Here is a 58,442-nt window from a genome sequence, read left to right as displayed (position 1 = left end):
TGTTAGTGCAGGATGAGAGGGGCAGGCTTACTCTTTACTTCCCAGGGTCTCCTAGCACTGGGTTGGGATTAGGGTGACACGGGTGAGGGTGCTGCTATAGGTGGTCAGTACCATCTCAGCAGGGCAAGTAAAAGACAGCAGCGCTGGTGAAAGAGGACAATTGCTTATGGTTTTGTCCCTTCCCTCCCGCTCTGCCTCCCCCACCCGTCCTTAATTTGAACTCTGGGGGCCTTGCAAAAGAAGACCATGGAGTTGGTGGGTATGCTTAGTAAAAAGTTTAGGGAACTATTGCATTTGTTACACTGAACCATGTTGAAGTCACAATTATGAGCTACAGCTCCCGTTGACTTTATTACTTTATTTTGGGGGGTTATTTCTCATATAGTGGAGAACGGGTGCTGATTTTTCCCTGGTTTTTAAGCCACTTCAACGTTTGCTTTGAACATGTTTGCTTACTGAATATTTGATAGGAGTGGGACATCCTTGTGTCCACCTGCACAAAGGCAGTGTGCACCATACATTTTTCATCTAATGATAAAGATGGCCTTTGTCTCCGGTGCCCCTGCTTTTCAGGAAGTGTCTGTTGGATTTTTTTTAAGGAATAAATAGGGTGGAATAAACTAGAGCTGCTGCCCTAGCCCTAGACGCAAACAACTTTTTCAAAATCAGAAGAGAGGCTCTTTTGCAGGGACAATAAACCACCCTTTAATCATACCACATTCATTAGTCTGATGAAAAGTGACCTGCTATGAAGTGGACTGAAGAGCTGCTGCCCCTGAAGCCTGCAGAGACAATTTGGCCTGTGAGCTGTCTAAGCAACAGACCAAAGCCCTAGGCACCCGCATAACAAAGGGAGTGTCACTACACCTCAAGGCATTTAATACTGGAATCAAATCCAGTAATGTTTTCTTCCTGAAAAAAAGGGAAAACCACCCCCACCCATCTCCCATTTCTTCCCCCTAACATATGCACTTGCCCTAAATATTACCACCTGCTTTTTTCCCTGTGCTATTTCACATGCTCTACTACTATCTTCACCAAGAATGTGGAAGCAGTTGTTTCTCACTAATAGAGGCTGTGCGCTCTCCAACAATCTCTCTGTGCCTGCCTGGCTACTCCTGCTTTTCAGGAAATGACTGTAGGATCTTTGGGGTTTTTTGGGGGGGTTTTTTGGGTTTTTTTTTTTTAAAAAAAACAGGCATAAAGAGAGAGGGTGGAATAAACTAGCACTGCTACCCTAGCCATCGATTCCAACAACTTTTTCAAAATCAGTGAGATTTCTTTCGCACTTACGATAAACTATCCTTTAACTTACCTCATGGGGGCTGCTGCTTTTGGTCCCCCCTTACATAAATGATCTTTTAACCATTTAAAAGCACTGAGGGAGGTGTGGACTGTAGCATGGTCGCTATGCCATGCACTGTCCTTTGTCCCTTTGGAGCAGGAAAACAATTGCCTGTCTCTGGTGAGGGCCTAATCTTGCACTATTGGGACTCCCTGGGAGTTTGGCCACTCTCTTTAATGGGAACAGGATGGGGCCCTTACAGCGCAGTGGAGAAGTTCTAAACCAAATAGGAAACATACACTCCAATTTGTATGCTCTGGCAATTCTTTTAGAAATAACAGTGGAGGCTGCATTTTTCCATGACAGGGAGGGCAAGGAAGAGGGGAAAGTGCCCGGCCCTGAGATTCTGCAGCTACAGAAACTGGAGTTGCTTTTCTCACAACTTTCCAGGCCTCTGTGTGTGTGTATATTTTCATGTTTGTATCACCCAACCAAAGACAGTCTGTTGGGTTTGTTTTTTCTTCATATGTTTGTGTGGTGGTAATTGAGGGCTTAGTTTTCATGGTAGCGGAGAGAAGAGAGCAGAACCTCTTTTTAATATCGCCATAGTGGATATCCAAATGACTCCTATCTGCCTGGAACAACCAAAGATTATACTGGCTCAGTGATCGGTTCTGTGTGAGTAGACATACACCCTTTTAAAAGGCCACTGAAACAGATTATCTTTGCTCCCTGGTTCTTTCCCCTGTCCCCCCCTGGAGACTTCAGAGAAGAATTATTTATGTTTGGGGTTTGTTTGTTTTTAATTTCCTTTGGGGGTCAGTACCTGAGCTAAGAAGAGTCGGTATAAAAATAATTCAAACACAGAGCCAAAAAGCATGGGCCAAACTGCACACTGCCATGTTCTATAGCGTGCATGCTGTCAGTGGTGGCATTTAGGAGGAGAGGAGCGTTTTCTGAAAAAGCATAGAGAACCAAAATTGCTCTCAGTTACAAAACAGAGGTAGGGAAAGGGCAGATTAATTTAATAGTTCAAGTCTATATTCACTGTGTCAGAGACATGGAAAATACATCTTGTTAAATTTTGAGTGATGCTAGTGGTCAGAGTTTTAGGATCTCCTTCAAGTGCCCAACTCAGCTGGCCCTACACAAACAATAAATAATCTGTTTAAAAGCAGTAAACATCAATTGTCCATCATTTGTCTATCACTATTAAATGTAGTATTCATTGTGGCTATTGAGTTCTATCTTTGGCTAATTTTCAGGTAATGACCAATGAGGGTGGGGGTTTGCACTTAAAAATATTTTGATTCCCCCCCCCCCTTAACTTGATGTTTCAAAGGGATTAATGAATTGGGGGCCGATCCTGCTTCTATTTCCCTAAATGAGTTTTGTTAAAAGTTGCAGTGAGGATAGAATGAGAGCCAATATTTGTGTAATAACCAGAATCTGGAAAAAAAAAACCGAATTATTCCGAGACAAATCTCTGGTTTCTGCTCTGGGGTTGGAATGAAAGCGGGAAATAAAGATTTCCAGAGCGCAAATCCCATCGTTCTATTTTTGTTTGATTTTTACACAAGCTAGACACATGTAGCAGTTTCTCTTCATTGTATCATTTTCTGCACCAACTAATGGAGCCGATCCTCTCCTCCTTTGCTCACGCAAACCTCCCCCACCCACACCGAAAACGGGGACTAGGTCTATGCTGGACACTCAGGATCGTGCCCCCAAACCATATCACAAGTATCCGCGGGAGATCGAGCCTTGGTCTCCAGAATTTAGAGAGTGGGGAAACTATGTTTTCGATGACATGCGAAGCCCTGGATATTTATCCCGGTCACAAACTTCCTGATCTTTTGATTTATTAGAAAAAGCTTCGTTAAAGTAGCGATTCCTGTGCCTAAGAAAGCGATTGATAGCCCAAGTTTTGCAGCCTTCACAAAATCTCACGTTTCCTTTGCGATTTCTGGTTTGTAGGGAGGCAAACCAGGAAAGGTAGGGCCCGATCCCGCAAGTGTTGAGTTGCACGGGAGTAAACAGCGTTGAGCAACTAGGGGACTGGAGCTGGGGAACAGGCTGTGGGACAGCTCGGAAGGTTTCCTGCCCTGTTACAAAACACACTGCGGCCACTGTAACTTTGGTCCCACCCGGCTTTGTCACCCGCTCGCCTTGAATTTCCCTTCTGGGCAATGTAGCCTCTCAGACTTGGAAAATTACGCCTCGCTGCTGAAAGGAAAATAACGCTATTGTCAAACCATTTTAAATCGCCAGTAGAGAAGAAATCAACAAAGTTATTGGTGATACTTTTAAAAATGACGAATGAATAAAGACATCATCCAGCGCATTACTTTTTTGTACGTCAAATTATTGCTGTACACGTTGTTTCATAAAAATATTGTAAGTGAGCATCATGCCATGCTTAGTTATACAAAGGCGGGTTTGTCTGTCTTTTTTTTTTTTAATAAGAAATGTTTTGTTGTTGTTTTGAAGACTACATAAAACAATTTTATTTATTGCGTAGAAACATGGTTAACCTCTGGGGACCCCAAATATAATGTGTTGCAAGTTGTATTTTTAGCTGCTGAGGGATATTTTCAGACAATGCCGAGCTCTTCATTTCCTCCGGTTTACTTAAAACAAGGATACAGAGAGTTAGAGGTCACCGTTTACTCACAGCTTTTACAGACCACCACTCCCTAACCTTTTGTTTCAAACCAAACAAAAGTAGAAACGTAACAAAATAGAGAGTTTGATCTACTTTACACTTCTCTGTTGCTAGAAGCATTGATCAAACTCACTGTTTATATTGGCTCACGAAGGGATACAAATAACACAATTTCTTAAAAAAAAAATTAATTAAACACTCCTCCCCACCCCCACCCCCCGACACATACCCCGACTGACAACGGTTGCTCTTTGGTTGATGCCCCTCGATCTGAGTAATACACAAACTCTGTCTCCCACTTGTGTGTTAGGAATCGGTTCCCATCCTGGGACTTGGATCCTTTTCTACCTAATTGCTGCGCCGAATCTGCAATTCTGACAACATTGCAGGTTAAATTTAATTAATAGCGTACTTAAGATATATTGGATGTTTTGTGTGAAAGACAAACTGATTTTCCCTCTTCCTTGAGTTGTCGATTTCATTAGAGAACTACCATATGCAATTCACACAACCCACGAGGCTTCAAAAGCGCCTTTAACCTCCTTCTCCTTCTCCTTGCGTTGTTAACGGCTTAAGTGATCTGTGCCAGACATGTTTGTGAAGCCTAAATCACAAATTTGGTAAAAAGTGGAATTGTAGCCACTTTGTCCAAAAGGAATAAAGGAATCAAATTAAAATGGCAGCTGGTTTTCCTGATAAGATCTTTTTCCTATTTCAGTACAAACAGAATGAGCTCTTCTGATTTTTAAAAAATATTTTCTTGTGGAATAAAATTAGTCAGAATTGGCTTGTTCACCTATTTTCTGTATGTCATTTAATTCAACGGTGGGGGAAATGTTTATGTTTCAAGAGAGGAAAAGAACAGTGTAGTTCACAGGGGATCTGACTTTTATTTACTTTGTCAATTTTGGGGGATACAACTCCTATTTCAAGAGATTTAGCAACCAACATAATTTTAAAAAACGGTGTATGACTTACTTATAATTATTATTTAGTCTTGGGATCACCATCATTCTGAACTGCTAGTCCTCCGCCAAACCTCCACTCCAAAAATCATTCCTAACAGATGCGCCGCATAAGTATTGTTATATTCGGGAGAGAAACAGATGTAGATTTTAGGGAGAAAAGGAAAGGAGTCACAGGAAGGGGATTAGACCCGTGTGGACTCCTTTTGCTTCATAGTGAAGCCGTGACCAAATGGCCGCTAGTGGGCGCTGTGGCTCTGTGGAAATGTACAAGGGCGTCTGAGACCTACACGTTCGGATCTCTCTCCAGGGCCGCGAGGAATGATCAGAGTGCAAACGCTCGTTCTTGAAGGCTTCCCCAGCCACCTACTCAGTTTTTACTTTTTGTGCCTCTTTCCACTTTCGATCGGATTTGTTCTTTTTGAGCCCTGTGTAAAAGAATCTTTGGGAGAGTCTGACCCCAAGGAGACAGCTAGTGTTGACTCTAATTTGGCATTTCTTGCCTCGTTGCAAAAAGTTGCCCGGTGCTGTTGAGATTCTCAGGATCTGGAGAGGAGTATTGACCGAACAACCCTCATCATAACAAATATGTAGACGTGAAGAAAGTGGCACTGAGTGACAGACAGGGAAGGGCGAGAAAATTCACACCCGAGTTGAGAGTCTCTAATTATCTGTTGCAAATTCAGGCTCCACATCTCTTTGAAGTGGCTTTGCATTTCCAAATCCTGTTTATTTAGGACTGTCCGTGGCTAATTGTTTTGTAACAAAATAAACTTTGAAAACTGTAATTAAGAGACCCCGTGGGAAATGCTGACAGCCAGGATCAACGTGACAGGATGGAGAGAAAAATACTGGCTGAAAATACAAACATGTGGGGGTAAGGGCCCGGGAGGACGGAGAGCTATATCTCATTATTTCTATTATTAAATTATACAGTATATGTGGCTTCATATGATAAACTTGACGTGAAGTTACATAATAGCGATTCTCCCAGTGAAACGTAATTAAAGTCAGGAAGCACGACCTGCAAATGGGGAAATATAATTACTTCGCAAATAATAAGGTTGGACGCAGAGAGGGATAAATTTCACTCTGATCCTTTTTATCCCATGCATAACGTTGCCAGTACCTCGCAGCCATAAACATTGCTTGAGCCTTTATGACAAGACGTGTAAAAGGTTTTTTTTTAATTGTTCTAGTTAATACTGTAATCGGATGGAAAAGTGTTAAACGGTGGTTGGAGTCTCATCCTGCATTGTATTATTCGGATCATGAACATAGCGATGGTGTTTTTTAAAATTATTGTTCATGTTATTAACAGTAAGATTATATTATAGTGTTTTAAGAGATCACCTGTCACACACAAGGCCCACCCGAAGACAGAATGTCGAGGGCTGAGGTGTGTAAGTGACACACGCGACATCCAACCAGAGCCTCCGCTCCTCCAGCAGCCCTATGAGCGCGGGCTGAAGGGGAGGATGGGCTGAGTTTATATTGCTATGGCAGCACGCTAGGAGCGGTTCAGTGAAGACTCCAAGCGGCGGCCGCAGCGGCGACTTGGAGCCTGAAGGAGCAGGGGAGGGAAAGGCTGCAGCTCGTCCGGCTCTTTCTCTCCCTGCCTCTCTCTGTCTCACACACGCACAAGCCACCTACTCAGCAGCAGCAACCTGGGCACTCCAAGCCAAGGGGCTCCTGCCTCTTTCTCTCTCTCTGGGTCTGCCCGCTCGCCACCCAGCGCTGGGCACGCACTGCAGCTCTCGAGTGGAAGAAGCAAGAAGAGGGGAGATTTTGACGCTAGGAGTCCGAGTCGTCGCCCCCCCTCCGCGCATCTCTGCACACAGCGGGGACAGCACCCCCGCGCCGGGAGTGGCCATGGAACCCCGCGGATGCGCCTTCCAGGGGCCCCGGGAGCTGCTACTCGAAGTGGATTTATAGAGCGAAGCTTCCCTTCGCCGTCCCCGCACAGCCCGGGCCGGTGGCCGCACGGATTGCACGCGGCGGGGACCAGGGAGCGCAAGCAGAGACCCGGGGGGATCCTCCTGGCGGAGGCCGGGTCCCTTCTCCCCTTTAATCGCCCCCATCTCCAGTTCTGCTCGGTTTTTATTTTACGCGATCCCCAGGCGCCGTGGCCGTGGATGGCGCACTGGATCCAAAGCGGAGTTGGCAGTTTGAGTGGCGTCTTGCAAGGCAGCCGGGAGCCCCCGAAGAGCAGGGAGGACTGAGGCGTTTGCATTGGTGGTGGCGTTGTTACTTCGGAGGTGGCTGGATTCTTATCTCGCAGGAGAATTTCCGACATGCCTGGGGCACAAATGACTCAGTAACGCTGCTTGCAGTTCTCACCAAGTGCTTCGTCGCTCGTCTTGGTGTTGGTTTGTTTCTGGTCAATCTGTCTTGTTGGGGGGGGTAGCGAGCGTCCACCCGCCCCCGCTGACCAGGTACGGGGAGTCGCACGGAGGAGTTGGCGAGGTTTCGGGAAGGGACTTGGAGCCGCTGTCGACCATGGCTGTGCGGAGGGGCGACTCCTCCCTTTGGAAGTACTGCTGGGGAGTTTTGATGGTTTTATGCAGAACTGCAATGGCCAGATCGATAGTTTTAGACCCGATATATTGGAATTCCTCCAACCCCAAGTAAGTTTGCCTCATTCTGCTTCATCCCTCCCCGCCACCCCTCCCCCTCCCTCGGGATCTGATTTAGTTTTAATGGCACAGCCAGCCAGCGAGGCCGACGTGGGTCCGTGGAGAGCGCTGCGCTCCCAGCTCTCAGGGGGCTGAGCTCCCGGCGGCGCCTGCTCTCACCCCCAAGGCCTGGTGCTGCCGCTGGGGTACTGGCTGTGATTAACCGGGCACCACATGCGGAGCACAGTCCGGGCAGGGCACGGGCAGCGGGATCCTTGCACTCCTCCTTACCCACCTTCCGTGGCTCCCTGGGCGCCGAGGCGATCCCGCGCCTTGCTCCCTCCCTGCGCTCAGGGCGCTCTCCAGGTTAGAAACTCTCCGACGCCCCAGTGCACTTCATGATCTTGCCGCCCATTCAATACCCCGAAGACACCGCGGGGTGGTGGTGGGTTGGATTTGTGCAGCAAGTCTGTCTCACCGGGGAAGGTATCACGGTAGACCTTGTCTGGCTTCTGTTTCTCTGCAGGACAAATATAGACCCTGCCATTGGGCCAGCTCCCGCAGTGCCTGGCCGGGGGGCCGCTCCCAGGGAGAGGCAATGCTTTATGACTTGGAAGTCAGTGGGCGTTTTGCCTGAGCAAGAAGTCCAAGGATCCTGCCAGGGCTCTGGGGCAGGAGGAGATATGGGTGACAGAAGAGTAAGGGCGGATCCCTAGAATGAAGGCTATTGCTGTTCCTGGGAGTTTTGCCGTTGACTTTAATGGGGCCAGCAGACTTCCCCTTTAGACTGCACACTCGATGGGGACAGGGGCCATGGCTTCAGATGAGTTTGCAGTTGCACAGCGCCTAACGCCAAATCTGACTGGGCCCCCTGAGGGCTACAGGAATTGTAAGAATGATTGGATTCCTGCTGGGCGCTATTCTCCCAGCAGTGGGAGAGGGCACGACTGAGTACAGAGCCTCTGGGCAGATGAGCCTTATCATACTGATCCCCAGCAGGGCCAGATCCAGCGGGGCTCGTTGCCAACTCTTGTAGCTCCTCACCTCCAGCAAAGCAGGGAGTGCAGATTCGTCCCACTTCCCCTTGAGCAGCGCTACTTTATGCACTCTGGGAACTACTGCTCAACTTCTCCATGTGACAGGTTTCAGAGTAACAGCCGTGTTAGTCTGTATTCGCAAAAAGAAAAGGAGGACTTGTGGCACCTTAGAGACTAACCAATTTATTTGAGCATGAGCTTTCGTGTGCTACAGCTCACTTCATCGGATGCAGCCATCCGATGAAGTGAGCTGTAGCACACGAAAGCTTATGCTCAAATAAATTGGTTAGTCTCTAAGGTGCTACAAGTACTCCTTTTCTTTCTCCATGTGGAGATGCAGGGCCAGATTCAGCCCATTGCCTTCAGTGAAGTTGCACTGGCTGACAGCACGGCTAAATTTGGCCAGTGGACTTGGTGATAGCAAGGCACATGCTTGTGAGTAATGTACTGAGTATTGTCCATCAGAGAGCATTTTCATGTCCCTAGTCAGAGCAGGCAGAAAGTATATGTGTTCCAAGATTTAATTATTAAGGCACATTCTTAAAATATAGTCCTGTTCTTTGAAAGTCTCTTGCTTAGGTGTATAGAGATTGTTACTTTTGGAAATAGGGATGTTATTTGCATAAGAAATCCTGGTGAAGAGAAAGCTAGGCAATGATGCAAAGAAAGCCTTTCTTGCTTTAAAACGTGTATTGTTCCAACCTGTTTTATTTATGCCACTGATGCATTTATCTGAAGTTGGCTTTGATGAACTTTGAAACCCGTCAAAAGTTTTGTGATATGGAAAGATTTTCTTTAACACAGTTTGAACTCCCCTCTCACAGTATTATCAGGAAGGATAGTTTGATAATGAGTTTAGAAAGTTTTATGCCAAAAATATTATTTAATGTATAATTTTAATTAAATGTGTTTTAAAAACAAACCAGACACATAGAAGATCACTAATGTAAATTTCAGCATACTCACTTTGTGTATTAACTGAATTCAGGATTTCCCATTTACTCCATTTAGTGAATATCTGTAAAAGTGCCCTTAGATGAACAAGACATATTGGAAAGTGCACAGAGAAGAAGAGGGGAGTATTTCCTGAATCAGGGAACTAACTGTGTATTGGTAGCAAAACCCAGAGTCTGACTCAAATGACACAAGTTTGGATTAGATCTGGGAGCTGAAAATATTTATTAAGAAATCACATCCTAACTTCAGCATTTATCTTCCACTGCTTTTAGAAGATAATTTATTATACTGTAGATGTCTCCTGACTTTTTTCAAGAATGGAAAGATTTATGAGTGTGTTAAGGTCCTTTGTCAAGTTTTTACAGGAAAATTTAAAAGGACAACGTAGTTTTTCATTAAAATGTGGAAAATGATTATCATGAACTGAAACATTTCAAATGCTGTTTTTTTCTAGTTTTACATGACAAATGATCACATATACTATATGAGATGAAAAGCCAGTTAACAGAGCCACAGTTTAAACTAGATCTATGGACCTGCATTTATATGATTCTATCTAGTTAAATCCTTTCTCTGACCTAGAAAAGATTAAACACCAAATCTGTGAATAAGACAAACAAGACACTTTTAAAATGCCATCAGAATTCCTGAAATAACAGACTGGTGGCAAGACCAGGTTGCATTGCATTAGCAGGCCTGCAGTGACTGTGGAGAGAGATTTAGTACAATGGCAGCGGAACCAGAGCACCCCCCACCCTAGCCCCCCTCTCCCTGTTCACAGTCCAGTGATCAGTTTGTTCCTGTAGAGGTCACTCTTCCAAAACAGAACAGTCTGTGCACCGGACCTTCCTCCCTGCCATTCTTCCTGTCCTGGCCTACCTTCACTTTTTTGCTTACACTGAGAGCTTGTATTAGATATTTTCATTTCATTGATGCCTAAATAACCAAATTTAATCCCTGCTATAGTACAAGGTTCAATGCCTATAATAGCAAATACAAATAAAGTTTCAATTTTGCTAATTCTAAAAGGTATTTGATTTCAAAAAGGTTTGAACATTATTAATGGCAGTTCTAATGATGCTACCTAATTACTTTTTCAACTTAAATTTACACTTAAAAAAAATAGGTTCTGCCCGTTGATGTAATTGAGTTTTCTTGAGTGATTCATTGAAGTTTAATCACCACAGTGAAGAAGTACACTATTAAAATTAGTCTTTTTCAGTGGCTGGGCCTAGTGATTTATAGGGCACTTGGAGGCCTGTAGTTTGAGGAAGCTTACAAATGCATTAGCGATATTGCTGTTGGTGTGATTGCTCCACTTTTCAGGAGCAGGATTTCTTTCTAATTCTTGTCACAATGGTTTGCCTGAAGGGTACTGAATAATTTCTCCATAGAAAAGGTCGTTCTTTCACAGGATCCAAGCTCAACACTATGTTGAGAAATTAGAAAATTTCCTTCTGCTGCTGCCGGGAGGATCTGAGGACGGTGCAATATTGAAGATGCTTTCTATGTCTGTAATAAATAATTACCAGCTTTGGTGTTACAGCTAATTTATTTATGGAAGTGGCATGTATATTTCTGTTGAAAGTTTCAGTACATAAATCTTCTGTACAGGGCAGCAATTAAATACAATGGGAATATATTAGTCAGTTTAATATAGAGGATGGAATAATAAATGTAGGCTGAGGGGAGCATACACTAAATTTGTTTTGTGTTTAGTTTTAGAGGATATAATTTTTAGCAAGTGATTGGGACAGAGATCTCATGGTAGTCCTTTGATCAAGGCCTCCTCCCCCATTACAGTTCTCTCTTTAGAGATCCACTTTCATTGCCTTGACTAAATCTTCAAATGTAATTAAAAAAAACATAGTAAAAGGGAAGGAATAATCTATTGTCTATGACATTACATTTTTGGGGGAAATGCTTCAACTAGGTGTCATCGAAGTGACATTTGTAGACTCTCAGACGTTAAGCCATGATCTTTAGAATATAAGGACAAATGATTATGAAAACGTAACTCCTGTTATTTGACACTTTTCAATCAGGGAATATTTTCCCCATGTACCTAGAGATATCTTCCCCATATACCATGTTTCCACCTAGAGAAATGAGATACATAGATTGCGTGTATTACTTCAATTTTATCTCACAGTGCACAACACTGCCTTTGGACTACATCGCAGAATGTAGTTTTTTGGATTTTAGTCAAACATTAGAGAGATCCACTTATCAAGAACAGTGTTTCTGGTGTCTGAGGCTACTGCTGTATGCGGTAGGCCTGTTAACAAAGCATTTTTCTTTTATAACACAATGAAACCTCTCCGTAAAAAGCTGTATTTTTGATACTGATTGTCTTAAGGAAAACAAATGATAGCTAAATAATATCTGTGATAACCTGATATATGTGGAATCTGCCACAATTAGCGTTTGAATAAATACCAATGTGTCAGAGATTGATAAAATAAACTACAATTGATGGTCCTGTTTAAACAGTCTAGTCAAGAGCATATAAACCAGTCTGCCTCATTGTATCTGAAATTCTTATTTTTGTAGGTAAACAAATGCACATTCACTACTGATTGAATAGCCCCTTGAACTATGGTCTGCAGTTTGCATTTGGGTTAATCTTGTCGGTTTTAATATAGAGAGAAAAAAGGACAAAGCACCAGGGGTGGAATTGTTAGTGCTTTCACATCCACATTCCTCACATTTTGTCAGGATGATAAACTGTAGGTAATGGACAGTCCTTGTTTCACAGGACAACTGAGCCAACCGAAGCACAAAGAGCTTGCTAAAACGATCTCACAACATGTTTGGTCTCCTCTTTCTAGACAAGAATTTATTTGGGAATCCTGTGCCATGGGACTGCGCTCTTTAACCTTAACAATTACAGCTTCAAGCTGAAGAAACAGGAGCTGAAGGTTAAAATGATTTAAACACATGCTTCTAAATCTTACCCAAAACATAGCTGTTGTCACTTGGCATGCTAGTGTAGAGAACTCTGAACAGTGTCCTCTGTCCCATTAGATATTTCGGACACCTAGGGCCAACTCTTAGCTCAGGTGAATTAGCAACATAAACCTCGAACAACCTGAAGACTGAATTTTTTACTCAGTGATTTTTGGCAGCCCTTTGTATACAGGATCAGTATATAAATTATTATATTATTTATAATAATGATCTTAAAGCCTCTTATCTGTAAACCTTACTAAGGCAAAGCACTTTGGTTAGTACAGTAATTGTCTTTAGATAGGCAGTGACTGAAAGTCAAACTGAAATCATTACATTTTTTTCACCCTTTTTTTCTCCCATATTTTATTGTAATGAGCTCGCATTACTTTAGTATGGCACTTAGGGTATATCTCATGCTCACAAAACATTCCTGTAATGGGAAATTGCTTGAAATACCAAGGTGACTACAGGGAGTATTGGCAAAAATAGGCCATTCGGGTACCTGCATAGCAGCCATAATCAACTTTTTTTAGGGATCTAGTCTTAATGTATCATGCAACCTTACTACTCAAAATTGCTTATTGCAAATGAGAAGCAATCTTTCTGAGAAAAATAGTGATTAAAATGTTATTCATGTGTATCTAATCTCTGCCTTCTCTGGCTCCTGACATAAAGAAACCTGTTTTTCAGGTCATTTATCATACATCTACATATATTTGCTTATGAGATCACCCTTTGTGCGATATTGTGGAGCCTTAAGTAGGAGTGTTCCACTGTCTAAAATATTTTAATTAAAATACGCAGGTCCACAGAACTATAAACTTCTAGCCAAGACTTAAGTCTTTGGGTGATTTAAAAAAATATAAAAATTATTTTGGTATATGAAAAGCAAAGGAAGGGAGGATGGCAAATGGACAGTGTTAGAACAGCTTGGAAAAACTCCTGTGGCTTCATTGTCTCTTTAAAGCCAGAGAATACAAAGACATACGCAATTCAGCCCTTCTCCCATGATGGAAAATGTAAACCGTTGACACGACTCCCATGTTTAACTTGTTTAATTCTCATTTTAAATTCAGTACTATACCAGCCGTGTGAACTCTGAAGATTTCTTTAGTAATCCATTTTGTAGTTCCGAATCAAAAACAAAGTGAAAAGGTCTGACACAATTTGCTTTTATTTTTAGGCAAATCAACCCTGGTCATAGTTAATAAGGGGATTACAACTCAGACTAGGTCTTTACAGATGTAATGTAAATCAAGGGCAGAGTATAAAGAAACTGATCCCTTTTGATTGAAGTATGGTAAAAAGGCATAGAGAAACTAGCAGCAGTAATCTGATTGTATGGCAATAAAACCACCATTTTCTGTCTTTCAGATAAAAATAATGTGGTAAATCCATGCAGTTCATAAGATGTAAAAGCAGATAAAGGGTGATGCCATGGCAACATATAGATTAGCTTGATGTTAGAAATGACACGTCTCTGAAAGGGGTGTTAGAAACTAAGGGACTTGCTCCAGGCTGTAAGGTATTATGTGAGAACTGCACAAAACTTGGAGGCCAGGATTAGAAAGTATGAAAGGCCTACTTGTGGCTTGGGATGGTTAAAGCAGTAAAGAAAAGCTGCTCAGTTCTTGCTCATTGGTAGTGTATAATATGGTAAAGGTAGATTTCATTTACTGCTTTTTATTAAGATTTGGACTGATTAAAACTTCAGATCACTGCAATTGTTAGGATGTGGAAGATTTTCCTTTTTAACTCCTGGTCTAGCAGCCGCAGCCATTCTGTAGGATTAGCAGCACTTTGAGTTTGTTTCCTTAATCTATTTGGGCTTCAGGCAGCGACCTGCTGGCAAGGAATAGAGAGCAGAGGGGATAGGTAAGACTGGGGTTATCTGAAAAGAAAACAGAGACCTTTTGATTTCAGCCATCTTTCAGACTGTGGTCTCAATCTCACACTGCATGGGAGAAGCAAAGGTAAACATTCCACATTGTCCTTTTCCCTTAGCGAGATGATTCTTGTACAATTTTTGTGTTTCCCACCCTGCAAACATATAAGAGAAAAAAATCCAACTTTAATTCAAATTAGCTAATAAAGCTGCTGATAGCCAAGTTGATATGGCTTAGTCCAGGTGGTATTTACTCCTGAAAGGCAATCTGAAATCCACAGTTGAATGAGATAAGCCCCCTGCAATTTAAAATCATTGGGTTAAATTCTCTGTTGGCCTAACTCTATTGACTGCAGTGGAGGTAGGACAGCAAAGAATTTGGCTCTTTGTGTTGTCATTTATTTTAAGTGCTATTTAGCTGTAAAAGTAAGAAAAGATTTTGCTTGTTGCTGCTACACTGATCCTTCATTGCCTCTTGTGCCAAACAGCCTTGTAAATAGCGTAAGACTTTTGTTTTTGCATTGTGTTTACCATTATAAACATCTGAAAAACAGAAAAAGGCCATAGACCGGCCTGTTAGGTTATTTGTTGTGCTGCAAACTACAGGTGCAGTCCAGAAAGGAATATTTGCTTTATTGCCCGTTCATTTGTGTGCAAGGGGAAAAAAGCAGGAGTCTAGACACAGAAAAAAACCTCTGATACCATAACTATTGTCTCTTTTGATTAAGTGGGCCTTGTGTGAGTTTGAGAAAATGGAACTCAGTTCTGTTTGCTGACAGTGGCTTTGTCACTTTCTAGGTTTCTGCACTTTCTGTGATACGGGGAATTCTGAAAATTGCATTTTCAAATTTGCAGTTTGTGTCCTAGCTGATAGGCGTAACAAATTTCCGACAGAAAACCAGAGTCCAAAACCAAAATCGACATGCTGCTGAAGCTAACGTGGTTTAACAAGTATTTATATTTATATGCACATACACCACCACATAGAGGGGGACTGAGCAGATTTGTGTAATATATGGAATCTGAAGCACTCAAAACATTTCTTCGGTTCCAGTTTAACCTTAAGAAATCTCTATAAAAAGATCCATTTCATTTGCTGAAATTCTGCAAAGTACGGGGGGCACCCTCCTCTAATTTACAGGCTGGTCACATCCAAGCACCTTGCATTCTGCATTTGACAATGATTGCTAATGGGCCATTCAACTAAAGTATTTGCTTGTTAACAGGGAACAGAGCATGATAAATGTCCAGCAAGCTTGCGGCCTCCTTCAGCTTTTGAAATGCAGACTGGTGCATATTTATGGCAGGCAAATGACAAAAGAGGAAACTGAATTACCCTGGCCTTATGCTTTCTGTTAGAACAAGGGTTAAAGTGATTAAAGAAATAATGCAAAAACCGATGTCCTTTGTTTGCTATCCATTATCCAACATTTAGCTTTCGAACCTACCTGTCATGTCACATTTCAGAAATGTACTAGATAATGCTGTGTACATTTGGCGAGGCATAGGAAAGAGTAGGTGATCATTTATGTAATGTTTCCCATGCAGCAAAAGTCAGGTATGCCTATTTATGTTGTTCCTGTTGAGAATAATCAGCAGGCCCTATTCTCTTAAAATACTCTTCACTTGTATACATTAATTTAAAGATGTTCTTACAGACATCTGCAAGTAGTCCTGCAAAGAGGACCTTGCAGTTGGTGATTGTGTTCTCTGATTCCAAAAGAAAATAAATAGTAGGAGAAACTCCTAAGAAAGAAAACAAGCCCCATTGCCCTCATCCTATTTCTCTAAACAAACTATGAAAACAAATTGGCAGTATAAGAGCACTGGTTGGTTTGTTATCTCCATTCTCCAGGACATGACTAGGTAGATTTTCAAAATGGAGAGTGTAAGGTATGTGTACAAATTCTGTGAATGGATAGAGGACTACCAGCACCATTTAGAATGCATGGAACTGTATTCCAGTAACACAGCCTTTGCATATTAATTCTGTCTCAAGAAGAGCCTGCTCCATCTCCCACTGAAGTCAATGGCAAAATACCCTTTGATTCCAGTCATTCAGGATCAGGCCCCCAAATACTTCACTGTATTCAATGTCTTTAACTAAATCTATGACTACAAGACTTGATGAGAGAGTCTTGGGCCAAAATTCTCAAAAATGGGCAATTAAAGTTAGGCTTCTATATTTATATTTAGGTTCCTAGATACGTGATGTTATTTTCAAATTTAGGTATTCATTTAGGCAAATCTTGACCTTGTCTATTTTATTACTTCGTTTTCAAGAAGACAGACATGTTTAAGGCCCCAGTCCAGTTCCGAATAAAGTTAAATGGAAAGACTCCCAGTTACTTCAATGGGAGATAGATGGGGTTTTAAGGGAGCAACCTTCTGCTATATAGCACCTTTTTTATATTTTAGGATTTCAAGGTTGTTTTCTTTCAGTTTATCTGAATCACAGTACAGGTTTTTATTTTCTAGCAGTGTTGAAAGTATGTAGTTTTATTTGGCATAAGAGAACATTCTCTTTTTTTTCTATCAGTTGCGTTATTCGTAGGACTCTGCGTTGATGTTGTCATTATATGTATTTTAGATATAAGTGAGAAGCGAAGGACCTCTGTCTTTCTTTTTTTGGCAACCCTGAGGAGCCAACACCCAGTGTTTCATTGCAGTATCAGCATGATAATTATAATGCAGCTGATTTAAACTTTGATGTAATAGTCTAGGCTTTCTTCTGGTTTTAAACACAGTTCCCCAGCCAAGAATGATTTACGGAGACTGATAGGAGATTGTATTGCTAGGTAAATCATTCCTGGTGCATGACATATACATATCATTGTAGAATTTTTTAATCTATAGAAATTTCAAAATGGTGCATGTCTAAAGACTAAATTTACATTTCCCAGATTTTGTTCACCAGGACCAGACCTTTGCACATATTAAAGGATAACCAAAATATACATATTGCAAAATAAAGTGATGGCCTGTGCTATGCAGGAGGCTAGGCTTACAATGACCCCTTTTAGCCTTGTAAGCTATCACTTTACAAATTATTTCTTAATGTTTTATTGTGTCTTTGTTAGAAGATTTCTGTTTACTATATTATTAGATACCCTTTGAAAAGAGCAGGGGGGCAAGATTGGCAATGGGTAGTGGGCTGGATTAAGGGAAAGTATGTGTTAAAGCTAATGAGAAAGTATGACTTAAAAAAAAATAAAAGAAAACAAAAGTCAAGTCACAATCGAATGCCATATTATTTTGGATTTGGGAATTCTGCCAGATTCCAGCCTGTCAGAGCTGAGAAGACTCAAATCAAGTCCAAGCCTATTTCTACAGCAGACTGGAATCCTGGCTTCTTGCCTGTGGGTCATTCAGTAAGACCCATTTGGCTTTTGATGTTCTGCAAGTTTGAAGCAGGTTGTTTAAGGAACCTATGCAGGGAATACTGGTGAATCCATACATAGCTGCAGTTTTGACTCCCGAGTGGTGCGTCATTTTGCATTTCCATTTTCACTGGTGGTTGCCATCTGTTTTCTTATTGCCTGAACAGCAGTTGGTTTCTATACCTGACTGGATAAAAGTGCAAATTTGGAGTTAGGAACATCGTGATTCCTTTTGGTGCTCGACAGTCACATTGCATTCACTGTCCACACTTCAGTTGCTTTCTTTATGTTTAATTAATTTCAGTTTAGTTCAGGAGCAGCCTGCTTTAATCACTGTGCAATGTTTAACCTTTGGGGTTTTTTCAAGGTAATTCCAGACTGTATAGGTTAGTTGAGCAGGGAAAATCATGTTGGCAGCCAAGATTGCTAGGCATGTTTGTAAAGACATGAATTTTTTGTGGAGTCTGTATCTCTATGAATTTACAGAAATCAATCTGATTCCAGTGATTTTTCATGAAAGATAAAGGCTAAATCCTGCACAACTTACTCACATGCATAGTCCATTGAATTCAATGGGTCTGTGTGCAAGGGTAGAGCAAGCAGGATTTGTCCCTAAGTATGTATGTTCTGAGAGACCCTGATTCAGGAAAGCATCCCTCTTCAACAGAAATCTTAACCATGTGTTTAACTGCTGTGCTAACGAGGGAGGGATTTAGGCATGTATTTATGTGCTTTCCTGAATTCAAACTAGAGTGAGAAGGCTTTTGATAATAAAAAATATAAATTTCTTATTAGATTTTAGTGTTGTAAAATCCTTTATGTTAGCAATGGTCCTGAATCAAACCCCAAGGCCTTCTATGCACTGTGGAATAGCCCCAATTCACCTATTGGTGGCAAGTAATTGATGTAGCTCAGTGGTCCCCAAACTGTGGGGTGCATGGAGGAACATTTGGGGGCAGGGAGGGGCACAGCGGGACCCATGCCAGCCCCCAAGGAGGGCGGGGTGGGAGTGCCACCCATCCCTGCTCTGCCCCAGCTTCACTCTGGCCCAGCCTCAGCTGCAGATCGGCTGCTGGCCGCAGATCTGTTCCCGGCTGTGTCCCCTGCCTCGGCTCCCGGCCCCTAGCCTCTGCTTTTGTCCACAGCTCTTGGCCTCGGTATCAACTGCGGGCACCGGCCCTGGCTCTGCTCCTGGCCGCAGCTCCACTCCAGCCCCACTCCTGGCTGCGGCTCCCGACCGTGGTTCGTGGGCGGGGAGGATGCAGACAGGTTCCATTATGGGTAAGGGAGGAGGCATGATGGAAAAAGTTTGGCTACCAGTGCAGATCCCTAATATAGGTAAGGACAAGTCGAGGGGGGTACATAGAATGACTAGACATCCCAATATTATTGTGACCATCTCAATATTAGGGGCTTTGTCTTATACATGCAACTGTACACCTTCCCCCACCCCTCGAAAAAAAATGTGTTCTGATTTTTCATGTTCTATCTTGTCACCCTAGGAGTACATCAATTTTGCTAATCAAGCTCTAGCCCTACATGAATAGCTCAGTTGACGCAAATCTTTGCATGTTATTTCCTGCTGCTAGGAGTAAGGCCAGTGTCTTTACTCTGATTGCTGGCCACCAGTGCTGAATCCAGGCTATTCCAGAGCAAAGTCAAGATCTTAGATCTGAGACAGAATCCAGGCTGGGATTCTTGCTCACACCTCGAGCCTAGCTCTAAAATGGGCTGAGTCTGAAAGTTGGATCTGAATTTTTTAGGAAAGTTTTGGTTTAAATCTGGATTTCAGATCTCCAAGTTCAGGAGTGATTGAATCTGTGGTTTACAAAGAGAATGTAGTTCTGATTTAGACCCCGAGTTTGTATCATGAGTTTTGCTTTGGGCGTATCTCTGCTTTAAATGAAACTTCCTTGTATTACTTCTGTTCTTGAAGCTTTTTTTTCTTCTTCTTTTTTTGCATGTGAAAGGAAGAGCATGTAGGATGAAACAAAAAAGTGAAATGAAATTTGTGGATGGGTTTTCTGAAAATATTCACGTATACATTCTAGATTGTAACATGCCATTGTATTATCAAAGAGTTGTTTGTTTATTCCGTCCTATAATGTGACAAACCACTAGTATGGCATACCCCAGACTGAACTGGCATGAGATAGGAACTTGTTCCAACTCTACAGTTTCCTTATGTAGACAAATAGTATGGAATAATTTATTTTAGAACAACTGTGAACCAGCTGAAAATACTATCTGAATGTATTTAATAAGTGATAGTCAGTGATTATGAATGTCTCACCAAATAACAAGGCAGTCCCCACCCTTTTTTATAGACTGCTGCTGAGAGCATTGCTTGGAACAAGACTGTACAGGTGCAAACAAATTATACTTAAGAGAAAGGAGACTGAAAACTTTATTTCACCTCCTTGCATGTGGCTGACACCAGATTTGGTTCTGTAACAGTAACAGAGTAGAGCACAGACTAGCTCATGAAAGCTTATGCTCAAATAAATTTGTTAGTCTCTAAGGTGCCACAAGTACTCCTTTTTTTTTTGTGGATACAGACTAACACGGTTGCTACTCTGAAATTTGTGATCTACAGTGTCCTTTAGAAAACAGTTCTTTGGCAGATGCCAACTGGTCTCTGTTAGCTCACTAAAAGCAGAGACTTTAGTGATTTCTGTCAGAAATACACATGGTTTGATTTGATTTTCTTCTCCATACGCACTACTCACAGCTCTGCATCTTTTCAAGGAAATGCTTCTCATTTTTGGTTTAGAGTATTTTTGAGCACTTCGAGCGGGAGCAGCAGGTTTGTGTTACACTGAATTCATGGCCCGGATTTTAAAGAAACAAATAAATAAATAAATAACTTGATTATCTTTGCAGGGAGAGCAAAGACTAGTTTAATGTTTCCAACATCATATTTTAAACACAAACTCTTTAATTAAGTCAACATCAGGCTCTTCCTGTATTTTGTGACTAGCGAATGGAGAAAAGAACACCAGCATTAATATCAAAGGGAATAGGTTTTCATTACAGTAGAGGTTCAGTTGTGTGTGCTGTAGGCAGTGAAATTTAATATTACTGTGACTTGTATAGTAATTGTAGGATGACAGAGGGAAATGGATTAAGTTTAAATATAAGTGTACACAACAGCACATGGACTTTGTCAAATGAAAGCCAACGTTATTGGGGCAGGGAGAGCCCCCTCTGGCTCTGTCATCATGAATTAGTATTTTGTAAATAACTAGCCACTAGACTATAGATTTATTACTTTTCGTACTATAGGTATACACAGACATAGACACACACAAGAATGCTGTAACTACCGTAGCTGCAGTGCAGAGTTGCAGAACAGGTTTGTGGCCCTTGGGCTGGCAGGGCATTTGAATGTCTAGAGGCTTCTTGTCTTTACCTTTCATGAAAATATTTTGCCTGCCAGTTTGTGAAGTTCTGGTTTGAAACACACACCTATACTTTTAGCACAAGGATTGCTAACACCTTAATGGCTCCCAAACTGGATGACCCTTTGTCACTCTTTTCTTTCCAATGAATAAACCAGGTTCAAGTTGCAGATGATCTTTGCTTTAGAAAAGTATGAAAGAAGGGCCACCTGCGATAACAAACAATCACCCCAAGCACACACATGCAAGCAGATTAAAGTAGAAAATGTCCATTCAAGCCTCCAATTACTGATTGGTTCCCTGCAGACTGAACGCCATGGAGGATCAACACCTCACTTGTTTACATTTTAGGTAATTGCAAGATGCTCCAAAAGCCGTGTGTGATAACATAATCCTATGTAAACCTAGTGCCCTATTGTTGTACCCCATTATCACACAGGATTTCACATAAGTAAGTTCATGCTGAAACCTGTTCTAATGTTAAAGTGCAAAAGGGGGCAGTAAAGTGCTATCCAAAAAATGTTGATTTTTTTAAGGGTATTTTTTCATGATAGAGGTCGCATTTCTCTCTAGGCTTCTGATCTTCTGTTTTTAAAATAACCAGTATTTATGAATAATTTCTGCATGTAGAGACTTAAAAAATAGTGGAGGACATTTAACATTAAGCATTGTGGCCGTAAATGTGAGATGTGTGTCTTTCTGTACTCTGTCCTTTAACCCCAGCATGAAACATGCTGCCCATTTGGAACGATTGAGTCAGAAATCCTTCCTCAAGTGTATTTAGAACATAACTACATAAAGCACTTCTGAAAGAAGTCTAACATCTAGGGCTCATTTTGTGTATTACCAGAAGTACATCTGTGTAAAAAACAAAACAAAAAGAGCTCTGAGGCTTGGGATTCCTGGTTGAAGTACTAACGTGTGTAGTGGTGTCATGGGTCAAGAGTTGGGCTCTCATCCAGAGCTGCATGCATCATTTATCAAGAGGTAACTAGAAAGAGCAACTAATTACAATGCACCTACTGAGTGTTTTCTCTTCAGAAATTCCACAGAATAACCCATTTATACAGACCGGCTTCCACTCTCCACTGCAGCCACTTGCGTTTTTTTTTTTTTTGAACCTCTTCTACTGAAGTGTGTGTGTTTGTGTGTGTGTAAGCGTTACCAAACTGATAATCTAATACCATTTTAAAATAAAATATTGGTAATATAATCAAACACAGTTTTAAAAATAGAATATTGGTAATATTCATAATAACAGTCTTCAGTTTGGAGACCAAGCCTACAGCACATTAGCTTCTCTTTTGTGGTAACCAGAATTGATTTAGTAAATGGATCTGAATTCTCTAGTGCTTTATATTCTTATGCCACTGCAGTAACTGCTTTCTACACAATAACACAAAAAAGCTAATTGCTATTAATAGTACTTTATGTGGACGTCACGTAAGAAAGCTGAATATAAAAGCTGTAGTTTTGAACAGAAGTCTAATATCAGTCCAGTTAAAAGGGCTAGATCCTACACATTTTCATAATCTCAGGCCTTACTACCTGGTTTGCATTCTGGTGTGAAAACAGCCAGACTTTACTCCCCATACTGATGTAAAAAAAAGCCAGATAGGCATTTTCTTTTCAGGCAGGAGGAAATGCAGTTTTCCCCATCTGTGCGGTCATATTTTTCACCAATCGCTCAGCCCAGATTTATGTCTGGTAGTGAGGGGTGTAAAGCACGAGCCTGTCTAAATTTTAATGAGGTTGGTGGGTGTGTTAGTGTTTTTCCTAGTCAACAGTCGAACAGTGAGGGAAAAGGAGGTTCCCCAGCAAAGTAAAATCTTGCCTTTTATGCAGTGTGGTTGAAATTCACCCCCATGGTTGAGCACGCATGGAAGACGTGATGTATTCCAAAAATCTTGTGGTAGCCCTGCATGAGGCAGTTGAAGGCAGAGCAGCCATTCATCAGGACTTCTGCACTCCATGTCCTGGAGAGGCTAATTTTGAATAGGCCAGTACAGAGGGAAATGCTGGGGAAGAAGCTGCTGACTACTCAGTTACATGGCTCCAGCTGCTGGGCTTCGTGGGTTGGAGCACAGTGGATCAATGGCCACTATTTCAGCTCAGGGCTTGAGGTGGCAGCTCTAGAAGGTCTGGGCTGCACTACATTGCACCATGCATTGTTTCCATTGAATGAGAGCTAATTTTTAAGCTGAAGTCATAGCCTTTGAAAATCAGATCTTTTCATGAGAAGATAAGGTATCCAATTTAATGGTATCTCCAGGAAAGCAGATTCAGTGCAGGATTGTGGCTGGCCCCTTGCACGTATACAAAAGATGGTGTGTGTGACTTTCCCCACCCAGGAGCTGGTCACAACTGGAGGCTTTGTGCTCCTTCAAGTGCAAGACTGTACCCGATTTGTGACCCCCTAGAGGTGCTTCTGTAAAGGGTTCAGAAGAAATGTGACCATGCTTTCACCCCCCATCCTCCTCCCTGGCAATGGCCTCTCGAGCTGGCTGGCCACGTAAGCAAGAGCATGCTGGACCTTTCTAAAGGGTAGCTTTAGTGGCTTTGCTCCCCAAGAGCTACAGGGGATGCTATGCCTCCCAATGTCGCTCAGGGCTGAGTAGCTGGGGCTGCATGACTTCACAATGTCCTCTCTTCAGGAATGTTCTATAACGGCACTATCTGATAATCAATGCACAGTTCTGTGGCTCTGTGCAAAGCAAATATTATTTTGTTCAAAAATCTATATACCTTGGGGCATGTGCGTAAAAGTACTTCATTTTTTTTTTCTGTTTTTTGTTTTTCTTTTTTCTGTAGCATTTGGTAAAGTATGATTACCAAAAACTGCCAATTGGAACAGCTGAAACTGATCTCTCCCATCCACCTACAATTTAGACTAAATCTACCGTCACAGAGTCATTGTGGAAAGGTTGCCAAGCCTTTAGCAGTAGATATATGACACCCCCTCTCTACAGATGACCCTGATCTTGCATCACTGCAGTCAATGGAAGTTCTGCAACTGACTTCAGTGGAGTAGAATCTGGTCCTCAATAAAGTAGTATGTCATGTCTGGGGCTGTGAAGACTTCTGTCACACTAACTAGTGGCAATGCTGCTATTTTGTGTCCATAATGGCAACCGAGGACTTGTCTACATGAACATTTAGTTCACTGCTAGCTGGGTGGGTATATCTGCCCAGCACTAGCCTGCTGCATGCCAAGTGTCTGTGTGGACTTGTACTAACAGTTCCTCAGTGCACTTGGATCTACTCTTGTTTCAAAGTGGAATAGATTTACATCCCAGCTTGCTGCAAACTAAATGTTTATGTAGACAAGCTGTAAGTGAATTGAACCCCTGACACACCCCTTTTCCAACACACTGCCTGTACTTCCTCCTATCTAGGCAGAAGCAGGGTGGAGTACGTTGGATATAGGAAGGGGTGAGCAGGCCCTGCACAATCCAATAATAAAGTATGGAGAATAGTGACTATTTCAATGGATACTATTTTGAAGCTTTTGTATTCAAATGGCTTGCCAAAGGGAATAAGTAGAATGTTTCCAAGCCAAAAAAGTACCTTTATTGAGGTGGTTTTTTCCATTATTTTTTCCTTCACGAAAGGGAATGTAAAAGAGCCCCAGTTTTAGAAAATTGCATTGTGATATTTTATAGTTTGTTAATTTGACTTTCAATGATCTTAAGTTATAACTGTGATTTTTTTTTGTTAGTAAATCTCTTTTTGGGCCTGATCCTATCATCCTTTATTAATGCAAATAATCTTTCCTCATATGAGTAGTCCCATTAAAATAAGAGAGAGTTCTTGCATGATCAAAGACTGCTGGCTGAGTAAGAGTTTGGTGGATTAGATACTAGATGAGAGGTTGACTTTTTTTAAACAAGTGCATCATTTAAAATTTGGTGTCACACCTTGTTACATGCTTCTGATAGCCTAATCATATAACACTGGCAAGGAAAATAGATTCCAAACCATGTTTAAGTCAATTGAAATGAAACAGAATGAAATGGAATGAAATTCATTTAAATTTTCAAAGTTTACTCTTCTAATTTGTGTGTTAAATTGATTCAATCATCACATTATATTTTTGGTGTCAATCCCACAGTCAGAGGTAATTTTTCTCTTAGGGGACATGTGCAAGACTAATGGCTTTAAAAAAAAATCTATAAGATTTTTGAAAGATGAGATTCACCTTCATCTTTTTTGATGCAGCTCATTTTGATATTTCTACTACCTCAGCTACTGGGGAGCTAAGTACATGCCCTGCTCCCATTGAGCTCAGTGGCAATTTACTCTTCAGTGGGATCAGGTCCATAAAGTTACTGCTTCTGAAAATGCATAGATATAATTTCTAATAAGGTATGCAGTACCTCCAAATTATTGTCGTAACTTGAAATAGAATAAGAAAGTGATTGATATAAAAGTTGTATTTCTGTATCGAACAGAGAACTCATTCACTTACAACTGGTTTCCAGTCATTTGGGGTTTGATATGCAAAATGGGGTTTGCAGATATGGGGTTTGATATGCAAAATACTAATTTTGTCATTGTTTTAAAAGCAAGATCATGAATATATGTATTATTTAATGGCCATTGTTTTCTTTTGTTTTTTTTTTTAAATAGGGAGATATACTTGGCACAATATTCTTTAGTCTGCTGCAATTTGTACTTTTACAAGCAACATGGCCACATCTAACATATTAGGCTATTAGTATTCATGACATTTCCTTAATGAAACTTTTCAATGAGTAACTTTATAGTCAGATTGGTAGTTAAACTTCATAGAGGTAAGTAGCTGGGATTCCTTAACAGAAGGTTTCATTTTTCATTTTTAAGAAGCAACTTGATTGTTTTAATTTTTAGGGTTATTTTTGTCATGTTAATTTAAGACTAAATGTTGATACCAATTATTTCAGATAAGATATTAGAGCATGCAAATTTGGCACTCTTTCCCTAGTTACATACTCGAGGTTAATAGGTACTAACATGCTTCTTATAACTGCATTCATTTAAACATTATTGGGAAATGTCTAGGTTCAAACTTCATTTCCAAAGCTGAGAGTATCTACAGGTTCCCAGATTGGGAAAAGCACAGCAGCGCATATTTTTGGCATCAGGATTAATTAATGTAGTCTAAGAATTTGTCTCCCTTGACTATTTTACAGTTTTCAGAAGTAGCTATGTAGTAAGGATAGCACATATTCTCAATGAAAAGTTCCACTTACAGATGTACTCCTAATTTTGGTAGAATCTAATATCAGGAAGTAGGGCAGGTTTGACAGGTTACTCCTATGGAAAAGTCCTATATAATTTAATAGGGGTGAATGTAATAGGTTTTTATAAAATTTAATTACATTCTTAAGAAATTGGTCTTAAAACTCTTATCAAATTTAATAGAGAATGAGATCCTTTCTATAGGATTCTTAAATTTAAATTCTATAGTACTTTGACCAGGATAGTATATTAATGCCAGGAAATGGTTGGGGCTTACGGTAGAAGCACAAAGTGTAGTGTAGAAAATTACAGTAATAGTAATGGGAGTGGAGGGTCAGACTTTGTTTGTTCCAGTTCTCTTCCCTGCCCAGCCCCCCAACTTTTTTTGTTTTGAAGCATATGAATATTTGATCTACAATTTTTAAAGAAAATGTTTTTTGTAATGTTTTCTGGGAAAATTGAATGTGATACTTGGCATGTTACTGTTTGTTAGGCCAAGATGAGTGAATAGTTTAAATAATGGATGGGACTTGTGTTCATGGGATTTTGAACAGTGTCAACAAATATTGGACCCTCAGTGAAAGTGCACTGTTGGTATGAACATGCCTACAGAGAAAGTACATTAATTTCAATGCACAGCGTTCATTATACCTAAAATATTTTCTGCACACTTTCCCAGAGTAATCATTGCAATGACAAATTTCTGTGGGCTGGATATTTGATCACACAGCAGGCTCCTTTTGCCTCTCTGCATAAAGGAGCCATAAACCAGTAGATCCTTCCCCCGAGGATTGCGTTGGAATGTGAAACTTCATTGTTGGTGTGGGGCTGCCAGCATAAGGGACGTTCATGGGCAAAAAGGAGTGTCCCTATGGCCAGGCAAACTCTGGCTGTTGGAATGATCCCTTGGGACCTGAGACAGCTACCAAGTGCAAATTAGAACATCGCTGTGGCTGCCATCCAATTCCTGGCATTGGGGAGGGATGAAGGTAGATTAAAGTCACCTTTGTCCCTCAGTCTCCTCCGGTCTTGCACTCCTGGCCTAAAACTCCCATTCTTGGAAAATATGCTGCATGTCCATTGATTTCAATGGAAGCAGGATCTGTTCCTTACTTTGCATGTGTGTGTGTGTGTGTGTATTTACCCATTAGTATTTGTTTGTTCTCTTATACCTCCTTGATAGATTAACAGAAATAGCCTGTTTGAATTCTCCAGCAATGGAAATCTGCACTGCAAGCAGGCAGTTGGAGGGTAGCATTTTAGACTATGGGGTCTGCATGTAGCCTTTAAGCCTCATAGTGGGTATCTTTGCTGCAGAATTTGCCCCGACTGTTTCAGAAATAATTAATGTATCCTTGCTGTGAGACTCAATCCAGAGTGTGATCTTTAGTGTAACACATGACACTGGTACCGCTGCTTTGGCATCGTTCGTGGGATTCAGAAGACTTTTTGATCCTCCGTATTAGTTACACTTCTATTTGACATAAGCTTTTAATTAGTTGAAGGCACCTTCTCATGAACACCTTTCAAATCACTTCCAGCGTACTTGGATGGATTTTGGATGTGTGAATGTCTTAACACTGCAGTCAGCCTGCTGCTACCTTAGTTGGCTTCAAACACTGACTTTTTTGTTAGGACTGTAGGATGGGAGCAATTTATTGACTTTATTATGCAGCCCTTCAACCATTTCAACAGAGAGGTGTTTGGCTCACTATGCTTAAAACTTGTAAACAGTAGATGCAATGATATAAATATTACAAGCTATTTTCAGGCCTGATGAAGTTTTGTTAACTTATACCAAGGCTGAACATAGTCCTCCATTTGCAGATGTAAAGGTTTAGTCCAAGATTTTTTCAAAAATGCAGTCCTAGATTTCTGCTCCTAATTCCATATGTAGGCACCTAGGTAAGTGGCCTTACTCAGCACTTTTGAAAATCAGTTTATTTATTTAGGAACCTAAATGAAAAAATATAGGGGGACATCTACATTGTAACTCTTCCCCTTCTCCCCGCACAGCAGCGAGTCTCAGACCCTGGGTCAACTGATTCGGGCTTGTGGGGTTCATGATGTGGGGCTAAAAATAGCAGTGTAGACATTCCTACTCAGGCTGGAGCCTGGCCTCTGAAACTCGATGAGGTGAGAGGGTCTCACTCAGAATCCAGGTGGCAGCCCGAGCGGGAACATTTACACTAATATTTTATCCCAAAAGCATGAGCCCTGGGAGCCCAAGCCAGTTGACCCGGAATCTGAGACTCACAGCCTTAGGGAGTCTTTGCAGTGGTTCTCAAACTATGAATTGGAACCCCGAAGTGGGTTGCGACTCCATTTTAATGGGGTCTCCAGAACCAGCATTAGACTTGCTGGGACCTAGGGCTGAAGCCCGAGCTTCACCCCACCTTTGGTGGCAGGGCTTGGACTTAGGTCGTCTCTCTTCCCCACCCAGGGCGGCAGGACTTGGGCCCTCCCCCCCAGGGGTATGTAGTAATTTTGTTGTCAGAAGGGGGTGCAATGAAGTTTGAGAGCCTAATTTTAGTCTCATATTTTTGCAAATCTCAGCCTTACTCGTATGCTATTGTATAATTTCCCAGTTACAGGTCACTACATTTCTGTATGCCACATAAATGAATCAGGTGAAGCTCTTGATCTTTACAGTCTCCACCCATATTTATAAGTTACTATCACAAGGAAAGTAAATTGCATGAACTCTGCTCATGAAAAGGTCACAGCCAAAGCCACAAACTGTGGAGAAGGTTTCAACTCAATCAGGCTCCTAGCACCACCTTTCATTTTCAGGCCTCCTTTTTTCCCTCCCTTTACCTCATCAGTGTTAAATGCTAGAAGTCTGAAAATTGGAGTGGAAGAAGCTTTGTCAGGTTCAGTTTTCAGAATATGCTGAGTTCAGACACATAGCCAGAATATTCCATCTGCTGTAATGTCTCAACCAGTGCATCAGTTAAAGCTCTTGTAAAATGTGTTTAAGCAGTATAATGGGACTGTTCTGTCCTTTACCCTTTATATTCCGATTCCTGGCTTTTAAGTGGCTTTTAAAGCTCTTTAACCTTTTATTTCCCTGTCCGTTTTTCTATTCTTTTGCATTTATTTATTTCCTTAAAAAAAACCCAAACAAGAACAACAACCAAAAGCATGTTTCCCACTATGTGTCTGTTTCGAATTGAAAACTGTTCTCCCATACTGACTTTGGGCCCTGGCCTGCATTCCTTTTGCACTCCAAACTTCCATTCACTTCAGTCATCCCTATTGACCCGTTGCTCCCAAAATTTAGGATCAGCTTTAAAGGTCCTTTTTGTTATTTTTCAGAAAGGCTTCTAAATTATATCGGCAAGATTTATGGTAAGCAGGTACAAATTCTAACCCAATTAATGCAATATTTATGTCCATGTTACATGCAAATGTAAGCTGGTTTATTGAAAACAAAGGGCCCGATTCTGCAAGCACTTCTGCAAATTGCATTAAGTATTTCCATCATCTGCAATGGAAATACACGAGTAAATGTTTGCAGGCCTGGGACCAAACAGCAGCTGGCCTTTATCCTGGCACAACGTGGGGAGGAGCACAAGTAATCTTTACTCTGCCCCAAGATTGTGGCCAGCCCCTGTGCTAGTATATGGGAGAGAAGTACCGTAACTTCTTCTCCTGCCCCTTCTCTTTACGCTCCCTGTGCAGGGTTGGCCACTCCCTGCTACTCTGCTTGTACCCCCGAAGGTGCTGGCCTCTCCAAAGGCGACAGGGAGAAGAAAGCAAGGGGTGAGGCTTCTCCATTCTGGCCACCTCTGCCGTGGAGAGAGCATATGCAGCTCCCTTTAGGGATGCAGCACTGGATGCATTCTTCTTGCATGCCGATGAGCTCTGGGAGGCAATGCAGCTTCATGCTGGCCCCAGTGTAGGCCTGTGCCCGGTAGACAAGGCTGAGCCCAATATTTGTAACACAGAAATTAAATAGCACGAGTGAATTACAGCAACATGTACTTTTCTTGCCATAACACTGTCTTGTTTTTTTTAATGCATTTGTAATTACGATTGCCTTTCTCCTGCTACATACTGCTTCACAACAAATATAATTCTTCCAAAGGCTTTGTGAGTGAAATAATCCCATTCATTAGTACAAATCATAAATCCTAAACTCATGTTGTGCAGGACCAAGTAATCGCAATTTACAGGCCAGAAACTTGGGGGGCCTCATTGCTGGTTTTGAGTTAGCGGCTTCTGATCTATTAATTATGCTATAGCTGGTGGGCTCCTTTAGCTACCTAAAGGATGGGGGTACTTTAGGCTTACAGCTTTGTTCTCTGTCTCTAATGTTTTAATGAGCCTGCAGGATGACTGCCTATGAATGAGGTGGGTTTTCCAAGTGTGTTGTTTAGTGTTAGCATGTTCATGCTAACCCTAAACAAAGAATGTTCATTAGGAAGCCATTGTTTCAGTTTTTCTGAGCAATTCTTCATTAAGGAAGATCTTTGCAGCAATATGGCTGGCAGGTAGGAGAAAAAGGGAAGAGAGAGGCTTTTAGCTGTAGGCATTAGTGGATATTGTATCAGTAGTTCCAGCTCTAAAGACTTGCTTCGAGGCATTAATTGGACCAAATACATCTTCAGAAAAAAGATTAGCAGAAAAGTGCAATGGCTTTTGTCCTTGCGAGAATAGGGCTCTTCGTTTTGTGGCTGAATCAATACTGCAATTAATTATTTTTAGTTTTCCTTTATGGGTTTGTAAAACATTTCTTTTAAGGCACAATTTAAAATAAGTCCTGTTGTTTGATCGATGAGTGACTAATTATGATAAGTAACTCAACATGTTCTTGATGAAGCTTGCCTGTTAATGAACTTCAACAGCAAATATATCATAGCAGGATGGAAACAAAATGCTTGCACACTTGTGATTCCCTAAGAATTTTGAAATCTGTGTCTGAGAGTTTCCAAAGGGGCTGCTAGAGAAATAGTGGAGGTTTGGATTGCAGTACAAGAAATAAAGCCTTTCTGAAGTTACAAAGACCACAACCATGGTCTCGATGGGACTGGGCAGCGAAAGGGCAAAGAGGAGATCATTAAAGCTGGTCACATTACTGTACGTTGGCAGTAGAATGTAAGCTCTTTGGAGCAGAGAATGCCTTTATGTTCTGTGTTTGAACAGCACCTTGCACAATGGAGTCCTAGTCGGTAACTGAGGCTCCTAGGTGCTGTGCGATACACATAATAGTAACTGATATGTTAGTAAATCCTAAGGGCTAGATTGTGCCGTGCCCTGGAACAGGAGGTGCAAGTAATCTCTCACCCCTTGGTCTCCCATGCAGGTATCGAACAAAATAAATGCAAGGCAGTGTGAGACTAGAGATGCTAGCCACCTAAAACAGGAAGGAGAAAATGTGTCATGACCCTGCCCTTCCTGCACTGGCTTGTGGAGTTGGTTAGCTCTAGAAGGAAGTTTTGGTAATCATTGTGCTTGTCTGGGACACAAAGCCTTTTCAACTCCCCAAAAGTGGGACAGTGCTTATAAGACATACTCTGGCTCTAATTTTCAAGAACTAAATTCGTATCTTGTTGATTTTAAATTGTCAGGCACAAACTATCAATGGTTGCTTCGTTCATCTGTATCATGTATGGTTTGGAAACGTTGTATTCCTGTCTGCTCGTTTCACATGCCATTTGTTTGAATCAGTCTTTATCAAATGTCTCACATTTCCCCTTTTCTCCTGGTTCTTATAGATTCCTTCCTGGACAAGGACTGGTACTATACCCACAAATAGGAGACAAACTGGATATTATATGCCCAAAGGTGGACTCTAAAACTGTTGGCCAGTATGAGTATTATAAGGTCTACATGGTTGATAAAGACCAAGCAGATAGCTGTACTATCAAAAAGGACAACACACCTCTACTCAACTGTGCTAAACCAGATCAAGATGTTAAATTTACCATCAAGTTTCAAGAGTTCAGCCCTAACCTCTGGGGCCTGGAATTTCAGAGGAAAAAAGATTATTACATTATATGTAAGTACAAATTGGCATTTGTTTATTCTTTTTCTTTTTTATGTATGTACATTGTCTGCAAGTAAAGAAGTTGCCTGGGTTTGTACTGTTCTTTCTTTTAAAATATTTTCTTGGCAGCTTGTTTTCAACAAGCTAACATTCCCTGCTGCGTCTGTAGGGCCTCTGTCTCTTTTTCAGGCTTGTATACAGTCCCTATAGATTATGCCTATAAGGGCTTCTCACAATAGCTTTGGGTACTTATTAAGTGCCAGATGGCTATATCCTTGTTCACATAGTACCTTACAACATGAGGAGTCCCACTGAAGTCAGTGGGGCTCCTTGCTAGGTAATATTCTACCAATTGTGAGTTTAGGTATCCAAACCTGGCCTCAGCCAAATCTTATTAAAGATTATGACCTAGACTCTCAGCAAATGTAAAATGACACAGCTCCCTCGACTTCAGAGACACTATGCCAATTTACACTAGCCAAGTATTTGGCCCTGTAACATTAAGGTCAAAGTATCTCATTCAAAGCCTTGGAGGCATTCCATCTTTTCTGGAGAACTGAGCAGAGATCATCTGCTAGTAGGAGTTGGGCATACTCCGGAAAGTCCATTTCCTGCAATTACAGGTAGGTTGGGCATTGGTGGACCTTGGTTCTTCCCATCTTTTTCTTTGTGTGTTTATCTTTGAAAACTGCTCTTGATATTTTTTCATTTGTAATAAACATAAATCATTTAAAAAACATACACAAAAACAAGGAAATTGAGTGTTAAAGGGAAACAAATAATAAAAATAAAGTGGATACATACTCCTCTATTACATACATATTCATATGGACCGTTTCTGGTAATTTCATTATACATAAAAATATGTAATAAATCACAGGGAAATATGTAACCAGTCAGTGTAATTAAAATGTGAAATAATCACAGAGTTGATTAAATGACAAATGTGGGAGTTTTAAAATGCAGTTTGTTGATGGTGTCAGGCTCTGCTAACCAACCAACCCCCTCCCCCCCCCATCAGTCTACTAAAGTAGGTGCAAAAGAGCCTGATGCTGTAGTCTTTAACTCAGGCGAAGTGCCCATTGAACTTTGCCTGTGTAAGAACAGCAGGATCAGATGCTGTGACAGTTGCATGTAATCCTAATGAAAATGTGGAACATAAACATGTCCATTTATATGCAAATAGCTGGCTTTAAATATCAGTTATTTAATGCTAGTTTAGGGAAACACCCACAGTAAACCAGATATAATGGAATAAATGTCACCGTTATAATTATATCTTGAGAATTATGGGCACAAATGAAACCTTCTTATAGGCTGTCAGGTCTGTCATTTGTGTGTCAACAATTCTCTGGGTAAATCCATGAGTAAGACTCATTTTCTTTATTTTTCTATAATTATTTCATTATAGCAATAAGACATAATAGATATTGTTTTCCTGGAGGATTCTTTGGTTGGTATAAGTCGCTTGGCCTACAGCCTTGTTCCTCAGAAATCATACTAGATTTTCAATAATACCTTACTGCCTAACAACATGGCCTGCCACACTTCCTGATTATTGTGGTATCAATAAAAGGCCTACCTGATATTATGCTGGCAGTGCCCTTTAGCACCATGGCCCAGATTCTCAAAGATATATAGTCACCTAACTAGTTAAGCAATTAAATATCTTTGAGGATCTGGGCCCATGGGTCTGATTTTCAGAAGTGCCCGCAGGTGAAGCAGTGGGCCTGTGAGCACTCAGTAGCTCTGAAAATCAGGTATCGTGGAGCTGAAACTCCCTTCTTTTCTGTGGTTCAGAGGTAGGCAATGGGCCTGAGTCAGATCTTAGTTATGCCAGTTTTACACCAGGTTAACTCCACTGAATTTGATTTACACCAGTTAAGCAAAACCAGAATCAGGTTGAATATTCAGCAGATGAGTGAACCGAGGAGAGCAGAGCTAGGAAAATCCTTTGCAATTTGGCTGTAAAATGCTGTTTTCATTAATGCTACTTGGAGCAGTGTTAACTTCTGCTCCACAGCTTCTGCATTCCTTGGAGAGGAGGTGATACCTAGCTAAGAATGGGGGAATCAATGACAATGTTGCCCTGAACAGTACTGCCAATCCCAATTGTTCAGAAATCACAAGTCAGACCCCAAAATTACTTAAATCATCAGATTTTGAAAATAATAAATGCTTTTTTTCTTGGACTTCTATTTTTTGAGGCTTCGGGGGTCATGTTTTCAAGCTTTTTCCCTCAATCATGGGGGCTTCTTTTATGAAACCTGAAATTCTCACATATTCTAACATGCCCATGGGAGCTGAGCAAAATACCACATATGGTGCGAGTTGGCACTGCTGCACCAAGCTAGCCTCACTGCTCAGGGCAAAGGCAGAGATTGGAAAGGGCATGGTCATCCCCAGCTGGGCAGGAGGAAGGACTTGGCCCTTCTGTCCCATGCCTTACCCCACCCTTAGCCTGCCCTATTCAGGCTACTCTGTCCAAGAGGTTCCCCCTGGCCAGAAACTTGAGGAGAGCTGAGGAAATGCTCTAGGCTGTTATAGTCAGGGCTGCTCCAGGTGGGATCTCAAAAATTAGAATATTCCAGGCCTCTAAACATAGAGAGCCAGCTTGGAAGACTCTCACCACAGAGATGTAGAGCATAGTTCTCCAACCCACCCATGGCCAGAGACCTAGATCTATGGCTAGAGCAATGCTGGACCGTAACTAGGGAATAGCAGGCAGAGGCCACTCACCATCCCAGTTAGTGCACAAAAGATAAGGGGTATCCAACTAGTGGTAGCTGGCAAGGCAGAGAATTACCATCTGATGGTAAGAAGTAGCCAGATCAGGGCAAGCAACCCAACCACAGCCCCTTCCTGGGCTAGGACAAGGAGCAGTCATAGAAAGTACCTCAAAGAGAAGCCAGTTACTTAAATACCAGTCCAGAGAGATGCCAGAGCCAGCTAAGAGCCCAGCAATTCCCAAGACCATAAAGCTTATTCCCTGATATAGCCCTGTCAGAAGTAAGTACTGGTAATCAGGATATTTTCTGCCAATTATGTAAATAACATAATACATATTTATTATCTATGCAAATTAAAATACAAATCATTTGCATAAAATCCAGATTCCTGAATCTTCAGTTTAACAAGTGCTCAGTTCCCCTGAAAAAATGGATTAAGTTATCTATTGTATGAGAGACACAAATATGTTGTTGTAACATTTCCCCTTCGGTGTGTGTTTTTTGCATTGCATTTTTGACAGTATGTTCCCATCTGACATAGTCTGGTTTGGAAGCACTGTAAGATCCTGCATTCTCTAGACCAGGGGTCGGCAACCTATGGCACGTGTGCCAAACATGGCACGCGAGCTGATTTTTAATGGCATGCTGCAGCCTGCCTGGCCCCAGCTGCCGGCCCCGCTCAGCCAGCTGCCGAACCCAGGCTGGGACCCCGGCAAGCAGCAGCAGGCCATTAAAAATCCTGCCCGCTCTGGCCTGCTCTTCTCCTCCGCTCCCCGCGCCGCGGGGGCAGGGTGAAGAAGCTTGGTCCTGCCGGCTACTGCTGCAGGGCAGGCAAGCTCCTCCCTCGCCCGCCTCTTCCCCCAGCGTGCTGGGTTCATGCCCCTCCTCCTCTCCCTCCCTGCCGCTGATCAGCTGATGGGCCTTGTGAGGGATGGGGAGAAGCGGAGCCGCAGCGCATTGTTCTCTGCTCCAGGGAGGAGGCGGAGAAGAGGTGGGGACGGGGCTTTGGGGAGGGGGTGTGGAATCAGGGCATATCCCATCCAGCCCCCTGCTGTGAGCTGCTCTGGGCAGGGGCTGGGAGCACCCCCATGACCCTAGCCCGCACCCCCAGCCCTCTGCCCTGACCCCTGCATCCCCCTCACACACTTCCAGGCCTCTGCCCTGACCCCTGCGCCCCCCCACAACCCCAGCCCTGACTCCAGCCCTCCCCACACATAACAGCCCCCCCATACAGCATGCCCTGACTCCTGCACCTCCCTCACATGCCCCCAGCCCTCTGCCCTGACTCCTGCACCTGCCACACCCCATGCCCTGACTCTTGCACCCCCCACATTCCTACCCCCACCCTGAGCACCAAATGGGAGCTCCTGCACACCCTCCCCTCCACATTCCCACCTGCACCCATTGCACCAAATGGGAGCTGCCCAGGTAAGCACTCCGCACCAAAACCTCCTGCCCCAACCCTGAGCCCCCTCCCTCATTCTAGCTCTTGACCAGGCCCAACACCCCAACCCCCAGCCTACTCCTTCACCCCCAGCCCTGTGCTCAGTGCACTCCCACCCTCAGCTCAGTGCAGAGAGAGAGAGGAAAAGAATGGGCTAGAACCAGGGAGAAGGTAGGTACCCACTCTATGTGGGCAGGGCCCCTCAGCCCACTGCCGATCTGGGGTCCCGGCCGCTGGCCCTGCTCAGCCCGCTTCCGGTCTGGGGTTCTGGCTGCCAGCCCCTTGCCAGCCAGGGTCCCGGCCGCAGGCCCCGCTCAGCCCGCTGCCGGTCTAGGTGAACGGAACCCCAGGCTGGCAGCGGGCTGAGCGGGCCGGCAGCATAAGATCAGCATTTTAATTTAATTTTAAATGAAGCTTCCTAAACATTTTGAAAACCTTGTTTATTTTACATATGACGATAGTTTAGTTATATAATATATAGACTTATAGAGAGAGACCTTCTAAAAAAATGTTAAAATGTATTACTGGCACGCGAAACCTTAAATTAAAGTGAATAAATTTAGTCCTCTAGACTAAGCGTGACCAGATGAATCATGGGAATCATGATCTTGGGAGGGAGGTTTATGGAGAACAACCTCTCTTGAGAATTGACAGTGGCTTGATCCATAGAATAGAATCCTGGCCATGATGGTGATGGCACTGCTAATAGTGAAGTGGGTAGAGAAACCATTGTACCACATGCCATAAGGGAAAGGTGAGGTTAAATCCATGCTTTCCCATGGCACTTAGACATTTTGGTGGTGGAAATACAGAGAGATATCTTCATACCCACAATTCCCCCCAAAAGTCTGACTATGGGCTTGTCCACACAGTGCTTTAGTCTGCACCAGAGGGGTACAAATTCTAGTGCACACTGGCATGTCACCTGGCCTGTGTGGACCCCACTAGTGTACACAAAAAGTTCCCTAATATGCATTAATGTAGTGCTGTTTGAAACTGGACTACATTAATGCGCACTAGGAAACTGCTAGTGCATGCCACCAGGGTCAGTTAGTTTGCAACACGCGAGTGCACACTAGCATTTACACCCTCTAGTTTGGACTAAAGTACCATGTAGACAAGCCCTATATAAAGGTAGGGAAGTAGTTTTTCTCCATTAAATAATTATATGTAAAAAAAATGACCTCACAAACAAAAGGATTCTTTAAAATGCTTTAGAAAAGAAAGGGCATTGGAAGCTAGCCATTCTCGCATTAGTTGTACATTAATCTGCAATTAATCCAGTGCATTTCAGTGGACTACTGATAGAGTGAGGTACAAGTCAGTGTAAGTAAGAGCATCAGAATCTGGTCTGAAGAGTTAATGCTGCTCATGGCAGTACTGGAAAGATGATGTGGCATGCTATTGTGAAAATAAACAAACTGCGATAGAATAATGTCCTTTCTTTTCCTTACTTTGCTATCATCAATTTTTGGTTCGTTGTAAATTACAGTAGAACCTCAGAGTTATGAACACCAGAGTTACAAACTGACTAGTCAACACACCTCATTTGAAACCAGAAGTATGCAACGTGACAGCATCAGAGACCGGGGGGGGAGGGAGGGCGGGAAGCAAATACAGTACAGTACTATATTAAACATAAACTACTAAAAAAAAGGGAAAGCAGCATTTTTCTTCTGCATAGTAAAGTTTCAAAGCTGTATTAAGTCAATGCATCCGATGAAGTGAGCTGTAGCTCACGAAAGCTTATGCTCAAATAAATTGGTTAGTCGCTAAGGTGCCGCAAGTACTCCTTTTCTTTTTGCGAATACAGACTAACATGGCTGTTACTCTGAAACCTAAAATATTTGCATTTTAAATATTTAAAATAACCTATTTAACTGGCATACCATAATTCCCTAAGGAAATCTGTAATTAAATGCATGGAGCTAAACTGTGCCCTTCGGTGTAAATATCCATGGGAAGGACAAAGATAGGCAGAAAACCGTAGATTTGAAGCTGTGGAGTTTCCACTAAACCATCTCATCATGTGTTTGCCACTCTTTGTAGGCAGGAAGTTTGACCCTCTACCCCTTGTATATACCAATATGCACAGGAAAGCTCTGTGTTATTAGGATATCCACAAAAGGCTGGGTCTTCATGCAGAAGCCCAGTACCTCTAGCGGGCGCAACCTTCCCTAGGTGGAAGGGGAGATTTTGTAAGGTGGAGCAAGATTACATAAAATAAAATGCAAAATCATCTTAGTTAGGGAAGTTATTATGAATTTAAAGGAATTGATGCCAAAACCACTAGGCTCCGCTGAAGTCAATGACAAAACTCCCATTGATTTCAGGAGGATTATGATTTTATATAGTGACTTTTCTCTGGCTCTGTCCCTTTTCCAGCCAGCCATGTCTTCAGCCCCAGAAACCGCAGAGCCCCAAATGCACTGATTTAGCTTAGAGGGGCTTCCATGGAGTTGGAGGAAGAGACAGTGTCATTTTTGTTCAAATCACCACCACCCACATAGTAGAATTGTAGCGAAGGGAGCACGTTTTCTGTTAATCTCCTCCGTTCTGTGCATAAAGCAAAGGGAATGATATGGTCCAAAGTCTTCAAGAAACTGAATATGAAGCACTAAATAGCCCTATTCAGTGTAATCACTGCATTTTAGACATTTGAAAAATAAATTTTATTCCTCAATAGAGAATGCTTGAGCCCCAAGGGGTGACTACAGAATGCCCCTAGGAAAAGTTCCTCTGAACCTCCAGGTCTGCCTCCAACCTCATTAGCTCAGTTTACTATTAGATGATCATTTGCTTTGACACTAGCAAAATGGAATATGCGGCTTTCCTTAAATGTTTTTGTCAACTTTTTCAAGTGACCCATTTATGTAATTGGCCTCTGGCTTAAATTATTAAAAAATCTTGAATCCCTCACTGATCTAAAAGATTGGACTGGCTAGCAGTACTAGTGCTCAGAGAAGTCTTTTAATAGCAAGGTGGCTTTTGAGTTCTAAACATTCATTCTGAATCTTTATCATTAAGTGGATTTTTAATAAAACTATAAGGCTTTTATGCTATCAGTTTGTCATTCTGTTACTATTAAAAGACAATAACTGTCCAAGAAAAAAACACATAAAAAGGCTGTACAGATTGTGCCCTGAAATATGGCCTGGTTGGGAGGAGGAAATCTTTTTGTGTGATCAAGCAGATTTATATGAACATTTGATTTTATTTGTGTATTCTGACAAAATGATTTTTAATCTTCAGCTAGTCAGAGTGGCTAAAGATTATAATGCCTCTTACACAGTGTTCTCAGTCTGTAATACTTGGAACCTGCCAAAGAGCTCACAAGAGCACTTTCACATACCCAAAAGAGACTAGCACAGGTGCCGTTATTAAATGGTTTTGGTTTAAATGGCACAAAGCTGCACAAAACCTATAGACTTTCATTCCTTCTCCCATTATACAAAGTCATTCATAATGTTATTGCAGATCATACATTTGTAGCAATTTAATGTAATTTGTACTTTTTCCAGGAGGGAAAGCCCATGTATTAAAAGCCACCTTGACTCTGGCTATACATGAAGTACATTCTCTCTTTCTTCCTCGTCCTACTTCTCCTGTTCCTCAGACAATTAAATGAATTACCTCCAACTCTATAAAATGATATCCAAAGGTCAGTCTTTGAGTTTGTTGTGAGTTTTCTAAGGGTTATATCAGCAACACCACTTAACTTTCGTTAAACTAAATATAAATACAATTCATATAAATAATATTTTTGGAGAGAGTGAAAAAAATCGGTGTCTGTCCAACTTCAAATTCCTGATAGAGTCTAAGACCTGAAGAACTAATGTAGTCACGGTCCATTGGGATTTTTGTCCCAGACCACACAGGGTTTGTAAGAGAATAAGATTATTTTAGATTGATGGTCTTTGTTCATATTCAGTGCTATTACCTAGGCAATACTGACAGTTTATCTCATTTAAAGCTAGACAGAGGTACTACAGCAGGAAATATGTAAGTACCACTTCTCTGTTCCCAAGGGCAGTAAATGAAAGAACAAGATTGCTCTGATTGTTAGTAGGATGGGAGCTGGTGAGAAAAAAAAAATTTATGCAAAGTGGGTATGTAAGCAGACAGGAAATGAAGAATGATTGCTTAGAAGGGAAGAAAGAATTATTTAAGAATTGCTCAAAATGAAACTGCTTTTAATATTTCATAGGATACAGTTTAGTATTTTCAGCCACTATTTATTTATAGCAATTTTTTGAAGTTCACTTAGCTTTATAAATGATTTAACAATACTCGAGATGTAGTATACGCACAAAGGAAAACAATTTCCTTGCTAAGGAGCCTTTATTTATTCATCATGCAGATTAGCATTAAGAGAGAATTGAAATGCTTTAAAAAAAAAAACTTAAGATCAGATCCTTCCAAGACTTATGTACATGCTTAGCTTTAGGTGCATGAGCAGTACCATTGATTTAGGTAGGATTACTCATGTGTAAAATTAAGCATATGCGTAAGTCTTTGCAGGATCAGGGCCTTAGGGCGTATTCTCGTACTGCAGGATCTGAGTAACTCTCACTAAAATCAATGGGACTTAACTTGTATCGCAAGGTGAAAGAGTAGGTCCCTTAATTAAGTTCCGGTATATTTACTAACCTAAAACAAGAAACAAACTTATGTACCAGAAACACACTTACATTAATTTATTCTATATTTCTGTTGATGCATATTTATCTGTCAAGTGGGATGAGCAGTCTTTTATATTGTGTTGTTGTTTGTATTACATTATTTTTATTGCATATTATGTATTTCTAATTAATGGAATGGGACCCCAGAGAATTACATAGGCATCTACAGAAATTTTTATGAATCTAAAAAATAAATAAACAATATATTAATATAACATTCAAAAATCATTTCCCTACTTACTTATACCCTGCCCAGCCTGGGGTCAGAAATGCATTTTTCCAGAATATACTTTCCTCGGCTAGTGTAGAATTTTTTGTCTGAGAATTGCACTAAGTATATTATAAAATAGAAATGGCTGAAAAACAGGGTGAAATTTGAGTGAAATTGTTTGCGAAATTCCATCTCTGGTTTTAGTCAACATTGGAAATTTTGATGAAAAAATTATCAATGTTTTGATTTCTGACCAGCTCTGCTATAAACTAGGGTCACATCTAGTTTCTGTTTTCAGTCCAAAAGAAATCAATACAAATACTAATGTGAGTAAGATGAGCGGGATTTGCCTTAGGTAGTCTGTAACAGTGGTTCTTTGGAGTGGTTCAGTGGTTCCTTCTCACAGTGTTCACAGAAATTATACTAGAATCCTTTTTGCAAAAACTGTTTTAAAAACTTGGTTAGAGCTTTAATTGCTAATAGGATTATATGTTTCTGATGCACTAGTTGATGACATCATAAGCAGCTAAAATGCGGGAAAATACTCATCTTTATATGCTTGTGATGTTTTAACTGCTGCAGAGAAACTAAAGAGCTCTGAACTCAGGTCCTGGAAGGTAAGTTGAAAAGGAATTGATTTTCAAATATTTTGTGTTAGCATGCAAATGCATTTCTAGGCCACAATCCAGCAATCAGACCCATTGGTGCAGTGGAGCTCACTGAAACCCCATTGACTTGAGTGGAGATCTACATGGGTACTGGGATCAGCCCTAGTAGCTCTGATTGCAGAATCAGGGCCAGACTCTAACTGATTTGTGACCTTAGAACAAATGAAGTTCAAAGATGAATTGAAAATTATTTTTTAGGAATAACTGTTGCTTTAAAATTTGACTAATATTGTTTTTATTTAAAATATCTATCCTCCTATCCAGTCATAGGTATGTGTCAAAATTTTCAGACTTGGGTGTTCAGAATTAGGCAGTTGATACTTAAATCCATAGTTTGACTCCTAAGGGTTTGTCTACATTAGAACTTATGTCGATAAAAATTTTGTTGGTCAGGGTGTGAAAAAAACTCTCCCCCACCCCCCGGCTGACATAAGTTTCACCGACAAAAGCACTGGTGTGGACAGCACTATATTGGCGGGAGACGCTCCCCCACTGACATAGCTACCACCGCTCATTGGGGGTAGTTTAATTATGCTGGCGGGAGAGCTCTCTCTCACTGGCATAGAGCAGCTACACGGGAGACCTTACAGCAGCACAGCTTTAGTGGTATAGCCGTGCCGCTGTAAGGTCCATAGTGTAGATGTAGCCTAAGTAAAAGTGGTCTGAGCTCCAGAAGGGCTGAGAACCCACAGTTCCTGCTGAAGTTCATGAGAATAACGGGCACTCAGTACCTTTGAAGGTCAGGCCACTTTGATTTAAGTGGTGCACCGAAGTTTGAAAACTTGGGCCCTGATCTGTACGATGATGGTTTATTGTTCTAGACACAGACACATACATACAACAATCACAACAGTATTTAACTTCTGATTAGCTTTGCCAAGTGCAAAGCCATTCAATAGTATCATAACTGATCTAAGTACTAAAGTGCCAAACTGTGTGTTTCTGAAGGATAGTTAGATGATGTAAATAGCTTTTTGTGTTTTGCAATAAAGCACGCTTTTGTTGTGCTTGATGTAAAAGCAGGAGATGAAGGTATTCTTTTATTGAAGCAAACATGTGGAAAATTGCTCTAGATTGTTATAGTATAGAGCATCTCCCCTGAAAGGAATGAGGTTCATCTGTAGGGCAAACTCTAACTATGTAACTTTATTGGGGTTACTGCTAGACTCCACACGGTCAAAGCAAATAATGTCATGTCCATCTAAACTATTATAAGCATGAGAGTGGCACATTTTCTAATCTGTAGTGTTATATTCTAAACTGTCACTAGGCATTAACTCAGTCACTGGTGAAGTCCTACCACCTAGAGATGAACTCTGGCTCAAAATGATGTTTTCCACTTCACTGCCACTTGTATAGCAATTACTGGGTCATTAATATCATTGCATGCAATTAGTGACAGTAGAATGAGCAAGAGTGGGCTTTTTATTTTGTTTTTTGTTTGTTTAATATAAACATTTTACTATAACCTTTTCTCATCCAAGGGCTTCAGTCATAAACCAGAGAGATTTTAAAGGCAGATGCAGATTCGTAAAGGAAGCTGTTGAGTTTGCGTGCTATAGAAAATATTTTCCTGTATAATATTAAAGCTCATGGTCTTGTTTCTAGCCAGCCTGTTTGTCATTAGGGACAATCAATGTAACCTGAATACTAACTAATTCTATTAGTTCTGTTCAGCTGAACTGTTAAGCAAAGCTGATTGTGGCAGTAGGGAGGCATTTCTTTCTATCCATGTGGGTTTTTGCCCAGCAGCAGGCTTGTAAGAGGGGCAAACTGTGCAAAATATCTCTTCCTGTCTGGTGAAGTTAACTATCCAGTAATGTGCTTTAGAAAAAATTATAAAGTGAATAAATTTTAATTAGCAGGTTTTCATCTGCTATACAGTTTAGTTCACCACTCACATACACATAATTTGTTTGTGTAAACTGTAGGAAACTATGTGTGTTTATGTGGTAGACATGCATAGCTGGATCACTATGGCAAAAAGAGAACATTTCCGAGACTGTTCTTCATGAGAACCATTTAACGGAAATAATGTTGGAAAAATTTAACTCTAATGAAAGATCTTAGAAGTATAAATAATAATTTTTAGCAATAAAGTCTTGAGGGTCATTCTCTTTATTTGGCTCTGAACCTTTACAACTCATTTTAAGACACTTGAAACAATAAAAATGTTTGGTGGGGAGGAGGAGGTAGTGAGTAGAAGGACCCAAGCAAATTACTCCATATCACCTCATACATTTGTCCAATATCTGTAAATAGGAAGGGAAGCAATTTAGACCTGATCTTGCATCAATTGTAGTCAAAGGGGGTTTTGCCATTAACTTAAATGTGACCAAGATCATGCATTACTGACATCACTAGGTGAACTTCATAAGAAAGAGCAGATATTTTGGGTTGAGCATGGGTAGGTACTTGTAGTCTTGTCATTCTCTGTTGCATTGCTGTGGACAATAACAGGCAGGGCCTGTGTTTTACAAAGACAAGTGTTGTCCCTGAAATGCCTGCTCATTAGATCAAGATGTAGTTCTGGATCTCTTGGCCTTTCACATGGTTACGGCACTTCACCCATGGTATCCACTAATCTGGAGATGAAAGTGATACTGCCTTTCTCTTCAAGATTGACGCAAATAAATTTAGAGCTCACAAGCGGCATCGGGCTCAGCCTCATTGAATGCCACTTCCCTTAAAAGGAAAGTTTAATAGTAATAATAATGGGCCCAAGTCTGCCACTGTTACTCAAGTTGTGTAATAGTGTATACCATTGGAATAAGTGTAATTATTCACTGACTAAGGCAGCAGGGAATGTGAATAAGGGTTGCAAAATTGGCATGTAATTTATTCCCCAATCTGCAGGTATATACATACGTGCTAACTTGACTCAGTGGGGCTACTCATATGCTTAAAATTATGAGTGGGTGTCAGTATTTCCAGTGTCAGAACCTAACTTTGGTACCTTTTATGAATACAGTTTGAAAGCTGATTCCTTGTGTAAACAAAGGTTAGATTCAGTAGATTTTTTTAAACGTATGTTAATATTAATCTGATGATGATTGTAACTACAAGCAAAAGTAAACGATCAGCAATCTGTAGGTAATTAAAATAAACAGATTTTGTCCCCACTGTAAAATTTCTTGCGGCCCATCGAGCAGAGTGCCTGCTGACTTACCGGTTCTTTGGTTAACAGATCTGAATGAGTTTCTTTAGTTGTTCCAGACTCATGAAGATCTGGCATTGCTGCTGGGCGAAAAAGGCAAATATAATTCTTTTAATTAAAACACTCTTTATATCTCCTCAGCTGCCTTGTCCATCATCCTGGCTGTCCTAGAAACAACTTTCTTGATTTGTGCTTATTTTGTTTTGTGGTTCTTGGTGTTCTTAAACTTGTCTCGTAAATGTAGATAATTTATGGGAAAGAATTACTTATTTGGTGCTTTGCTGAGAAAGTCTTTAAAAAGACAAAAGTGAATGAAAGCAGCTAGAGCGCACATACAGGATGATGTGGCAAAGGAATTTTCTTTCATTAAAAAAAACTATGTACTTAGTGATCCTGTGAGCATATATTAGATCAAGTATACCGTTGCACTAAGAATAACTTCTTATTACTGTTGGATCTACAGTTGGATATTTTCTTATTGCTGCTCTTGGGTTTTTGTGTTCCTTTTTCTATCTTCAAAAATAGCATTGGATAAGAGATTTATGGGGTTTTGATATTATTTAACTCTAATTGTAAAAACCCAAATTTCAAAGGCCTAAATAGTGACTTAAGGTACAGTTCTCAGCAAGAGGTGGTACACAGAACTCACTACCCCAGGAGTATCCCTGGGAGGCTTGAACCTCAAATAGACCTTTCTAAGTCACAATTCCTTTCCTGCTTTGCTCTTCCTCTGGCCTACACCAGTAGCAAATTACAACAACCTCTGCATCTACAATGGTTCCCTTGTGCTGTTCTTCACACTAGGTGGCTGCAGAGCCCAGGCTCCACCCATTCCCCCACCCATCTTCTCAAAGGGAGGAAGAAGGCACTCTGTGGCAAGCGCTTGCTCATCTCTGCATGCCCAGACACAAGGTCTGAGAAAGCGGCGCTGGCATGTTGGGAATGGGTGTGATTTTACTTCCCTCAGTGGGTGAGTGTAGTCCATGTCACAATCCAGCCCTGAATTAAATTGGTTACAAACTTTTTTAGACCAAGGGATATGTCACTAATGTGGCCTATTTTGTAGCTTTAAAAGCATGGAAGTATTTGTAACTGTGACAGATATAAAGGTAATTGTGTCAGATACAAAGGCCTAAGACTTTGTTGTAATAGCATTTTCCTAGAAGTAATGGTGATGGAGTTTTTAATTTTGTACTGTATATCTTTAAAAGTGAATGAGCCTTGATTTTTGTGACTTTGCCTTCATTTCTAATCTCTTTGTGAATGAAAAGCTAGCTATACAGAGGCACAAATCCAGAAGCTTAATTCTCCATCTGATTAGAGCAAAGTCACCAACCTGATTGGTTGAAAACAACCAAAGTTCCATGGAGCAGCTTAGCCTCCTGGGAGGCCGAGTAATAATAATCAAATGAAGACATATTAAAATGTAATATTACTTCCTCTCCATGGGGACTGTATAAAAATCATAGCCAGAAACTATTCCTGTCTGCTGACTCTGTTTCAGTCTCTGATTCTCTGCCTCTGCATTTATGGCTAATGCATTTCACACAATAAACAGGGATTGTGAAGTTTTAAAAGCAAATAAATATGAAAGATCAAACATTGATTTATGACTTCCAGTGGCTTTTTATATATTTTAAACCACAGAAGGCAGAACTAGAACTGGATGCTTTGGTCTGAATAATTTCATCACCTCCCATGTCAAATCAGGGGATATATTGAGAATGTATTTTACAATTACTGAATAGACACAGTTCACGTCCCAAAAGCAAGAATTAGTCAGGTCTCTTTAACTGCCATTTCTTAAAAATCCAGTGACACAAATCATCCACAAATCAACAGCACTTTGAGCCCAACCCTGTATTCCTTGCACTCTGACAATTCCTATGAACTTCAAGTAATTTTGGCTCAGGTCACTAGTATAGTGATCAAACATCAATTTCAGTTTATTGTTGAAAATGTGTTAGTCTTAAACTTTGGACAGGAACAGTTGGGATTCATAGAGATTTAAGGCATTTGTTTGTTTGTTTGTTTGTTTAAAGGTTGTGTACAGGCTCTTGCTGACCAACTGCTTCATTCTGCTTCTGACTGTAGTCAACAGAACTTTTGCCGTTGACTTCAGTGGAGCTCAACTGGACTTCAGAAACTCAGATGCACCTGTGTCATCCAAGGGTGGGGGGCAGAGGGGAGGAAGAGAGGAGTAATGAATCCTATTTTATCCAGTTAGCACTGTTGTGCTTATTTTCAGTTTACTGGAAGATGCTGGCGATATGATATAACAAACTTAGAGCCCAATCCCGGAAACACACCTGTGAGCAACTTTGTTTAAGTATGTAAATGTTTGCAGGATTATATAGTTTTTCTGATGATGAATGTGTCTGGTTGCCTGGGATAGACCACACTGAGAATGCCACACTCAGGACAGACTGCAAGAAACTCCCCCACACTGCAGAAAATCCCGCCGACATAGCACTGTCCACAGTGGCACTTCTGTGAGTGTAACTTATGTTGGTCAAGGGTTGCATTTTTTCATACCTCTGAGCAAATTAAGTTTTACTGACAAAAGTGCTAGTGAAGACATAGCCTACCTTGTGGGTGTCACCCCAAGAACAAACATCTGAGATACAAATACATAGCAAATATTCATCACTTCAGATACAGTGATGATACATGGATTTAACCAGGGTAATCATACTTGACAGTTTGCAACTTTTCCATTGACACCTTACATGATACACTTTGTACAAGATTTGTTGCAATTGTATAGCAGTGGTAGGAACAACGATACAAATGGTCATCTTCAAGCATACAGCATCATGGTCAACATTTAACTCGAGCCTAATAAATTAAACATTCATTGCAAATTTATTAATTATTTTAAAAAATTCTTAGGAATCAGGATGCAACATTAATGTAATTAGAACTCCAGGGACAGGGTTACCCACCTGAAGTGTGTGTGTGTGTGTGTGTGTGTAATGGAGGAGGTTTAGATCACCGGAGGTGTAATTTTCACTCAGAGATCAAATATAAAGACAGCTGCAAGTGTTTTAGGAATATTTTGCACTTGTTCCCTTGTTTGACTTCTGCATACTGAGCTTTTGACAGGAAACAGTGTTTTCTCTGATATCCCATGTTATTTTTCTCTCTCAGTGAAAATCCTTCATCTTCTTGAATCTTAAAACTGTTTAAAACTGCCCCTTCTTCCTCCCCACACACTGGGATATGTGAGGTGATATCTTGAAATCCATAATGAAATTTTTCAAATAATTTCCTCCAGCAGTCTTGGCTAATTGTTAGTTTAATTAAGGGGAGAAGTTACTTTGCCACTGGAATATACTTCACTGAATACTCCTCCTTCCACAGGATATGGTGTTATCTCCCCTAAACTGTAACATCAGCTTTCAGAAAACCCCTTGAAGGACTGTGGAAAAAGTGAATACTCCTGTAAATTCATTCATCCAGCATCAAAGCTATGAAAGCATTCTTTTAGTAAGGAAGCAAGGCAGTTTGAACTCTGAAAAGCACACACCAGCTTCACTGTAATATTGGGTTATCTTGATGGAGGCTGGGCATTGTAATAGTTTTGCATTCCTTACTTTCCTTGTATTAGACTGAGGTTAAACTGTGGGTCTTCTAATTTTATTGTGGTCTCTGACAGTGTAGGTTAAATCAGACAAATTTTTAAAGGGTGCTGATATGAGAAGGGGCTGTACTCTATTCAATTAAAATCTGAGAAAGTGGAGTTTAAAGTGATTGTGAATCCCTGTAACCTAGATATAAAAAACAAAAATGAAAACTCACACACACAAAAAAAAAGCAAAATAAAGTCAGTGTTTATTAGCTGTACTCTCAGCTGATGCTCAGTTTTGATATTTCTATTTACTACTTTTTCCCCGTCCTTGTGTCTCTACATTGGCAAATAGGTCATAAAAAACACTTTCAGTGAAGACACATTTGATTTATGTCCAGAACTAGTTCTTAGTATTGATTTTTTTTTCTCTCTGGAAAACAAAACAAAAAAACCCCAAACTATATGTCTCCATTATTTTCTGAGTCTGGCAATGCAATGGCACATTTCAGATCTCCTTTTATCTTAAATTACTTATTGTGGTGTGGGTTGCTGGGTTTTACTTTTTTCATTTTGAAAACTTTTTTAAAGAAAAGATTAGAAATAAAAACAAACTGAAGTTTTAGTAACTTTCTTTGTGATGATTGTGCAGTGAGGGAGGGGAAAACAAGATTAGTTGTACAGGGGGGGAAAACCCAGGGTGGCCTAAATATAAGGAAAGGAAAGTATAGAAGAAGGAGTAACGAGTTGGAAATTTTATATGATGGGGGGAAAACAGGTTACACACAAAAGAGGCAGAAGTGGAAGAAAAACAAGAAGTGGATCACAGGATAGGAAGGTAGGTTCAGTGTAAAGGGTATACAGCTAAGGAGAAGATGAAAGCAGAAAAAATATTAACATGGGGCTGGGAAGACACTGTGAAGCAAGTAGGAAATACAAATAAGCTATATTAAAAGCAAATCCCAGAGGAAGTTGAAAGGAGAGGGAAGGAGAACTGAAAACAAAGAGCTGGACAGTGTGAGGCCCTTGCTGAATTAGGTCCTCAGATGAAAAGACTGAGTCTAGAGAAAGGAAAGTGCTGTTTAATTTAAGCAGTCCATGGGAATCCCAACAAGTAATACAATTGGTATCTATTATTTATTTTTTTGCACTAGGTGGTCGGGATCTGTGTGTGTGTGTGTGTGTTCTGGGAGATGAAGGGAAATGGACAAAACACTCATACACATCATGAAATGAAGTAGATTTAGAATCATCCCCCACTATTTAATACTGCATTATTGTTAATGTATCTGGTTAATCTGCAGTGTTGTCTGTCAGGAGCTAGTAAGGGATGCAATACGTTGTAGTCCTAAGAATACAATACAGTAAAGTATTAGTGTAGCATGAAAGAAAACTGATGCTCCCCTCTCCCCCCAGAATATTTGGTGATGGAGTACAATCATGTAGACTCTGACTTGATATGTATGAGTTCCCAAAGTGAGTTGTACTTCATACACAAATCAGATTGCAATACCAGCTAGCAGTGGGCTGCAAGTGGGTATGTGGAGTTTAAGCAAGCATACAGATAAGAAAACAATTTAAACATGGGGGAGACACTCGTTTGTTTGTAGAAGCTGAAAGGTTTCTGTTAAAGTAGAACATTTTTTTAAAGCCCTAAGTAAAATAAGATTGTATTTAAAAAAAATAAAATACTGTTTTCCAACCAGTGTGGAATCTCAGATTTCACTTTGTCTTTTGTATGTGCGCATTTCCTTAAACAGGAGATCTTTTACAGAGGAAGCAGGTGTACTGTGGTGATTATTTATGATGTTGCTTTAAAAAAAGAAGAAGAGTGAATTAAGTACTTTGCTCCTTTGAGCCTGGCAGGGCTTCTTTTTCAGCTGACCCCATTACCTTTATTTGGAAGGTGATGCCATTTTATCCAGGGGCATAATAGAAAGTCACTCAATTGTGCATAGAAGAAAAAGTGGCTGAGTAAATTTGAAACCTGATAAGTCATTCCAGCGTTTGTATATAATGTATGACTTACCAATGTATTCATTCTTTTGGCTTTCAACATTTCACAGCTTTTCATAGGTCAACCTGAGCAACAAGAACAGATTCCAGTAGATTAAAGGAATCCCTGTTTTCAGGCACTCATATTCACATCACTTTGACTACTGATTTCCTGAAATCTCTTTTTGTTTGTTTTTGTTTTTCTTTGATCAGCAACATCAAATGGGTCTTTAGAGGGCCTGGATAACCAGGAGGGAGGGGTGTGCCAGACAAAAGCCATGAAGATCCTCATGAAAGTTGGACAAGGTAAAGACCATCTGCTGTTTCATGAAATCACTTTGATCAGTCTCAGTACCCCACTTAGTGTGCAGGCTTCTTTTAATAGCATAGAACAGAGTGCCAACTGAGTCTAGTTTGGTCATTCTTCCCTTAGATTTTGAGAGCAAAGCCTATTTTCTGTACCTAAGCTACTGACAGATTTCTACAAGAGGAGCGCTAGTGTAATAAGATCTCTTTATTGTAGAGCTCTCTAGAAGGGAAGGACAGCCAGTAATAATGCGTTTCAGTCATTTTTATTTTAAAAACAAAACCACAACTTCACAGTTCATAATTATTTGGAATAAATGAAAGGAGAAAAGCTAATGTTTCTGTAGTTTTCTTATTATGAATTCTAACTACAGAAGAGGTTTTTGTTCATTGTCTCTTTTTATATATAGATAACCTATTGTGCAGAAAGAAAGAATTATTCTTCTAATTAGAAGTTGGTTTAGGAGTCACTCAACTTGCTCAGTTAAACTGAAATGTCATCTGCAAAGCTTTTCTTGCCAATTACAGGAATCCCTATAGTTTCTGCAGATGGCCTCACAATCTAAACCTCTGAAAAAAATCAATTTTGCTTTAAAAGGAGAATTATATTCTTCTATCTCATAGCCCTTTTCATAAAGAGTCTTCTATTCAAAGCTAGTCCTATCTCATGGTATATGGCAGCCTTATAAAGCTTAATCTCTTCAGTTGTCTAAACTGAAATCAGTCATTTTTCTTTCTTACAGATCCCAATTCTGCTGGATCACCCCGTAATACTGATCCAACTAAGCGTCCCGAACAAGAAGCTGGTACCAACGGGAAAAGCTCCACAACAAGTCCATTTGTAAAGGATAATTCAGGTACACAGCGGGATTTTTTGGTCTTTTTGGCCATTTTAAGCGATTTTTTTCCATTCCTTACATCATTATTTTAGCCCTGGAATTTGTTTAAAGCAAACATTTGCATAGTGAGGTCAAACAAAACTGGGTTCTGATGCACCAGTGGATGGTAGCTAGAAGCTGTGCATTTTGGCCACTGCACAGCACACAGTGCCCCATCTCATTTTGCAGTTGGAGTAAATTACATCTTCTAAGAAAATCATTCATTTCCTGGAAAGTTTTTGGGTAGTAGTTTCTCTGAATAGCTTTACAGTGGTAAGTGTTGCCTCATGTTTAGTACCCTGGCAGATGAGAGAATATTTCTATCTTTCTCTTCCCATCTGATACATTATTAAGAGGTTGTCAACAGCCATTTGTAAGGTTTATTTTAATGCATGTATAATTAATGCTCTAATCTCTTATCTGATCTTATAAAGTCTACAAATGACTGATGGATCCTTCACTAAATTTAAAGGTTTTTAAAAAATGTATCTTTTTAACATGAGGATCTCATAGTTTTCAGCCCAATATCTTCAAACTGCTTTTCACGCTTTAAGTGAACAAAAAAAAAATAAACAAGGTCACTGTGAAAGATAGCAAATTTAGAATATTACAAAGCCAAACTGGTTATCAGTCGACTCTGGGTTCTCACCAATGGCTTCAAGTCTGTCCTCGCTGGCTACATTATTTGCTACCCTGCTAATGAACCTTTGAGATGGCAGTTGTTGAGCGGGCGTCAGCAATTCTGTGCTAAGGTTATTGTAGCCAGAGTTGATAGTTATGTGAATTTAGCATCCGCAGCATTTTTCCATCTGGAACTGAGCATGAAGAGAGGGAAGTTATTTCCAACTTTCTAAGTAAGAATTCATTGAATTCTTGTGACAAACTGATAATGCGATGATGCTACGCACTCAGCAGGCTGTTCAGAGTGAGAGCTTTTTTCTGCCTTCCAAATGTATTTTTTTTAAATAAATGTAATTTAAATAATAAAAACTAGTTGCATGATAAACATTTTACCTATCTCCCCTGCTGCCTCAAGCTTCCTTGTTTCATTAGTAAGCAAAAAGTAGACGCAGTCAGTGGTTTAATTTAAACTAGTGTCTGAAAGAGAAAGTAGCAAGATTATGATACCAAAGTGTCAGCTGTCCTGAGACTTGTCATTTCCCTGTTTTCCCCTATTTGCTGCCTTGAGCTGGCCAGCATCTGTTAAAAGATGCAGAATGTATCAAAGGCTGCCTTGTCAGTCCCAGGCCTTGCTGCTGATGGATGATGATATATGAAAAGAAAACAATGCGGTTTGGGAGCAGCATAAAAGTAAGACCAACAGACACAAAGTCTTGTTTAATATTGATTGCTGACTTCAGCTGTTTGCATTTAGCTACCTAACAGGGTAATTGGTTTGTCAAAGTTTAGCTGCCAGTTAATTCTTCCAGTCCTGCTGAGTCTTCACATTTTTAAGCACCGTAAAATGGTCACAGGCCAGCGATAACTTTTCTTTGTGTTTTCCTCTCTTTCTAGGATCCAGCACAGATGGCAGCAAGGCTGGACATTCCAGTATACTTGGTTCAGAGGTGGCCTTATTTGCAGGGATTGCATCAGGGTGCATCATTTTCATCGTCATCATAATCACTTTGGTGGTTCTTTTATTGAAGTACCGGAGAAGACACAGGAAGCATTCACCCCAGCACACTACAACCCTGTCACTTAGTACGTTAGCCACCCCAAAACGTAGTGGCAACAACAATGGTTCTGAGCCCAGTGACATTATCATTCCTCTAAGGACTGCAGACAGTGTTTTTTGCCCTCACTATGAAAAGGTTAGCGGAGACTATGGACATCCAGTGTATATAGTTCAAGAGATGCCTCCTCAGAGTCCAGCAAACATTTACTACAAAGTCTGACAAACTGTGGTACCTTTGAGTTATAGAGGAAACTTACTGGTCAGATGCTTTCTGTTGGGGTTTGTGATGACCCCCTGTGCGCTAGTATTGACTCAGGCACAGGGGGGAAAGGCAACACCCTTTTCTCAGAGAGCCTTCTTGAGCTGGACAGCTTATCTAGTCTGTAGAATTCCTGTCTCAGTGAACAAACATTCACTAAAAGCTGGAAGACTTTCCGTAGAAGATACCCATTCTCCGATTGCTGTATTCTTGTTACATTCATCATCCTCGAAGCCATGTGCTGCAGGCATCCAGGCATGTACAAAAGCCAAGGGAAGATGGAGTGATTTGTGGACGTTTAATAGTTCTAGGCATTCTGGGAAGGTCCTTTAGGATATCAGGCTTGAAATGCAATCTTACGACTTTTTGTGTCTCTCTCTCAGTGCAGACTGGATTTGTCACACAGACCTCGGCATCTAAGTAAGACTTTTAAATTCTCTTGCTTTTAGTCCATCACTGTTACATTTATTTCTGTAGTCCAGGGTTCTGCCATCCTTCACATAAGATTTCCTTTCACTCCACCTCCTGCATCACTAATGGAACATTAACATTTGGAGTGCCATGCTCCATCCATCTGCTACAGCAGCCTCTCTCGAATGGGTAATACATTAATAGAAACTGTGTTTGCTAATAAGGAGCCTTCCAGCCAAAAGTTAGGCTGTCAATGAAGTCAAGACCAGGATTGGACGGTGGCAAGGAAGGGCTGACTGCAATTGCAGTTGAATGCTGCTGCCTCTGAACTAGAAGCTGGAAAGAAACATAATATAGGTAGCACAGCACTTTGGTGTGCTAAGTTTTAAGAGGCAAGTAGGAGACACAACACGCGCAGTGGATTAGGGCCGCATTTGAAGGAGTTCACAGTTATCAAATAGCAATGTGCAGAAAAAAATAGTACCTTCAATACAGTAGGACAAAGGGGTATTGTTAGTAAATGAATGAACAAGCCTGGAGGACAAGACAATAGCAGGTCCCTGATGATGTATTAGGGCAGAACTGTTGTGGTACTGGCAATAAGATATACAGCTTGGACGCTGTTGCAAAATCGTAGTCTGCTTTGGATGACTTTTTAAGCAGACTCAGCTGCTATACTTATCACATTTTACTAAACACAGGGAAAGCATTTAAGAAAATAGCGGAGAGCCAAATCTGACCTAGATGATTATAAGCCAAAGGTTCAAAAGAGCAGTAATTCCATCACCAATGGAGTTATTAAATACATTCGCATCTCTCCAAATAGATCAGGATTTTGTTTCTGATTGAGCCTTTTGACTCTTTGGTTTATGGTAGGGCTGTCCCTGCACAGTGCAGTGTAGGTACGGTGACTGACACAGCAGTTCATTGGTGCTCTGTTTCAAAGTTAAAGCACATATGGAAAACCTCTTACCATAAGGATAAAATAAATTATGACACTGAGAGGGAGAAGGACGATATGACTTATTTATAATAGGTGTATAGAACACAAGGAATATAAAATGAAAGATTGTTTTTCTAATATATATTTTGAGATTGCACAGAATCTACACCAGAAGATGTGAAATTAATTTGTGGCAATTAAATGATCTTAATTTCTCAGCATTAAAAAATAAAAATTGGATGACTGCTTGTGGGAAAAAACAACTTCATTCCAAAAATAACAATAATGAGAGCAAATACAAAAATAACAAAGCCCTATTAAGGCATCTCACATAACAGTAGACGAGGAAACACAAGCCCAGAAATCCAGGAAATCAATGTCACCGAATCATATATTTAACAATGACAAGATGTTCTGGCATTTATTTTCTGTGTTGTGTTTTCCCTTGCCTTATGGACTGAAGTGTTCTGTAGATTTCAGCAGGTCACAGAGAAGGGGAGTTTCAGGTTAAAGTTTGTCTGCTTTAGCATGTTTTTCCCCCCCCCATCCCCCACGCTGAACAAAAAAAAAGAATCCTACTTTTTATGTGCTATGCAAAATAGACATCTTTAACATAGTCATGTTACTATGGTAACACTTGGCTTTCCGAACGGGAAAGAAAACGTAGCAACAGCATTTTAAGGTTCTCAAACCTCCAGCGAGCACCTGCAAAAAAAAAAAAAAAAAAATGAACTGTCATAGAAACGATTACTCTCTCTATTTCCTGAACCTGAAAATGATGTTGGTCAAAAAGGAGGAAAAAAGAGAAAAGAAAAACGCATGGTTCTGTGGAAGGTTACCATGGTGACTAACTACAGTACATATGTAATTCTTTCCAACAACCCCTCCTTTCTGTGAATCCACCCATACAAGATTTTCTTGTAAGTCATTAAGATTTTATTTTGCAGGAGGGGGAGAAAGGGGAAAGATAGGCATCGTGAGTCTGATTTTAATTAAATCAAGTGTATGTTTCATCAGTTGGCTACATTCTGGTTATGTACTAAACTGTGGGGGAAAAAAAAAATCAGATGAATGGATGAAGAGCAACCTGCAACCAATTGAAAACAATGTACCGTGCTTCTGTTTTGTGTTTGGTGCAGCATTATGACAATCTACCAACTGTTCCTTTATTTGACGTTGGTTCAGCTTTGAAAAGTTACTGTAAATGCCTTGCTTGTATTATCATCCCTAGTCTCCCGACTTGGAATTTGCACCATCATGTCGAAGTGAAGATGCTGTAAATAGGTTCAGATTTACTGTATATGGATTTGGGGTGTTACAGTAGCCTTATTCACCTTTTTAAATAAAAAAATACACATGAAAACAAGATAGAAATGGCTTTTCTTAACCAGATTGTGTATATAGAGCAATGTTGGTTTTTTATAAAGTCTAAGCAAGATGTTTTGTATAAAATTTGAATTTTGCAATGTATTTAGCTACAGCTTGTTTAAAGGCAGTGTCATTCCCCTTTGCACTGTATTGAGGAAAAAATGGTATAAAAGGTTGCCAAATTGCTGCATATTTGTGCTGTAAGTGTGTACCATGAATATTTATTTAAGGATTTCTTTGTCCAGTTTGTAAGTAACACAGTATTACGCTTGAGTTATAAATAATTTCTTTCTTTCTTTCTTTCCTTTTTTTTAACTAGCCTGTCATAGGTTTGAAATCTGCTTTAGTTCCACGTTGCAATTAGCCCCCAGAAAATGAAAATTATGAAAATCACATTCCACGTCTGTTTCAAACTGAATTTGTTCTTAAAAAAATAAAATATTTTTTTCCTATGGAAATCTTGCCTTCTAAGTATTTTCTTTAGTTTTTGATTATTTATTTTTTTCCTTTTTCCTTAGTTTTCTTTTTCTTTTTTTTTTAAAAACTCTCCACAGCTACTAGTGATCTATAGGGTGAACTTAAGTCTATTTTCGTTTCAAATTAGGGCCCTGATCCTGCAACCTGATTCGTATAGGCTGATCATTATGCCCACGTGGAGCCCACGTGAAGTCAGTGGGTGCCATTAAGACATAGGGGCCTACTAACATGGATCAGCTTGCAGAACAGGGAGTCTGGTGTCTGACCTGCAGACACTTAACTTGAAGTCAGTGGGATTTCTCAGGGTCCCAGTGCTCCCAATACTTACGCACATGTTTAACTTTACTATCTGTGAGTAGTCCTAGTGAAATCAGTGGGACTATTCACGTCGATAAAGTTAAAGTGCATAAGATTTTCCAGGATTGGGTCCTATGACATACAAACTAACACAAGCCTTAATACAGAATATGTGTGTGTGCTGCTCTATAATTTTCACTTAAACAACTGACACCCACACTTAACAAATACTGTCATTTTTTCCACAAAGCCCAGTCACCATGAGAGCACATAATTTGAACAATCATCTGTAGAGTAATATATGGGGAGGCCTGAGGAGGGGAAAGATGCCTTTGTCACTTTAACAATTGATGCCAAGTTGTCTTACGAGTTTCCATTTGAGAAAGGCAGCTAGTTATTCATAGCTTTTGGTTGTGTAATTCCCATTTGTCAAATTATTTGTCTTTGCTGAATAATCAAGGAAAGAACGGTTGACAGGTGAAAAATAAACTTATAGGTGAAGCATGAAATGCAGTGACACTTCTTTTATACTGGACTTAAGGGAAGCCTAGAGAATGTCAGTGACTTTAATTTGCTGTGCTATAGACTCCCTGTATGACCTTGAGCCAGTCACTTGGGCCCTCCTCCAGCAAAGCACTTAAGCATATGTATAACTAAGCATGTGAGCAGTCCCATTGACTTCTCAGGCCAGTCACTTGGGCCTGATCCTATAAAATCTTAGGCATGTAGATGACTTTACTTGGGACTACTTGTGCTTAAAGTTACCGGGATGCTTTGCTGGGCCAGGACTTTAGTCTCCCTGTCTCCACTTCCTAGCTGTATATGGGGTAACAATATTTCACTATCTTACTAGGGTATCATGAGAGTATACGTTCCCCATCATGAGGTGCTGAGATACTCTGCTGATAGGGTGGGAGGCATATAAATAAACAGATAGACACTACATTCAGCCTGTTACATTTCTTTGGCGAACGGTATGTGCCTTATAGAAGTACACCCAACATCAAGCTACTGACT

The 58,442-nt window shown here is 40.6% G+C and overlaps 1 protein-coding gene across 1 annotated transcript; it reads left to right on the top strand.

Annotated features, from left to right (window-relative positions):
• The first annotated feature begins 6,293 nt into the window (after positions 1–6,293).
• EFNB2 (ephrin B2) lies at positions 6,294–57,061 on the top strand. The gene is made up of 5 exons (XM_084609917.1): positions 6,294–7,542; positions 32,083–32,366; positions 51,022–51,114; positions 51,858–51,971; positions 53,508–57,061. The coding sequence occupies exons 1-5, from the start codon at positions 7,415–7,417 to the stop codon at positions 53,888–53,890; spliced, it is 1,002 nt and encodes a 333-aa protein (XP_084466043.1). The 5' UTR covers positions 6,294–7,414; the 3' UTR covers positions 53,891–57,061.
• The last annotated feature ends 1,381 nt before the right edge of the window (positions 57,062–58,442 follow it).

The sequence above is a fragment of the Lepidochelys olivacea genome (assembly GCF_965140295.1).
Source record: "Lepidochelys olivacea isolate rLepOli2 genome assembly, chromosome: 1".
NCBI lineage: Eukaryota > Metazoa > Chordata > Testudines > Cheloniidae > Lepidochelys > Lepidochelys olivacea.
The sequence above is the reverse complement of the archived record's forward strand: the minus strand, read 5'-3'. Positions and strand labels throughout refer to the sequence as shown.

Bases quoted from the DNA above. Each gene is read 5' to 3' on its own strand.
- EFNB2 (XM_084609917.1), top strand. From the start codon at position 7,415: ATGGCTGTGCGGAGGGGCGACTCCTCCCTTTGGAAGTACTGCTGGGGA. The intron at 32,367-51,021 runs GTAAGTACAAAT...TTCTTTGATCAG, and splicing joins AAAAGATTATTACATTATAT to CAACATCAAATGGGTCTTTA. The intron at 51,115-51,857 runs GTAAAGACCATC...TCTTTCTTACAG, and splicing joins CCTCATGAAAGTTGGACAAG to ATCCCAATTCTGCTGGATCA.